The sequence below is a fragment of the Glycine max genome, chromosome 6 (genome assembly GCF_000004515.6).
Source record: "Glycine max cultivar Williams 82 chromosome 6, Glycine_max_v4.0, whole genome shotgun sequence".
NCBI classification, from domain to species: domain Eukaryota; kingdom Viridiplantae; phylum Streptophyta; class Magnoliopsida; order Fabales; family Fabaceae; genus Glycine; species Glycine max.
In genome coordinates, this window is record NC_038242.2 from 24,961,260 (window position 1) to 25,033,348 (window position 72,089).

At 37.9% G+C, this 72,089-nt stretch overlaps 2 protein-coding genes across 2 annotated transcripts; one reads left to right on the forward strand and one right to left on the reverse strand.

The window, feature by feature from the left end:
* The first annotated feature begins 22,545 nt into the window (after window positions 1-22,545).
* On the forward strand, window positions 22,546-33,865 carry LOC100805636 (signal recognition particle receptor subunit alpha). Its single transcript, XM_003527131.4, has 10 exons — window positions 22,546-22,841; window positions 23,058-24,054; window positions 30,460-30,544; window positions 30,909-31,004; window positions 31,909-32,061; window positions 32,162-32,269; window positions 32,392-32,511; window positions 32,767-32,892; window positions 33,338-33,421; window positions 33,531-33,865. Exons 2-10 carry the CDS (start codon window positions 23,081-23,083, stop codon window positions 33,654-33,656), a joined length of 1,872 nt encoding a protein of 623 aa, XP_003527179.1. The 5' UTR covers window positions 22,546-22,841; window positions 23,058-23,080; the 3' UTR covers window positions 33,657-33,865.
* Window positions 33,866-49,960: 16,095 nt separating this feature from the next.
* LOC102666419 (protein MAIN-LIKE 1-like) lies at window positions 49,961-51,648 on the reverse strand. The gene is made up of 5 exons (XM_006582555.1): window positions 51,277-51,648; window positions 50,909-51,163; window positions 50,736-50,825; window positions 50,500-50,667; window positions 49,961-50,407 (listed from the first exon to the last, which is right to left on the reverse strand). Exons 1-5 carry the CDS (start codon window positions 51,646-51,648, stop codon window positions 49,961-49,963), a joined length of 1,332 nt encoding a protein of 443 aa, XP_006582618.1.
* Between the last annotated feature and the right edge of the window lie 20,441 nt (window positions 51,649-72,089).

Consider the following 72,089-nt stretch of genomic DNA (forward strand, 5'->3'; position numbering starts at 1 on the left):
TTCTTTGAAAAGCTTTCTCGAGAGGCTTCTTTGAGAATCTAGATTCTTATCTACCCACACCCTTCTATTAACTAAATTCATCTTTTTGAAAATAATTACGGATAAAATAACACAACAAATATAATCAAACATCAAACATAATTTACTAATAATATTTCAGGGTGTTACAGACGCCACTTCAAGGAGAATATGAGTCAAGAAGAAGCTCACCACCATAGGAAGCCATGGATAAGAGCTTGAAGGTAGAAGAATATGAGTGGAGGGAGAAGGAGAGAAGGAGCACAAATTTTTTTGCCTCAAATGAGGTCTAAACTTTGAAGTGCAATTCTCAAATGATCAAAGTTGAAAAAATGTACACACATGGCCTCTATTTATAGCCTAAGTGTCACACAAAATTGGAGAGAAATTTGAATTTCTATTCAAATTTTACTTGAATTTGAAATTGAATTTGTGGAGCCAAAATTTCTCTAATTATGATTAGTGAATTTTAGCTATGGTTCAGCCCACTAATCCAAGATCAAGTCCAAGATTTTCCACTAAGTGTGCTTAGGTGTCTTGAGACATGTAAAGCATGAAGGACATACACAAAGTGTGACTATATGATATGGCAATGGGGTGTAGCAAGTAAATTCTCACCTCCCCCTCTAAAATTTAATTGGACTGGGTTTCTCCCAATTCAATTAAATTTATTTTCCAACACACACATCAAATATTCACTTAATGCATGTGAAATTACAAAACTACCCCTAATACAAAAGCTAATCTAGGTGCCCTAAAATACAAGGGCTGAAAAATCCTATATTTCTAGGGTACCCTACCTACATTATGGAGCCCTAAATACAAGGCCAAAAAATAATGAAACCTTAATCTAATATGTACAAAGATAAGTGGGCTCATACTTAGCCCATGGGCCCAAAATCTACCCTAAGGCTCATGAGAGCCCTAGGGCTTTCTCTTGCATCTCTGACCCAATCTTCTTGGAGTCTTCTATCCAATGCCCTTGTGGGGTAGGATTGCATTACATGTAAGTTTGGAAACAAGAAAAATTAAAAGGTTAAATAAAATAAAGGCTTAAATATGTTGGAGATCCTTGAAATAAAGTTGAATTTTGCAGTTGATCCCTATAATTTTTTTACTTCTCGTTAGGTCCTTGAAACTTCAAAAGTGTTGTGGGAGATCTTTGCCATTAGTCTCCATCCAAAATGTGATCACGTGTCCGTTAGTTAGACAAGTCAATGATACACACACGAAGCCATGTCAGAAGGCAGTACACGTCATCTAATGAAGTTATCCAAATGATATTTAAAAAGGAAATTTGGTACGTTGTCATTTTGGATTGTTTGATTTTTTTATTAGATCGACTATCTGAGATGATGACAATGAGGATAGCAAAAGCTAGGTGGTTAGCGATAGCAAATCTAAATTGGTGGTGGCTCATGGTTGTTTGATGAGGGTCAAGTAGGATTTGTGGTGTTTGTGTTCATCATGGATGGCATCAGTTGGAGCTTCGTCTTCATTGATTGGGTTTAATAGTTTTGTCTATTGCCTTTGTGAGAAGCTAGCGATTAAACTACTACCGCGAATCAACAAGCATCCAAACAATTTATTTTGGCAATGTGTTGAGTGGAATGTAAGGATTTATGCTCTTTATTGAAACATGGTTGGGTTAGTGTTGTGCCATGTTTTATGATTTTAAATTACTTTTGTTTATGATTGCAAGAAGGTAAGAACTACAGATTTTGGGTTTGGGACGATGATTTGAAGAAATCATTGTGTCGCAACGTGCCCTTTGCGGGCGAGCGAGGGCGAGGCTCACGGGTGCGCTTTCCAAAGGAGGAAAGATGCGCGGAGTCGCCACCAACGTTTATTTGTGGAAAACGTCGGGAAAACCGAAGGAAACCGGTCAAAATGAAAATTCTAAGTTCGGGAGTTGTATTTACGTTTGAGGAAGATATTAGCACCTCTCACGTTTGTCCCAAAGGACAACAGCCTATTTTTTAGAATTGTGGAATTGTGTTATCTTAACTTTTATTTCTTTTTATTTTTTGAGGTCGACAAAAGCGGGGCTCTTGCTCCTACGTACCCTCCATCGAAGAGGAAATCAGACCTACGTAGTTCTTCTTATGCGTGAATCAAGTGATTCTTTTTACTTGAAAGGTGATCATTTTAAGGCGTTGGACCTTAAAAATGATCCATTTTACTTGATAAGAAACTGAAATGATAAACTTTCAAAACCATATTTTTGTGGACGAGCTTGACTAGGCGAGTTGATTTTAGCCTTAGTTTCACTTTAGTTATTAGTCAATTCAATTAAGAATGAGAAATCCCAAAGAGAAAACGTCCGATTGATTTTTCGCTTTATTCTACTAAAAGGTATTTTTCTTATTATTATATTATTATTTTACCTCTTTTTTTATTTTCGACGTGGTTACGGCACGACCGAACGGTCGGAATTCATTTTAACATAAATTAACGAATGATACAATTCAAATGATCGGTGGAAATTTATTTTATTTTTAGATTAGGCGAGAAACAACTTAAATAAATGACTGAAGCACGTCAAAAGGGGGTATAGAAAGCGAATGAAAATGAGAATAAAAATACACAAAACAAATGGGGACCACCACGGGTACATAGAATGAATTGAAAAGCTCGGTTTGAGGTACTTACCCGTTGAAGAGTGAAGAAAACGAAGAACGAACGATGAATGTTGAAGAACGGTCGAGAATCTTCGCGTAATTACTCACGGAAACGTTACGGAAACGTTACAGAAGCGCCTCGGCTTGGATTTTCTTCACGGAAATAATTTTCCTCAGCAATTTCGAGAGAATAAGAAGTGCCAAGAAGGCTGAACCCCTACTCCCTTCACTCCTCCCCCTATTTATAGCAAAATAGAGGAGGAGCTTGCCACCCAGCTCGCCCAGGCGAGCAAGGTTGCTTCCTCCAGATGCAACAGCTTTCTGGAGGAAGAATCTGGATGGCCCAAGTGGGCCTGATTGCTATTTGTACCCCCTTTTTTACTAAATGCACCCCCCTTTACCTTTTTTGGTAATTCTTTTTTCCGTAACATTACGAAACTTTACGAATTTCGTAACGATACTTATTTTCCTTCCGCAAGGTTACAAATCTTCACGGATTATGTATTTACTCTTTTTTTAGCTTTCGAAGAAGTTACGAAAACTCACGGATTGCGAAAAACACCTCCTTTCGATTTCCGTCACATTACGGAATTTTCACGGATCGCGTAAGCCTGCTTCCTTTTGATTTTTCGGGTCTCGGGACTTCACATATTGTGCAACAAAGGGTGCCCAGTATCTCGAAGCGGCCAATCAAAGGTTGTATATCATCAAATAATAATCCCCAGACGAAATTAGGGTATGACACGTTGAACTAAGACTCTGAGAGTAATGGGGACGCTAGAAGTAATGTGGACAATATGGGTTGTGGAAGTAATTTGGATGTGAATAATTTGTTGTCACAAATAGAGGAGCTAAAGCTAAAGGTTGCAACAAATGAAGAAAGAGTTTTTCTGTATGAGGAACAAATCATGGATTTGAAGAAGATGTTGGTTAAAGAAGAAAATCAATCTCAACCAAATTCTGAAGTTGTTGTTGAACTAAGGAAAAAAATTGCAAAGCAACATACTAAGACTAACACTGAACAAAAGATGGTCAAGGTTTTAGAATGCATTGTAGTATTCCTTTGGGGCTTATTGATTGTTGTTACCATTGAATTTGCAATGAAGTATTGTTTTAGTAGGTATACTAATGTTGTCTATAGTGAAGCATCAATAATTATAATGACATGTTGGTGGAAGTAGAATTATGTGAATCATGTATGTGGTCCATTTGGTCCCTATATAATATGATGTTTCTATTTTAAATCCTTATGAAATTTGAACCTTTTTGTTTTCAAGTCCCTAAGAAATTTATAATTTTGCTATAGGTCCCCACAAAAATTTGTAAAATTTGTGCTAGGTCCCTATAAAATGTGATGGTGTTGTAACTGTTCCTAACATTTTGGCAATATTAGTAAAGTAAAATGACATTAACATTTAGAATTGTATTAAACTGTAACAAATGGAATATTCATAAACTATATAATTGTTCATTACATGATCATTGACCGGCGACAAAGCCCAAAAAATAAAGTTGGACTAAAAGGAACTTTACATACATAAACTTGGGACGAAATACATGTCTCAAAGGCACTTTACATACATAAACTGAGACTAAATACTTTATCTGGTCAGTGTCAATTAATGGTGTTTTAGCCAACTTCGGCTAGAGTTATTTTTAGGTCAAAGTTGGGTAAGGCTATTTTCAGGCCGACATCGGCCAAGACTATTTTTTGGCCAACATCAACTCAATTTTTCCAGCAAACGTCAGTTAATGATGTTTTCTGGCCAACATCAGCAGGGGCTATTTTTTTGTGGATATCGAGCATAACTATTTTTGCTCAACATGGATCGTGATGTTTTTCAGCTGACATTGGTCGGATTTATGCCGTTCGAGACAATTCTTTTGTTGACGTTGGTTGAGGCTATTTTTGGACCGATATCAACTAGGATTTTTCCCTATGGCGTCATCTGGTGATGCTTTTTGGGAGTCCTCTACTGATGACATTTTTTGGCTGGCATCATCCAATGTTATTTTTTGGCTAATGTCGGTTAGGATTTTTCTCGATCAATGTTTGTCAGTGATAAACCAAAATGCCCTGATTGACATTGGCTGAAAAAAGCCTTGGCTGACGTCAGCTGAAAAACATCACCGATCGATGTTAACCTAAAAACCTAAAAACCCTAGCTGACATCGATTTAAAAATATTTGTGAAAACATCGACCAAAAACCCGTTTGTCAATACCGGTAGAAAAACATCATCAACTGACACCAGCCAAGAAATGATGGGCGACCTCGACCGAAAAATATCCCAACCGACGTCAACCAAAAGAATAGGCAGCCAATGTCGGCTAAAAAACCATAGTTGATGTCGGCCGAAACCGACAAGACGGTGTCATAGGAAAAACCTTGGTTAACCTTGTTGGACAAGTGGCCTCAATAACTTAAGAGGGGGTGAACGAAGTTTCAAAATTTTGCCACTAACAAATTTTAATTCCCTTTTAAATGATATATGATAGGCTCAGAATGCAGAAGAAGAAGCAACAATTAAATTAACCAATGTTCTTTAAACATGCAAGACACAATCAGTTGCAATAAAATATATGAGATAAGGGAAGAGAGAATTGCAAACTCGATTTATACTGGTTCGACCACTTCCCGTGCCTACATCCAGTCCTCAAGTAACCCACTTTATATTTTCCACTATCTCTATAAATCCTTTACAATCTTTGAACACACCTTGGGATCCCCCACCCTTGTGTTCAAGATTCTCACACACCAAGAGACAAACAGTCTCTTGATTACAACTAAGTTTATGAGATGTACAGAATAATTTCTCTTTTAGAGTAGATGATACAAATTGAAGTTCCTAGAAGAATTCTCAATAGGTTTGCGAGAGTTTGGTCAAGATTTGTTTAGAGAGGATTTGACAATTAAGTTCTCTTTGAAACTCTCTCAATATTTTTCGAAGTAAAGACACATACATATAGGCTCATTTGTGCCTGTTCAAAACAGTTTGAAGAGATATGTCTTTTCAAAAAGTTTTTCTGAAACTTTTTTCACTGGTAATCGATTACAGGATTCTGGTAATCGATTACACAGTTATATTTTCAAAGAGTTGTGACTTTTAAAAAACTTTTCTAAAATCTCTTCGCTAGTAATCGATTACAGGATTCTGGTAATCGATTACACAGATAAAAATTCAAATAAATTTGTGTCGTTATGTCACCAGTTCAAAATTTCAAAATGCCTATCTTCATGGTCTCTCTGGTAATTGATTACTAGTTCAAAAATATCGTACTTTTGAACTGATTAAGCTAGATAAAGAAATTTTGATAAAAGACTTTAAGGCCAAACTTATTGCAATAAAAATTTAGATTCTTAAAACAATTTAACCAAGTCCTTATCTATGATTTTCTTCATCTTGTTTGTTGACTTGAAACAATGTGTGCTTTCATCAAGTAAATCCTTTTGGCATCATCAAAACCTATATGATTCACGTTCTCCCCCTTTTTGATGATGACAACCATCATTAAGTAAATTCTTTTGGCATCATCAAAACTTGCATGATTCACAGACCTCGGCTCAAAAATGGTCCTAGCTGAAGTCGATCGAAAAAAGGTTCAATTGACATCAGATGAAAAAACTTGAGTCGACGCCGACTAAAGAAAAGTGGGATAATGTTAGGAAAAAAACAATCTCGGTTGGGTTCAAACGAAAAATCCTAAATGACCACAAACGTAAAATCTTTGGTCAACAAGGAACAAAACATCCTCAAATGACGTCGATCGAAAAACATCGTCACTCAAAATTGGTTCAAAAGTAGTCCTTGCTGATGTAAGCTGGAAAATAGGCTCAACCAACGTCTCTAAAAAATATCTAGCCTACTTCATCCAAAAAATAGCCTCGAAAGATGTCAACCATAAAATATCCTTGTCATTGTGGGCGGAATAAATCCTAGCCGATGTCGACCAAAAACAAAAGCTTTTGTCGATGTTGGCCAAGACACACCATCAACAAAAAATAATATTATCGGCCGACGTTGGTGGAAAAAAACATTGGCCATGTCGGCAAAAAAAACAACAGTTTTTATGCCAACGTCGACCAATGAGGTTTTCAAACTGACATTAGTCGGGGGTATTTGATGGTCGATGCTGGCTATTTTTTTTTTGTCATCGATGATTCTTTTTGGTGGATGCCAACTTTGGTTTCATCTGATTAGTGTCAGTCAATGGTTTTTTTTGCTGACTCCGGCTTGGGTCAAAGTCGGGTATGACTTTTTTTGGCCAACATCGGCTAAGACTATTTTGGCCAACGTCAACTCGATTTTTTCAGTAAACGTCGGTCAATGATGTTTTCTAGGAAAACATTGGTTGGGCCTATTTTTTGTGGATGTCATGCATAACTATTTTATCATTGATAGGGATTGTGATGTTTTTTGGTCGACATCCATAGGGTTTACACCGTCCGAGACAATTTTGTTGTTGATGTTGGCCAATACTATTTTTTGGCTGATGTCAACTAGTGTTTTTTCCTTTGACGTCATCCGGTGATGCTTATTGGAATCCTTGGCTGATGATATTTTTTGGCTGGCATCATCCAATGTTATTTTTTGCTGATGTCGCTTATGATTTTTTTCGATCAATATCTATCAATGATTTTTCAGCCGACAAGCCGAAATACCCTAATCGACATCGGCTAAAAAAAGCCTAGGCTGACATCAGCCGAAAAAAATTACCAGTCAGCGTCAACTAAAAAAAACCTAAAAACCCTAGTTGACGTTAATTTTCAAATATTTGTGTCGATATCAACCAAAAACCCCTTGCTGATTTTGGCAGAAAAACATCATCAATCGATGCCAGCTGAAAAATGATGGCTAACCTTGACCGAAAAATAGTCCAACCGAACTCAACCATAAAACTGGCCAGCTAATGTCAGCTAAAAACCATAGTCAGTGTCTGTTGAAAATCGACGAGACGATGTCAGACGAAAAACCTTGGTCGACCTTAGCTCAAAAATGATCCTAGCCAAAGTAGATTGAAAAAAGGTTCAGCCGGCATCAGATGAAAAAACATGGGTCGACACTGGCTAAAGAAAAGTTGGATAATGTCGTGCAAAAAACAACCTCAGTAGGGTTCGAAAAAAAAATCCTCGATAGGGTGCAATAAACAACCTTTGTTGATATGTAACAATAAAACATCTTCGGCCAACATTAGTCGAAAAACATCGTTATTCAAAATCGGTCAAAAACTATCTTTTCGATGTAAGCTGAAAAATAGGCTCGACCAATGTGTATCAAAAAACCCTAGCTGGTTTCATCCAAAAAATAGTCTCAACAAATGTTGATCGTAAAATATCCCCACTAGTGTTGACGGAATAAACCCTTGCCATCGTCGACAAAAAAAAGGCCTTTTATCGATGTCTATCGAGAAACACCATCAACAAAAAATAATATTATCGACCGATATTGGTGGAAAGAAAAACCTTGGACAATGTGGGCAAATAGCAACACTTTTTATGCCAACGTCGACCGATGTGATATTTCGACCAACATTAGTTGGATTTAATGGTTGACAATGGCTATGGTTTTTTTGGTCATTGTAAGCTAATGATTCTTTTTGGTAGATGTCAGCTTTAGTTTTATCTAGTCAATGTCGGTGGGTGGTTTTTTTGCCAACTCTGACTAGAGCTATTTTTGGGTCGAAGTCGAGTATGGCTATTTTCTGGTAGATATCGGTCGAGACTATTTTTTGGCCAACGTCAACTCTTTTTTTGGTAAATGTCTATCAATGATTCTTTTTGCCCAACATCACTCGAGGCTATTTTTGTGTGGATATCAAGCAAACCAACGTCTGTCAAAAAATCCTAGCCTTCATGGGGCTTGTCTTGCAAATCAATCCACCAAGTCCTTGTAGTGCTTCATTGTCCATGTTCTGTGTTTGATCCTCATCATTCTCTCCTTCTTGGAGAGAATGTATCCTCAAATTGAAATCCTTTTTACCTATATTAGTGAAAACAAAATCCTATTCCTAAGGAGACTTGAATTCCTAAAAAAGGGTAAATCTTTTATTATTTATGTGCTTACCTATCCATCCACCTAGATCAAATACAAGGACAAGGAAACTACCATGCAATATTAAATGGAAATGCTTTCCTTTCTTGGATCTTGGACACTTTAGCAGAATTTTCATAGCCAAGTGAATCCGTTGAAAATTATGAACAAGAATGGACATCTTCAAATGATGAACAAAATCTTTAAATTTATCCCTTTTATGCACAATACATCTACAAAAACACTTGAGTGTTTCATGTTCCATGTAAGTTCCAAAGGAAAATCCATGCAACATTACACTTTCATCATGAGTTCCTCTAATCAATGAATCAAACAATAAAGATTTAGGCACACAAAATGTAGCATCTTTCAACATATGTTGTTCATGCATATAGAACTCATAATTTTCAATTTCTTCATAAACAACAAACCACATAGAGGAAGACTTTTCTTCATGATCACACAATTCAAATAACATGCATTAATCTCAAAACTCACAAACTTGGCACCATCACCTAAGACAATATCATGCAAATCATATGCATTTAGCACATCACAAGTATCATGCAAATAAAAAATTAACACGGGTTGTATTTCAATCAAAACATTAGGCCCAAAGATGAGATGATTGAAAATTTTCTTCTCCCAATGGTTGCCTTGATCCTCTTATGCATCCACCTCTTCTCCAAATTGTCTTGCCCATTGATCCTTGATGTACAATTCTTCATTAGGCATCAAAACAAAAGACTTTGCATGGTTAGATGCATAAAAAAATTACCATAAAAACTAATGTCATCATTCAAATTAGAAGAAAGAATTAGAGTCTTGCATTCCTCCATTGAAACCTCATCTTCATTCTCCTTCTTCGCATGAGAGACATCATCAAACAACTAAGTAAAACATGGAATTTTAAATTTTGCACATGGAAGCTCTTTTTGAAACCCCTTGAGCAAAGAATCTTCATAAATAAACAAAGGGTCAGAATAAAAAGAAGAATATCCATATTTATCTTTATCTTTTGCTCTTTCTTTTTCACTTTTCTTTTCTATTATTTCTCTATGTTTTGTTTCTTTTTCTATTGCGTATTTTATCCCATCTTCTATTTTCTTTCTCAGCTTTACTTGATCCTCACTTGTTTCCTCAGGTGAAAGTGGTGCAAGTTTGATCTTATGTCCCTCATGTACAAAAGAAATCTTATTGGTCTTCCCATGGTGTTTCACATTTCTTTCAATTTTCTATGGTTTACCCAACAAGATATGACATGCTTCAATGGGAGCTACATCACACAACATAACATCTTTATATTTTCCATAGGTAAAGCTCATCAACACTTGCTGGCCTACAACCAATTCACCTTTTTCACATGGAAATTTCAAGCAATAAGGATTAGGGTGTGGGGTGGTTTTGATGTTAAGTATGCTAACCAACCTTGAGCTCGACACATTAATGCAACTACCCCCTATCAATAATCAAATAACACACATTCCCTAGAACTAAGCATCTAGTTTGAAATATGTTCTTTTGAATCTCATCTTTATCTTTACATTGGATACCCAACAACCTCTTACACATCATCAATTCATCATCTAGACGTTTGGTACCACATCCATTATCATTATCACTAGAGATATCAGATGGACTAATAGAAGAAAACTCACTAGTGATAATCTCATTGTCGCTAAAAACTATGGTTTTCTAGTTTAGACAATGTAATACACTATGACCTCTACCCAAGCATTTAAAGCATTTAATTGAACTACTCCTAGAAGTAGAAGAAGTGCTAGGGTTAGGAACATGTTTACCACTTGGAGACTTTGAACCTTGTTGCTTAGGTGGAGAAGATCCTTCCTTCTTGGACTTGTCCTTACCACTAAAAGAGTCATAATGATAGGCCTTCTAGTAGGAATGCTTCCTCTTAAGTTGTCTCTCCACTTTCTTGTCTTGATGCACCATATCCTTCAAGCTCTCATAGTGTTGCAACTTCACAATGCATTGAATGTCTCTATTAATCCCACATTGGAACCTTGCCATGGAAGTTTAAGGTTCTTGTACATTGGTTCTCCTCATAGTCATTATCATCTCTTTATGATACTCATCAATGCTCTTGCTACCTTGTGTGAGGCTTTGTAGCTTCTGATAAGCATTTCTCTCATAAGGTGGTAAGAATGTCTTCCTCATAAACACCTTTATTTCTTTCCATGTTGCTATCTCAGGTTTTCTTACCTTTCCACTTGCATTCTCTTCAAGCTTCCGCCATGTCAGTGCTTTGTCATCAAACCCCAAGGTAGTCAACTTAATCTTATTCTATTCACTGTACTCATGACATGTAAAAACTCGGTCAACATTCATCTCCCACTCAAGATATGCCTCGATGTCACTCTTCATTTAAATTAGGAATTTTAAGCTTCTCCCCTTGCATATTATCCTCTCTATCTCTTCCTCCATAACTTTATGTCCCATGTCTCCTAAGCCTCCATTCTCCTTCATCTTTCCCATAACCTTCATCACTTCTATGATAAGATAACTAATGCATTCCTTCACAAAATGGTTAGCACAAATAATAGAAATATAGACCTTACCGCTCAACTTAGTGTTTCACTCAAAGTCCACTTGTGTTTCTCTCTTTTGAGACTTTTTTCTATAATGTGCACACTTTCCTTTTTACACTCTATGTTCCTGTATATATTCTTAAGTGAAACCTCCAAAATCCAAATCAAGAAACTATTCAATGTGAAAGATGTAACAAATTTCAAGCTCAACTCATGAGTCCAAAGAAAGAGAAATACTTTAAGACAAACCAAAGAAATTTAAAAGACAAACAATAAAAGTTAAAAGAAATGAAAAGGAAACTCATATTAGAATGGCAACAAAGACAAACCAGAAGACTCAAGAATAGGAGCAACACAAACTAAGAATCCCAAAAGATCATCTACGTTAGGTTATAGAGTATTCAACATAGACAAAATGGAGTAAAGGTGTATGCAAAGCAAATAATTTGGTACCAGTATAGAAAGATGTTTTTTTCTTTAGATATAACTTCTTTCAAAAAAAACTTCTAGTTTTTTTAACTTTTGCCCCAATATTTTTTTCTTTTCTTTTTTACTTTTAGTCCTTCTAATTGCTAATAAGTACTCAAGCTTTCAATATTTATGAAAAACACGTAAACTTACTCTAACCCAATTTTTATGGATTAAAAGAAAGGATTTTCTAAAATCTCTTAACAACAAAGATGAACACTCAAGAACACAAGTGTAGAATTGACTCTAAATTTGAAACAAGTTTGGATACGCAAAGACAACAAAAAAACTATCACACAAAAAAATCACAAAGGAACAATTTTATCATGGACCAATCAGATTTAAGAACACATAGGAAAAATGACATCTGACACAAGAAATCCAAGTACATAAATGAAACAAAAGACAACTATAATAATATGGCACCGAACAACTTAGCTATTAATGGAACAATGCAAATCTGGATCAAGACAAAAGAAAGGCACCGCAAGATCAAAAGTCACAAACCTAATTGCACAATGTTAAGCACCTTGACACTTAGATATTAGAATGGAAAAGACTGAAAATAAAATTGAATGTGCCGCTTTGGATTTATATTTGATAGGGGTTGAATTTGATGCACATTGAACAGATTGTAACACAAATAGCAAGCAAGTTCCCATATCAAAATCCAACACCCGTTTTCAATAGCCAACAAAAAAATATGAACCAACAAATTCAAGAATAATGTTGAAATTCTTGCTCTGATATCAAATGATAAGAACCTTTTTTCATGGATCATAATTCAGCATCTTAACTGACCCAAAATTAAAGGAAAATTTTGTAGAAGAAAAGAAAAAGTGATAAGTTGAGGAGAATTCATGATAAAGAATAGGAATTCTATGATAAGAATTTAGGGTTCTACATAAGAACCAAGAGACAATAATTTTCTCACAATTAGCACAAAGCTAAATTCTAATTTCATCCAAATCTAAGTCTCCTTCTAATGAGGACATTGAAGCTTAAGGATCGACACAAGGACTATGAGGACCTATGACTAGAGTTAGAGCCAAAAAGGTAGAGGAGACCCTACAACATGTGGTAGCAACAATTCTTGAAGTTATACCTGCGGCGAAGGACATTGAACCAAAATTATTTCAATGCATGATTATTATTGAAGAGCCATGAGTTGGAGGGTGTTGTTGCTGACTTTCTTCTTTTTAAGAATTAAATAAAGTTGTAGTTCTCTTATTTTTGTTTTTTTTTCTTTTATTTATTTTAGTGGCTGATAGCCCTGGTGTCTTTTCATGTGCACCACTAGGAATTTAAAGCCTTGCCTTCATAATTGCAGTTAATGGTGCATTTAGAATAATTAAAGGTTTATTGCTTATATGTACATGAAATTGCAATGGAATGAGAGACTTGAATTTTCAAACAAACACTTATGTATTGTGAGAGTATTCTCTAGGTTCCAGGCTGAACTCGTTTGGACTTATCAAGGGCTGTCCATCAGCCTTGTGGCGTCTTCCTTTGGTTTATCTTCCATTGCTGGAAGTGACGACTTCCACCTATCATCAAGTGATCCGTAACTAGAACTGTGTCAATCACCGACTTACAATGACCAAAAAATCATAGTCGGCATCAACCAAAAAACCACCAACGTCTACTGATAAATTTTTTTGGCTGATGATGTTTCTTGGCAACATTAATAAAGCCTTTTTTTGTGGACGATGACTATAGTTTATCTTGCTGATCATGTTAGGGATATTTTACGGTCGGCAACTGTCGAGGCTCTTTTTCAAATGACACCACCGGCTAGGGTTTTGGCCAACTTTGTTGGTCGAGCCTACTTTTTTGCTAACATCGGTAAGGTTTTTTCTTGACCGATTTTTATTGATGATGTTTTTCGACCGACATTGGGCAAGGATGTTTTGTTCTTCGATTTTAGCCAAAGTTTTTATGATTGAAGTTGGATAGGGTTTTTTGTCCAACTCAACTGATGATGTTTTTTGCCTACAATATCCAACTTGAATTTAGTTGTCATCAACCCAAGTTTCTTCGTCTGACATCAGTTGACCCTTTTTATGATTCAGTTCAGCTAGGTCCATTTTTGAGTCAAGGTCAACCAAGGTTTTACGTTTGATGTCATCTTGACATTTTTCGATAAACATCGACTATGGTGTTTTCAACAGAGATTGGCTGGCTATTTGGTCAACATCGGTGGGCTATTTTCGATCGAGGTCAATCAGACATTTTTAGGCCAACATCGACAAGGGGTTTTTGATTTATTTTGTCATGGATATTTTTTAACTGACACCAATTAGGGTTTTTTGGTCGACATCGGCTACTGATGTTTTTCGATCAATGTTAGTCGAAATTTTTTCAGGTGATGTTGGTTAGGGTTTTTCAATTGATGTCAACTGAAAATATCATCATTCTATGTTGGCAAAAAGAACATTGTAGCCAAATTTGGCCAAAAAGTATCCCTGACAAACATTGATCGAGAAAAATCCTAATCAACATCAGAAAAAAGAACATCTACTAATGTTAGCCATAAAATGTCTTAGGTTGAGGTCTCCCAAAAAGCATCACCAAATGACATTTGCCAAAAATAAGCCTCGATCAACGATGACCAAAAAATAGTCTCAAATGGTGTAAATCCGACTGATATTGGCCAAAAAAACATTGTAGCAACCTTTGGCCAAAAAGTATCCCTGATGGACATTGATTGACAAAAATCCTAATCGACGTTGGAAAAAAAATATGCTAATGTTGGCCAAAAAATGTCATAGGTCGAGGTCTCCCAAAAAGCATCACCGGATGACATCAACCAAAAAAACCTAGTCGACATCGACAAAAAAAAAAGCCTCTGCTAACAATGGATAAAAAATTGTCTCAAATGATGTAAATCCTATTAATATTGGCCAAAAACCATCACGATCGACATTAGTAAAAAAATAGCACTGCACGACAACAACCAAAAAATAGCCCTGATCAATTTTGGTAAAAAAAAATCACTGATAGACATTGACTGACTTACAATGACTAAAAAACCATATCCGTCATCGACCAAAAAACAACCAACGTCAACTGATAATATTTTTTGGCAGATGATGTTTCTTGACAACATTAACAAAGCCTTTTTTTGTCGACATTGGCTAGAGTTTATTCCATCGATAATGCCAAGACATTTTATGATCAACAGCTGTCAGGACTATTTTTTGAATAACGTCAGCCAAGGTTTTTTTGCAGATGTTAGTCGAGCCTATTTTTCAACTGACATCGGCAAGGTCTTTTCTTGACCAATTTTGATTGGTTATGTCTTCAATTGACATAAGGCAAGGATATTTTGTTGTTTGATTTCAGCTAAAGTTTTATGGTTTTTTGCCTATACTATCCAACTTTACTTTAGTCCATGTCGGCCCAAGTGACAATATTCCAGTTACGGATCGCTTGATGACAAGTGGAAGGCGCCACTTCCAGCAATGGAAGATAAGCCAAAGGAAGACGTCTCAAGAGTGATGGGCAGTCCCTGATAAGTCCAAAGGGTTAAGCCTGAAACCTAAAGAATACTTTCATAATACACAAGTATTTGTCTGAAAATTCAAGTTTGATCATTCCATTGCAATATCGTGTACATATAGGTAGTCAACCTTTAATTAGTCTAAATGCACCATTTATTGCAATTATGAACACAAGACTTTAATTCCTAGTAGTGCACATGAAAAGACACCAAGGCTATTAGCCACTAAAATAAGTAAAAGAAAAAATGAAAATAAAAGAAATACAACACTATTTGATTCTAAAAAGATGAAAGTCAACAACAACATCCTCCAGCTCATGGGTCTTCAATAATAATCATGCACTGAAATAATTTTGGTTCAATGTCCTTCACCGCAAGTACAACTTCAAGAATTATTGCTACCACTTGTTGTAGAGTCTCCTCCGCCTTTCTGGCTCTGGCTCTGGTATAGGTCCTCCTAGTCCCTGTGTTAGTCTTTGAGCTTCAATGTCCTCATCATCAGGGATATTTTTTGGTCGACATCTGCCGAAGCTATTGTTTGGACAAAGCTTTAGTCGATGTCAACCCAAGTTCTTTCGTCTAACATTGGCTGAACCTTTTTTTAATTGACTTCTACTAGGACCATTTTTGAGCTGAGGTCAACCAAGGTTTTTCATCCAATGTCTATTTTGACCATTTTTGGTTGGCATCAACTACGATTTTGCAAGCAAGAAACAAAATTTAACTGCTCTATCTACAGCTGAGGCTAAATATGTGTCTGTTGCAAGTAGTTGTTCATAATTGTTATGGGTAAAGTATTAGCTAGAAGATTACTCTAGTATTAACAATGAATTATGACAACACTAGTGCAACCAACCTATCTAAAAATCCCATACAACATTCAAAGGCTAAGCATATTGAGATAAGATATCATTTCATCCATGATTATGTGCAAAAAGGTGTTTTGATATAAAGTTTGTAATAGATCATCAATGGGTTGATATCTTTACTAAGCCTTTGTCTGAAGAATACTTCGTTTGTATAAGGGAACATCTAAATATGACTAATTTACCAAATTAATGAAATATCTATTTTCAGATGACAACATTGTCTTACTTTCTTATCATTAATTTATTGGGACTAATGTTTGTAAAGTGTACAAAGGGAAGATGAAACATGTTCACAAAGACAAAAACGTTTTCAGCCTTTTATTGAGAAATGTGCACCATTGTGGCCATGATTGAGAAACAATTTTCAAAATATATTTAATGAGATTTGAGTTGTTATGTCAATCTTTCTTGCTCTTCTTTTTGAAAAACTATAAAAGGAAAAACGCGAGCACTTGTAGAAGTTCTTGAAATTTTTTAGCTCTCAGAAGTATTTGTGCTTGTGCAAAATCATCTTCTGAAAACTCATAAAACTTGAAAATTTTCTTTCTTTTCAAAATCTCTTTGTGAACAATGCACCTCTAAGGAAGAACGGGTCCTCTAGCATCCTCGCCATCAACAATGTTGAAGATGCCACTCAAGTTTTCCCTAAAGACTAGTTTATCCTTAGGAAGTGGACAAACTTTCAAAGCTTGAAGGAGGACGACTTTGGTGTGAACTGTTTGTTTGACAGGGTGGGTTGGACTTCCTTTTTTGAAAAGTTCAGCACTTGCCACTATGGGCCCTATGCTCTCTCCTAGAGAACTGCTAGGCATGACGGAGTCAGCATCAGAGGGACTATTGCTGGGACTCAGGTGGTAATCTCTCCAACCACCAATATTGCTGGATCTAGATGTGCTCTGGATGGTCTGACAATTAGCAAAGACTGGGAGAAGGAGTTAACCTAGAGAAACCGTGGATAAGTTGCTCTATGGAATGCCTCATCTAGACAGAGGTGACAAAAAGGTTCTCAACACCTTCGTGAGGACATCCAACTTGATCTACATGTGTAGGATGATCCACAGTGTGTTATTCAACATACTCATGCCTAAGGTAGGCTCAAGGGACTATGTCAAGGACAAATCTTTTTTGCATCTATAAGATTATGGTAAGTGAGAATGTGAATGTGCCTGAGATCATCTTCTTCTACTAGATGTAGGCCTTCAAGGACAAGTTCAACCCTAAGGTGAAGAAGAACCCCAATCTTTATGGAATGCTCTTCACCCAAATCTTGAGGCTAGATGGAGTGGAGGTTTCTTTGATGGATCCATCATCTGGAGCCACTCAGCTGAATGGGGCTACCTTCGTGAAGATGGGAATTGCTAAAAATTTCCCAGAGTATGTGCAAAGGCATATAAAGAAAGAAATGATTGAGACTCCTCTGTCTAATGTTGATCAGACTATAGGAACTCAAGCTAATCCTTTAGATCTTGAGTCTGGAGTGTCTTATCAACAAGCGCAGGGGGAGCAAGCCAAGCCAAGCCAACCCAGACACAAACTACCCATCAAAAGAAAAGACCACCCACCATCTTCTAACTTGCAACCCTTATCCTCAGTCAAAAAGCCAAGAACCCAACCTCCATCTGACCTCAAAAAGAGAAAAAGTTCAGACTCAGACTCAGACCATGCACCCAAACCCAAGAAACCTACCATCAAAATCAAACCTTTCAGCCTTAACCACCAACTGAACCTTTACCATCATCTCCTAAACCTGCTTAGAACCTTGGACCTTCTCAACCAACTTCAGTCACACCATCATCTAAGATGGAAATCTTAGAAACACCTACCCATGTACCCTCACCTTCCTTAACCTTTCCTTCCCAACCAACACCCAAGTTTTCTTCACCCCCAAACAATGTTATCTTGTTGATGCTAAGAGAATAGCAAGAGCAGAAAAGGCCATGAAAAAGAAGGTTGAAGCAGAAACAAAAAAAAAGGTTGTTACCCTTGAAGGACAAGCTTCAAAGGATATTCCTGAAAATTTTATAATAGAGTCTTTGAAGACCTCGACAAAGAAAGAGGAGTTGAGACAGACAATTGCTAGTGATCAAGTACCTGATGAAGTGGTACTTGAAGCTATCAAAGTTGTGTTTAAGGAAGACCTGCAGAAGGCAGAGTTTGATGCCAATGTGTAATTAGCCTGGGAAACAAGTGCTAAAATATTTTTTGCAGTGTCTGCTGAAAGAGACACAAAGCTCCAACCAGCTATGGTGGAAGACGCAATAGCTAAAGAAGAAAGTAAGGCTCTGGATGTTACAATGCTTCAATATGTTATTAAAGTCTCATTGCAAGGGTTTGATGTTGTTGCTGAGTCAGACACCGTTGAAACAAACCCTGGGGTTGTACCTTTGCACCCTCATCCAATTACAACTGAAGATGAAGCTATTGTTGATGCTTTCCTTGCTTAACTTATGTCAGAAGCAGACATCTCTAGATTGTAAAGCATCTATGGAGCTACTGAGAATGTTCACTTCGATGCTATGGAAGTTAGACTGGAAATTAGGAAGAAGGTTGACACTGTTGTTGCACCTTAACTCTTAATTGATATTTTCAACAAACTGCATCAACATCTGAGCAGACCAAACAAAGACTCAACTAATTGGTTGCTGCTTTCAAGATCTCAACCTCAGACTGAACTGGAGCTAGTGCTTGTTTTGGATGAAAATGTCAAACTTTTTCATGGCGTCAAGGGATACAAATTGTCTAAAGGGAAAACCAGCAACCAAGCATGGAGAGAAAAGATAGATATTGACACCCAACGCTTAGACCTAGAAATGCATAAGATTGAGCTTCAAAAGTTAAATTTGATCAAGCTAGGAAAAGAAGGTGTGTTAGGCATTGATCCCTTCCCTTATTCATTTTCTAAGACCTGAAAGGAATAAGAGGTCCATGCTCTGTCCAATTACTTTGGAAGAGCAGGTCATATCAAGGAATCCTTTTCCTCTAAACCTCAACAACAACATCTTCGAACACAAATCATTTGACAGGTCAATGTAGTTCTTCCTTGGAACCATGCTTGGTTGGGGGAATCCTTCTACACGGAGGACATCTACCTTGAAGATCCTGAGATGAGTCCCAACTTTTCAAAATGGGAGTTCTCATATTATGGCTTGCAATTGCATCTATGCCTCAACCAGTACAAAGAAGAAATAACGGAAATGCAAGCTTCCTTCAGGAAACTACAACAACTAAACTTGTATCTGCCTTTTATGTTGAGCTCTTAGTTTCTATGTCTTGCACACTCTGGAACTAAGTTCCAATTAGTAGTAGACAAGCCAATTCTTATTCCTAAGGCAACCTGCTACAAGGGTAAAGAGAAGTTGCTTGAAGATGATAAAGATACACCCCCAATGGTATGTTAAAGCAAGACCAGGAAAACTCTTCAAACATGAAGTAGGTGCACTGCATTAAAATAAGGAACTAACAAGTGGGGATTGGCAAGCTCTACAAAGGTACCACAGATTAGGAGCTCACTACTATGGTCTGGAACCTAAGGAGATGCCACCATCAAATGGACTTCATCACAAGACTAGGCATTGTTATCAGACTATTAATCACAATCCCTTTTGTGGTTGATTCACCATCAAATCATGTCTGACAAAGGAAGAGAGACTTTGCTACTATGTCTGAGTGCAACTTCTCATTCACTGTTGAGCTTCCATACTCCACTTTCACATACGTTCATCAAGTATAACCCATCATTGAAGAGGTAAAATTTGATTATGAGGCCCTTGTTGATGTTGTTGATATGGCCATAAAAGTCTACAACGACCCTCTTCCATCCCAAAAGTATTTCTGATTTCTTGAGACTACTTTGTTCAGAACAAGGGAGGTGTTTGCTAAAGCTTTTCGTGATGGAAAATCCTTGGAGAGCACCTATTTAGGAAATATGTTGATGCTTTCTTGGATAGTTCATCTGATGAAAATTTTGGGGATGTGTTCTTTTGCAAGCTTGAAAAGAAGGAAGAAGCTACCATACAAAAGGGGGAGAAGAAGTAAAAAGATGAAGAATGCAACCATTTTATTTGCTTTTACACTTTGACTTGTGTGAATGAATAAAATGTTTAAGCAAAGTTGTATAGTCCTAATGGACGCATAACAAGAGATACTCAATGTTATAACACTAGTTCTTAAGGGTAGTGGATATGAGTTCTTTTATCAGCGCATTGGACAATGGTTTGATAAATTCACTTTAAGCACAGTTTGCCACTTGTGAGTGGTTGCTTACTTATAAAGGCTTGTATAATAGTTTGTGTAGACTTTGAAGCTTATTATGTAGTAGGTCTTGTTTGCTTAGACAAGAACTCATCAATAATCAACAATTTATATCTTTGTTAATCGTCAAAATCTAAAGTAGGAATGAGTCTTCCAGTGATCATGAGATTGTCCAAAGTTAACACGAGAGACACTAAAAGTAATCCAAAAGCGAAGACTATACAACCTCCCTAGTTTCTCTCAATTCCCCACCGAAACAGCTTTGTCCACTAACTCCCTATTCCATCACATGATCCTCTCACTTGTCCATACGTGAGGCAAAGACATAAACGAAAAATACACCAATTCAAAATAACACTGAAACATGAACCTCAACCACGTCCAAAAATGCAATTGTAGTATATTTAGTGAAATGAAGGCCTTGAAAGAGATTAAGAGAGAAAAATGAAGGGATCAAACATAGGGTTAGGTCGGATCTTACTTGTAGAGGAGAACATGTGTGACCAAAGCGCAAGCCACCTTTATCTCTCTCTCTCTCACAACCCTCTCATCGCTATCATGGACAATGACATCTTTGCTAACAATTCTTGTTGTGTTGAGCTTGTTAACATGTGGATGGAGAAGGGTTTGGGGCATGACTTACAAGGTATTGCTAGAGAGCTCGTTGGGAGAAGGGGTTCATTTGGTTTGGGTTTAGGACTAAGAGAATTTCATTTGTGTGGCAGAAAGGGAAAATTTGAAAAAAAAAACATTTTAAAATATTAAATTAAATGAATATTTTATTATTAAAAAGGTTTACAACTATCATATTTCAATAGGGTTGCTTGATTTGTCGAAGGAAAAATGTTAGGCTCTTTAGTATTTCTCTTATTTTAATTAAATTTATAAATTTATAAATTTATTAAAGAGCAAATTATAACAACACCTCCTAAGGTTTTCACTAATTACACATGCATTTCCTCCTTTATCAAACATTTCTTTAGCACTCCCTCTTCTAATGCCGTTAAACTTTTGTTATTTTTTTAAAAATTGAATTACAATTATACCGTTATCAACTTTTTTAAAAAATAATATTTGTTTAAGAAAAAATATTAATAACTCTTCACTTACTCTCCATTCCCTAACATTCCACAGCACCACCATTACCCATACGATCTTCACCCATGGAAATCAGTCAGACCACACAACCCAACACACCACCACCACCCAAATCTGCCACTCTGGACCACCATTAACGTCACCCAACTCACCCTCACCAATCCAAACTTCGACCCCAGTACCTCCATAACCTGACCCATACGGCCTTCCACCCAAACCATCGCATAACCTTTAGATAAGTCTTTCCGCGGCGGCTTCCCTCGCTAACTCAGATGCCTTCGCCATGTCCTTGAACAAGCCAATGTTGATCTCCGATAGTGTTTGTTGTTGGTGCTAAGCGAACCAATGGGTGGAGGTGCTTGTTCGAGTTTGGGTTGGGATGCGGTTTGATGCCTTTCTTTGTCCAAGGCTTTGCGTTTCTTCTTCCTTTCTGTGGGCTTGATGTGATTCTGTTTTTTATTGAGTGGTTTTAGAGAATCGTTGGCAAAGAGGGTTTGTTCCTCGGTAGCAGAGTTCTCTTTTCTTAGTGTTACTACCCATGGGGTGTTGTGGCGGAAGATGACATCGGAAGTAGAGTTTTTTTTCCCAAGATTTTTTGTTTCGTTTTCTATTTCTTGTATTGATTTTTAGTATTGATTTCTTTTGAGATTTTTTTTTGTATTTATTTCTATTGATTCTTGTTTGAGATTGTGTAATAATTTTTCTTTTTGATAGTTTTTGTTTCCCTTCTTGATTGAGATCTCTTGATTTTTAGCTCATGATATTTTTGGTGTTGCTTTATGAATTTGTGCAATGTATAAACAAATTTGAACTCTTAATTACTCAAGTGATGGGAACAAGGACATCTTGGAAAAAATCATTAAAACATCATGTGCTAGTCACATGCATAATTTGTTATCAGTGTTTGGGACACAAGGAGTGTCACTCTAATGAGAATGCAAAAGTTGCATAGGATAAAGGAAAGAAAAATATATATATATATATATATATATATATATATAATTAGTGAAAATCTCAAAAGGTATTATTATAATTTACATTTTATAAAATTAAAACATCATACGCTACACATGTATAATCCTTTATTGGTGTTTGGGACATAAGGAATGCTAATGTAACAAGAATGCAAAAGTTGCATAAGATAAAGAAAAAGAAAAGAATGGATATGTAATTAGTGAAAATCTCATGAGGTATTATTGTAATTTATAAAAATAAGACGGATTGTATTTATGTTTTTCAAGAAAGTAAAAAAAAAAAAAAATCTGGGCATTCGCTAAGCGGCGCGCTTAGATCTGTACATGTAATCCATGTATAAATAAACCTTATAACAATTTTTCAAGAACTCCAATTTCATTTTCATTTTTTCTTTTTCTATTTTTAATTGTCTCTGATTTTCTCGTAGAACGCGTTTCTTGCCACTCCGAAAAACAAGAGGTACCTTCCCCTCACCGCCACGATATTCTTTGTTCTTTCAATCGAATTTCTTTTTTTTCTCGATTAGTCCAACGTAATCATCAATCCACACGACACACGACCTCAAACGAACTCGAGCATGTTTTTCCCGTGATCTTGTTGGATTCTAGGTTTTTCCGAACCCGAAAATTTGCTGTTATTTTTCCTCTTATTTATTTACTATTGATTGATCAACAGGAAAAAATTGGAAGTTTTCAAGGATGTTAGAACAGTTACTGATATTTACAAGAGGAGGGTTAATCCTCTGGACTTGTAAGGAACTTGGGAACGCTCTGAAAGGTTCACCTATCGATACCTTGATCCGTTCCTGTCTTTTGGAGGAGCGATCTGGTGCGGCAGCATACAATTATGATGCCCCTGGTGCTTCCTACACCCTCAAGTGGACCTTCCACAATGATCTTGGTCTTGTTTTTGTGGCTGTTTACCAACGGATCCTTCACCTCTTATATGTGGAGGATCTGCTTGCTATGGTGAAGCGCGAGTTTTCGCAAGTTTATGATCCCAAAACGACTGCATACCCCGATTTCGATGAGACCTTTAGGCAGCTGAAGATGGAGGCCCTGGCTCGCACCGAGGATTTGAAGCGGTCGAATTCAAATCCTGTTGCCGGGAATGCGAAGAAGCAGGTGCAGGGGAATGATAAATCTGGATTTGAGGGAGGGAATAAGAAGAAGAAGAGTGGTGGTGGTGCGGATGGCGACGATGGCAAGCGGAAGTTGGAGAATGGACACTCCAATGGAAATTTTCTTGTTGCTAAAGATACTAACCTGAGTAGGGATGTGAATGGTAGACATAATGGAAGTCCCAATGTTGGGGCTTTTGATGTACATAAGCTTCAGAAGCTTAGGACCAAAGGTGGGAAGAAGACTGATACTGTTGTTGCCAAGGCCTCCAAGGCAGAGCCAAACAAAAAAGTCACGAAGAAAAATAGAGTTTGGGATGAAGCTGCAACTACAGAAACTAAACTGGACTTTACCGATCATTCCGGTGAGGATGGGGAGAGGAACATAGATTTTGTTGTGGCTGCTGATCAAGGTGAAAGTATGATGGATAAAGAAGAGATTGTTAGCAGTGAAAGTGAGCAGGAAGAGGAGGACGAGGATGAGGAGGATGCAGGGAAGAACAGAAAGCCTGATGCCAAAAGCAAGGGTTGGTTTTCATCCATGTTCCAGAGGTAAGACTACCCTGTATTCTAATATATCTTGCCTAGGGTCATTGCTTATCTTTTTGTTAAGTTGTCTGAATATCTTGCTGAAACTATCTGTAGTTTAACGTATATGCTGTATTACTATTGACCTATGGGTTTGTTTGTTTCATGCTGGAAGTCTTCAAAATCTATATGTAACTGTATATTACTATCAGTTTGTGCAGTATTGTGTTACTAGTTTTGCTGGAATATTGTGTTGCTAATAAAATTGTGTTCTGTAAATTTTCTTCAATTGGAGCCTTATAGGTGAGAAATCAGCTCTGTATCATGCAATATTTGGCACTTTATATGCATGTATCTTCACTAAATCCTCTTAGTTCACTTTGTAAATTGTAATGGAATTAGGTGTTCTATCACTTTATTAGAAAATTTAAGAATTGGGTAGAGGAGGGGAACAAAATAAAGTTGTTATTCTTGTTCTTGAAATTTCATCCTCTTACATGACGAATCAAGTTCCATTTTGGATAATCAAGGGAAGTTTGTCTTGCTTCCTGTTCCCTCTTCCTGATGTTTACTGACATTAAGCATACGACTATTAGAGTAGTATAAAGGGAGGTGCAGTATTCAACTGCACACTCACTTAACTATGTTAGTCACTGAGTTAGTCACTCAGTTAGTTAAGAGTCAGTAATAACTAATTGTTCTAGAACTCTATAAATACTTCTCTTTGTAACAGAAATCAGTTACCCAATCATAAAAACAACTTCTGATTCTAAAGTTCTTTCTCTCTTTTACTCTTTATCTTTTATCTTCTTCAGTTCTGTTAAGAACTCTTTTATGGTATCTAGAGCTCGGTGACGATCATCAATAGCGTCACAACAGAATGCATTGCTTTCTGCTTCTTTGTTCCTGAATTCAATTTCTCACAAGCTTGAACCAGTTATCAAGTCCCATCGACTTCAGCCATTTGTCGCAAATCCACAGATTCCGCTCTTCTTCCTCTCTGAAGATGATGGTGACGCTGGCATTGAGAATCCAGCATATGAAAGTTGGGAGCAACATGATCAAGCGCTCCTCACATGGCTTCAATCGACACTCTCTACATCGATTTTATCGCGAGTTCTAGGATGCACCCACTCCTATGAGGTTTGGGAACACATTCATGATTATTTTCACAAGCAAACGATAGCCACAGCTCGTCAACTTCGCACTCAGCTTCGAGCTACGACACTTGCAGGCAAATCGATGCATGAGTTTCTGTCGCAGATTCGAGCAATTTCTGATTCTCTTGCTTCCGTTGGAAGCCTGATTATGCTTCAAGAGCATATTGATTCTATTCTTAAAGGTCTTTCGCCGGATTATCATCTGATTATTGTGATTATTGAAAGCAAATTTGAACCCCAGCCTATTGATCAACTTGAGGCGTTTTTATTGGCTCATGAATTGCGCTTGAACAAGTTCAAGCAATCTTTCTCTGATTCTTCCTCAATTAATCTAACTCAGGTGGCAAACAAATAGGATCCTGAAAGCTTCTCCAATTTTCGTGGGGGTTCTAGCCGTGGAGGTAGTTACAGTGGTGGTTTTAACTGCAATGGTGGTTGTCGTGGTGGCAGTGGCCATGGTTGTGGTGCAGGCTGCTTCACCAATTTTAAATGTGAAGTGCATTACAAGTATGGGCACACTGCTTCTGTTTGTCATTTTCTCTTTGATGAAAACTATCAGCCAAATTCCTCTTTAGTTCTTCGTGATCCTACCTCGCAGAATTATAAGCCTCAGAATCAGTACAATAGTGCTTCTGGTCAGAGTAGTGCTGACCCTAATTCTGGGCTGTATTATGGTGATTCTCGTCCCTCAAATGTCTGGACCAATAACAATTACAAGTCTGCTAATTCTGGAAGTAACCCCAACCCTAGTGCTTTATTAACCAAGGTCCCTAATCACGACTTCCACAAATAACAATTGGATTCCAGATTCAGGTGCCTCCTTTCATGTAACTGGAGAGTTTCAAAATATTCAACAAATTGAGCCTTTTGAAGGACCTGATCTAATTTTCATTGGCAATGGTCAAGGTTTGCCCATTTGTTCCTCTGGTTCTTCCTCCTTTATCTCTCTCTATAATACTAAAATCTCTTTATCTCTTCATCATCTATTGAATGTGCCTCATATCACTAAAAACCTTATTAGTGTCAGCCAGTTTGCTAAAGATAATAGAGTCTTTTTTGAGTTTCATCCTAAATTGTGCTGTGAAATCTCAGGTAACCAATGAGGTCTTGCTTCAAGGTAATGTTGGTCCTGATGGTCTTTACAGCTTCTCCAACATCAAGCTTCATCATCTTGTGTTTGCTTCTTTTGCTCTTGCTTGTATTTCAACTTTTGAAAAGTCTTATGTGACTTCATGCAATAGGTCTGAAAAGTTCATTGTAAATCCATGTACTAGTACTAGGTCTCTATGGCATGATCGTCTTGGTCATCCTAATTCTCATGTACTGTAATTAGCATAGTTGTGAAATTCAATCCGGTCATTGGCCCGATCGAGGTAGTGGATTAGTGGATCAATGGTCCAACCGGTGGGCCAGTAATTAGTCCGGTTTGACTTGTTCTATATTAAAAAAATTTAAATTATATATGTATATATTATATATAAGTATATAACTAACATTAACATTACTTGATTAAGAAAAATCTATCCATAATTCCATACTCCAAAATCCAAAATAATAATTGAAGTATTAAAGTTGATAACACAAGTGAAGTGTATTAGTAATAAAGAGAGTGTAAATAGCAACTACCTAAATTAAAACATAAGTCCAGTTTTCAATAAACAAAATGAGCCAAAAGTCCAGTTTTCCAATAAACAAAAAGAGTGCGGATAAACTTTCTGCACTCCCATTATTTTTTTTAATGTGCACAACCCAATTCGAGTTTTTAAAACCGGCCGGGTCACCGGGTTTCCACAAAACCGGCTGGGTTTGGTCGGGTCATCCCGGGTCACATGAATGAGCGGTTCAATAGCGAAACCGGCCCGATTATGTCACTGGGTCCCGGATGAACCGGTCCGACCGGCTGGGCCGAACCGGGTTTCGCAACTATGGCAATTAGTCTTTCAACACTGTAAAATACCTACATCTAATAAAAATTCTGAGTTTTTGTTCAGCTTGTGCGGTGGGCAAGTCTCATAGACTTCCTTCCTTTCCTTCTGAATCTGTTTACACTTCTCCCCTAGAGTTAATTTTCAGTGATCTTTGGGACCCTGCCCATGTTTCCTCAATCAATGGTTTTTCATACTATATAACCTTTGTTGATGCATATTCTAGGTTTACTTGGATTTATCTTCTCAAAACCAAATCTGAAACCTCAAATGTCTTTCAAAAGTTTAAGGCTATGGCAGAATTACAGTTTAATTCCAAAATCAAAAGCCTTCAAACTGATTGGGGAGGGGAATTTACACCATTAAAATCCTTTTTGGCTGATTGTGGTATTCAACAGACTTATTTGTCCCCTCACCCATCATCAAAATGGGGTTGTGGAAAGAAAACACAGACGTATAGTGGAGTTAGGTCTAACCTTCATCATGCTTCTTTACCTCTCAAATTTTGGGATTCTGCTTTTTGCACAGCTCTATACTTGATAAATAGATTACCTACAATATCCCTTAAGTTTGAAATACCTTATCATGTGTTGTTTTAAAAGTTTCCTGATTACAGTTTCCTCAAAACCTTTGGGTGCTCTTGCTTTCCCTTGCTCAGACCTTACAACAACCACAAATTAGACTTTTGGTCTCATGAATGTATCTTTTTGGGATATTCTACATCTCCAAAGGGTATAAATGTCTGTCTCCCTCTAGAAGAGTTTATATCTCTAAAGATGTGATCTTCAATAAGTCAAAGTTTCCTTATGCTGACCTATTTGAGTCCTCCTCTCCTTCTAGTCAGTCTAACTCTTCTTTAACTCAGCATTACTTTCCTCCTATTCCCATTACACAACCCTCAAATTTACCACAACCTACCTCAACTAATCCTCAGCCTAGTTCTGATTCTGTTCAGTCTTCCCATACTGCACAAACAGATCAGTCTAATGTTGATCCTTCCATTCCAGCATCCAATACACCCCAACCATCCACTACTGTTCCCACTGAACAGTCTCACCCTTTAGTAACCAGCTCAGAATCCACATCCTCATCTCTTCCTCCCACTTCACCTCACAGACCACCAAATATACATCCCATGCAAACCAGATCAAAGTCTGGAATTCATTTACCAAGAGTTAACCCCACTCTTGTGTTGGTTCATTGTGGACCCAAATCTGTTAAGCAAGCCTTAACAGATCCAAATTGGATCTCTGCCATGCAGCATGAGTATGAAGCTTTGATGAGGAATAATACTAGGAGTCTGGTTCCTCAGCCACCAGACAGAAAACCCATTGGGTGTAAGTGGGTTTTCAGAGTCAAAGAAAATGCAGATGGTTCTATTAACTAGTACAAAGCTAGATTAGTTGCTAAGGTTTTAATCAAGTGGCTGGTTTTGACTTCTCTGAGACTTTCTCTCCTGTTCTGAAACCTTTGACAATCAGACTTATTTTGTCTTTGGTACTAACTAATCAGTGGCAACTAGCTCAGCTGAATGTCAACAATGCTTTTCTGAATGGATTACTCCATGAGACTGTGTATATGTCTCAACCACCAGGATTTCAAGACACTAGTTCTTCTCTGGTATGTAAACTAAACAGAGCTCTTTATGGCCTCAAGCAGGCTCCCTGGCAATGGTTTGAAAGGCTTCAGACTACCTTACTTCAGTTCGGGTTTGTGGCAAGTAAATGTAATCCCTCTTTGTTCATTTACAAGACCCAATCGCACACTATATATCTTCTTGTGTATGTTGATGATATTACAATTACTGGAAGTTCTATTCCTTTAATTTAGCATCTTACCTCTCAGTTGAATTCAAAATTCTCTCTCAAACAGCTTGGTTTGTTAGATTATTTTCTTGGAATAGGGGTGAAGACTCTGGCCGACAAATCAATTCTGCTTACTCAAAGCCAATATATCAGAGATTTATTGCAGAAAACCAGTATGGCAGAAGCTCAATCCATTGCTTCCCCTATGGCTTCTAGTTGCAAGCTGACTAAATCAGGCTCAGAACCTTTTTCTGTTCCAACTCTCTACAGATCTGTGGTTGGGGCTCTTCAATACTTGACTATTACTAGACCAGAGCATTTTGTCAGTGAATAAAGTCTGTCAATTTATGGCTAATTCATCAGAACCTGACTGGATTGCAGTCAAGAGAATTTTAAGGTACTTGAAGGGTACTGTTCTTCATGGTCTGCATCTAAAGCCTGCTGCCTCAAGCCAGACCTACACTCTGATGGCCCTCTGTGATGCAGATTGGGCTTCAGATATTGATGATAGAAGATCCACTTCCGGTGCAGCAATATATTTTGGCTCAAATCTCATCTTCTGGTGGTCCTGCAAGCAGCAAGTGGTTGCTAGGTCTAGCACAGAGGCAGAATACCACAGTCTAGCTCAGACCACTGCTGAAATATCTTGGATCCAAACACTGTTGACTGAACTTCAAGTTTCTTTCTACACTCCCATCATGTTTTGTGACAATCAAAGTGTTGTGGCCATTGCCCATAATCTTGTTCTCCATGACAGAACGAAGCTTATGGAGATAGATGTCTTTTTTGTTAGGGAAAAAGTGTTGATTAAGCAGCTTATTGGACATCATATCCCTGCTGTTGACCAATGGGAAGATGCTTTAACTAAACCCCTATCTCCTACTAGATTCAGTTTTCTGAGGACCAAACTCAATGTGATTGAGTCTGTTTCAAAGACTCAACCACCTTGAGTTTGAGGGGGGGTGGGGGGGTGGGGGGTATTAGAGTAGTATTATGGGAGGTGCAGTATTCAACTGCACACTCACTTAACTATGTTTGTCACTGAGTTAGTTACTCAGTTAGTTAAGTGTCAGTGTTAGTTAACAGTTAGTTAGAAGGTTCGTTAGTGATAACTAACCCTTCTAGAACTCTATAAATACTTCTCTTTGTAACAGAAATCAGTTACCCAATCATAGTAATAACTTCTGATTCTAAAGTTCTTTCTCTCTTTTATCTTCTTTAGTTCTGTTAAGAACTCTTTTAAAGACCAAACTTAGATCATGTTCCTTATACCTTGCCATCAAGTTCTTAAATAAAAAACAGTGAAATGTGGAATTCTACAACTTATTCTTATAGAAGCTATTTAATGAAGGAAAAAAATCCACATGTCATTCTTAAGCATTTCGTGTTATTTGGATTCAAATAACTTTTGCGCCTTCTGCCCTTGGCAGACTAAATTAAAACTTATAGTTTAATTTTTACCTTTTTTTATCTTGTTTTTATTTTCATCTTTTCTCTGAAACAACTAATTAGAATATTTTCACATAATCCCTTGTGCAGTATTGCAGGGAAGGCAAATTTAGAGAAGTCAGACTTAGAACCAGCTTTAAAAGCTCTAAAGGATAGGCTCATGACCAAGAATGTGGTATGTGTTTCTACTCAACACTCAACAACATTATCTTTCTTTTCTTTTTCCTTTGTACATCATCCGGACTCAAATATAAGAAAAATTAAGAAAGTATTTAATGTCATTGAAATGAAATTTACTAATCACATTTCCTCATTTATCCTTCATTGGAACTTTATATATTGAATTAAAGTAATTGAAAATAGAATCTGAATTTAAGGGTATTTGTGGGATGATATCATTAAATAGGGGCGGAAGTAATTAAAATTACTTATATTTGAGTCCATTTTTTTTGTTGCTTATAATTGAGTCCAAATGGAGTATATCTTAATCTTGGGTCATTTACCTAGCTAATATTGTTTGCATTCCATGTTTCTTGTAGGCTGAGGAGATAGCTGAGAAACTCTGTGAATCAGTGGCAGCAAGTCTTGAAGGAAAAAAGCTGGCTTCATTTACAAGGATATCTTCAACAGTGCATGTTTGTTTCTATCTTCTTTCGTATCTACATTTAGGGCTGCCTTTACTTTATGAATTCACTTGTATACATTCTGTTAGGATATAAGGAGAAGGGAAAGTTAGTTTAGATGGTTAGACTATTAATGAGTTAATTACTATAGTTAGGATGTTGATTAGTTAGTTAAGGGGTTAGTTAGTTAGTTGGAGGGGTTTATTAGATATAAATAGGAGAAGAAGGATAGGAGAGAGGGGGATCTTATCATTTGTAGATTGAGCATTAGCTCTTTGTGAAAGGAGAAATCCTTTGTGAAGGGGGAAACCCTTGGAGAGTTTTCTCTCCTATTTTCTGAAATTTTCTTACTAGTCAATAAAATCCTTTTTCTTTCTCATTTCAATTCTTGGTTCCTAGCAAAAGCTGCTGGACCTCAGTTTGCCTGTAAGGGCAGTGGGTCGTTCCCAGTTAAAGCTACAAGGGGCACAGTTGTCTTCCAACAATCAGAGAAAACTTGAGGAAGTTTCTGTGTGCAATTCTAGTTTTTAAATTCCAACCTTGAGGACAAGGTTGATTTTTACGAGGGGTGTATTATTGTTAGGATATAAAGAGAAGAGAAAGTTAAGATTGGTTAGACTATTAATGAGTTAGTTACTACAGTTAGGATTTTTGTTAATTAGTTAAGGGGTTAGTTAGTTAATTAGAGGGGTTTATTAGATATAAATAAGGGAAGAAAGATAGGAGAGAAGGGGATCTAATCATTTGTAGATTGAGCATTAATCCTTTGTGAAGGGGAAAACCTTGGAGGAGAGTTTTCTCTCCTATTTTTTGTTCTTTTCTTACTAGTCAATAGAATCCTTTCTTTTCTTTCTCATTTCAATTCTTGGTTCCTAACATATTCATACTAATAGTATAGTTAAAAATATTAATGTAGGCGGCTATGGAAGAAGCTCTTATTCGAATTTTAACTCCTAGACGCTCTATTGATATACTGAGAGATGTGCATGCTGCCAAGGAGCAAAGGAAACCATATGTTGTTGTATTTGTTGGTGTTAATGGTGTTGGAAAATCTACTAATCTAGCTAAGGTGAAGTAAATCATATTGTATCTCCAATATAATTGAGATTCCATACATAGGGCATGCTTTTTAACTGGAAAAGGTTGGCTTATTTTGTGTCACCTTGTAGGTTGCTTACTGGCTTTTGCAGCACAAGGTCAGTGTTATGATGGCTGCTTGTGACACATTTCGATCAGGGGCTGTTGAGCAGCTGCGGACCCATGCTCGAAGACTTCAGGTTTATATTGATTTTACTGCTTAAATATTAGTGTAGTTCTTTAACTTGCATATTCTTATTTTCTTCGTTCATGGCAAAGCTTTTAACTAGAGGCATATGTTCTTATAATTTCCTTGTTTCAGATCCCTATATTTGAGAAGGGCTATGAGAAAGATCCTGCCGTTGTGGCAAAAGAAGCAATTCAAGAAGCTTCACGCAATGGTTCGGATGTGGTTCTCGTTGATACAGCTGGTCGTATGCAGGTATTAATGTAGTTACTATTCTGGATAAGAGTTTGATTATTTTGTCAGATGTTTTGAGTCATATATATATGAAGTACAAATGGAGGCAACTCCAATCAATGACACATTGTTTTTGTTCTTCTCTTTTATTGCACAACACTGAAAGTCATGAATCATACATATTAGTGGGATGGAGAACCATATGCATAATGTTAGAAGGTGTTTATTTATTTGAATGCTTTTCTTTTCATCTGATATGTGGCTGCTGGTTTTCAGGATAATGAACCACTTATGAGAGCACTGTCAAAACTCATCTACCTTAACAATCCAGATCTAGTCTTATTTGTTGGAGAAGCACTGGTTGGTAATGACGCTGTTGATCAGCTTTCAAAGTTCAATCAGGTTTGATTCTATATTTTGCTCAATATTGCCCCGCTATTGCTGTTTTCCTTATTTTATGAAATAAATTAGAATATACTGACTCTGTAAAGATATTTTATACTGCCAGTATCATCCAATTAATCATGGATTGTTATATAAACAACTAACGTACCCCATTGCCCAAAGGCTCTTCACTAAGCGAAGGTATATGGGAGGGTCATTGTATACAGCCTTATCATTGTATATGGGAGGGTCACCAAGGCACAACTTTATCGCTGGGCCAAGATTCACCCTCAATCATGGATTGTTGTATAATTGAAAACTATTGACTTTTGTAATAATTACGTTAAAAGTTTCATTTAAGATTATTATTTGTAATTGTTAACAGTGCAAACATCTTCACATTGACAATGTGTCAAATTTTTTTTTTTTTTATTTAACCTCAATTATTTCACATTCACTGCAGAAATTAGCTGACCTTGCAACATCACCTAATCCAAGATTGATTGATGGGATCTTGCTCACGAAATTTGACACCATAGATGATAAGGTACATGAATTCTAAAATTGCAAGGAGATATGAATTTTGGGGTTGACATATGATATGGATCTTGTTTGATCATGAATAGTTATTGGTTTACTATGGTTCCCTTTATTAGGTGGGAGCTGCACTTTCAATGGTTTACATATCTGGAGCTCCTGTCATGTTTGTGGGCTGTGGACAGTCTTATACTGACCTCAAGAAGCTCAATGTCAAATCAATTGTGAAGACTCTCCTTAAATGAGGGCACAAAGTGGTTTATTTTCCCTTGCAATCCTGTTTACCTGTCATGTTTGTTTCTGTTGAATGATGAACTTGTTAATCCTCGTTGATCCCATTACTTGGTGAGGAAAAAAACTATGTGGCTTTGACTTTTGAGGCAATTTGGTTTGTTTAGTTTAAGGAACTTGTTATTTTTTTTAATCAGCAAATGTTAGCTTTTAGTTTTTGTTAGCAAGGAGATTCGAACTTACGGCATCTTTCTCCCTTCCCTTCTTCCTTTATTATTAAATTAACCGTATATCTCCGTTTAAGAAACTTGTATTCAGGATCATCCCTGCATCCACCATTTTGGGATGCTTCTTCATGACTGTAATATAAGGTGCAGGGAAAGACGTTTCCTGTATTACTCAAGATACTTTTTCCTCTCGCCCTCTCGGGATTTTCCATCATGAGAGTATGAAAAAAATAATTATGTTTTCAGTCATTTTATGATTTTTATTTTTCGTCTCAAAATTTATTGGTCAAAATCTCAATATTTTCCTGTGCTGCTTTTAGTTCCTTACTTTCTTTTGTTAGCTTCAATGGCATGACGTGGTTGTTTGGTTTTAAATTTTCTGGCAGTTAAAACTAAAAAAAAATGTTATCAACCTTCAATAATCTTCTCAAATAATCAAATAATCCTGTGAACATTAAATAAACACAACAATATCAAAATCAAATTAATAAAATAAATAAAAATTGACAAAGAATTTTACAATGAAATTGATTATAATTTTAACAGTTAAGTAAATACTGTTCATATAATTTTGAGTTTTATAATAGTATTTTATATAATATTTATTTTATAAAGAATTATCGATTATTTATTTTATAAATCTAAATAATTTCCAATATTTTTTAGCTATCCAAATAAATAATTCTAAGGCTTAACCACTGGGCATGAGGTATCTTCTAAGCTTGCCCAACATGACTATTCAGGAAATTAAAAACACCATTTTTGCTATGAGCTCTTATAAGGCTCCTGGCCATGATGGGTTTCATCCTTTCACACCTCCTTTTTGAGTGCTGCTAGGTGCACCTAGTGTAGACAAAGGATCAAGCTGAATGTTTTGATGATGCCAAAGGATTACATGAATTATATGCTTCTCAAAGATTTACTCAAGACAAAGTAATTAGAGATATTCAAGATGGATGATCAAGACAGTCTATAGAGTCTTAGAAAGGATATTAAATAGGAAGGGAATTCCAATTGAAATTGCAAAAGGTTTGGCCAAGAATTTTAAGTTAAAAAAGTCTTTTTCAACAAATTTACTCTCTGGTAATCGATTACCAGAGGATGTAATCGATTATCAGTGGCCAAAACTGATTTACAACAGCTATTAAAATTTGAATTCAAAATTTGCACTGTGTAATCGATTACACATATATGGTAATCGATTATTAGCAATTTCTGAACGTTTTAATTCAAATTTTAAAGAGTGTAATCGATTACACACTTATTGTAATCGATTACCAGAGGAGTTTTTCAGAAAACATTTTCAACAGTCACATCTTTTTATGTGGTTATTAAATGGCTATCATAGGCCTATATATATGTGACTTGAGACACGATTTTGATAGAGTTTTTCAGAACAACAAGTGTTTATCCTCTCAAAGAGCAAAAATCATTCTATCCTCTTAAAAATTCCTTGGCCAATTCAATTGCAATTCATTAAGGAATTATTTGAGTGCTCAATCTGTAAAATCTATCTCTTTCTAGAGAGATTCATTCTTCTTCTTCTCCTCATTCTTTAAGGGATTAAGAGACTGTGGGTCTCTTGTTGTAAAGGAATTCTAAACACAAAGGAAGGATTGTCCTTGTGTGTTTAGAACTTGTAAAAGGAATTTACAAGATAGTGGAACTCTCAAGCGGGTTGCTTGAAGACTGGACGTAGGCACAAGGGTGTGGCCGAATCAGTATAAATTTGAGTTTGCACTTTCTCTTCCCTTAATCTCCTTTGTTTATTATTGCTTTATATTCATATTCAAATTGTTTTATTTGAATTAATATTTAAGAAGTTCATTGTTAAGGGAATTTATAACTTGAAAAGAAAGTGAAATAGATTTTTAATTGGGGAAGTATTTTGGGATATCTTAATTCAACCCCCCCTTCTTAAGATAACTGAGGCCACTTGTCTAACAAGTGGTATCAGAGCTTCATTCTTGTATAAAGTTTTGAAGCTTCAAGAAAAAGATGGCCTCAGCAAACTCCTTATTTCCAGAAGGGAATTCTATCAATAGACCTCCAATCTTTAATGGAGAGGGTTACCATTATTGGAAAACCCGAATGCAAATTTTTATTGAGGCAATAGACCTAAATATTTGGGAAGCCATAGAAATAGGGCCTTATATATCCACCACAGTAGAAAGAATTACAATAGATGGCAGTTCATCAAGTGAAAGTATAACTATAGAAAAACCTAGAGATAGATGGTCTGAAGAGGATAGAAAACGAGTACAATACAATTTAAAAGCCAAAAACATAATAACATCTGCCCTGGGAATGGATGAATATTTCAGGGTTCAAATTGTAAGAGTGCTAAGGAAATGTGGGACACTCTTCGATTAACACATGAAGGAACTACAGATGTTAAAAGATCTAGGATAAATGCACTAACTCATGAGTATGAATTATTTAGAATGAATGCAAATGAAAATATTCAAAGCATGCAAAAGAGATTTACACATATAGTAAATCATCTAGCAGCCTTAGGTAAAGAATTTCAAAATGAGGATCTCATAAACAAGGTGTTAAGATGTTTAAGTAGAGAATGGCAACCCAAAGTAACGGCCATTACTGAATCAAGAGATTTGTCTAACATGTCCCTTGCCACTTTATTTGGAAAGTTGCAGGAACACGAGATGGAATTATTGAGATTGCACCAAAATGAAGAAAATGACAAGAAAAGGAAAGGAATTGCTCTTAAAGCATCATCCTCAATTCAAGAAGAAAGTGATCAGGATAATGATGCAGATGATGATGATGATCTAAGTTTCTTTGTAAAAAGGTTCAACAAATTTCTTAAAGTAAGAGGAAATCAGAGGCGACCAAATTTTAAATCAAAGAGAAGGACAGAAAATTCATCCTCTACTTTAAAATGCTTTGAATGTAATCAACCTGGACATCTGAGGGTTAATTGTCCCATCTTCAAGAAAAAGATGGAGAAATCTGAAAAGAAAAATCTTAGTGAAAAGAAACTGAAGAAAGCATACATCACATGGGATGAAAATGATATGGAATCTTCTGAAGATTCAGAAAATGAAGAGATAAATCTCTGCCTTATGGCTAAAAGTTACGAAAGTGATGAAGAGGTAACATCTTCAAATAACTTATCTATTTCTTTTGATGAATTGCAAGAAGCATTTGCTGATCTGCATAAAGAATCAATTAAACTTGCAAAATTAGTTTCATCTTCAAAGAAAACAATTTCAAATTTAGAAAATGAAATCTCAAAATTAAACAAAGAATTAGATCATCTTAGAAATGAAGTCTCAATTTCTAAAATAAATGAAAAAGTTAATATCTCCACTATTTCTGACAAGAAACTATCAGATCCTTGTAGTTGTTGTGAAAAATATGAAAAAGAAATTAAAGAGTTAAAAAATTCACTTGCTAAATTTTCTTATAGTAAAAATAATTTAGATGTCATATTAAGTAAACAAAGATATGTTTCCAATAAGAATGGACTAGGGTATAAATCTGAAAAACAACAAAAGTTTTATAAAAACTTTTCTACTTCCACACAAAAATGTAATTATATAACTTGTTTTTACTGTGGAAGAAGAGGACATGACATATCAACTTGCTACTTCAAGAAAAATTACAACAACATTAAAATGATATGGGTCCCAAAAGGATCCTCAGTTTATACTAACATGCAAGGACCCAATAAAGTTTGGGTACCTAAGTCAAAAATTTGATATGTAGGTGTCTTTGAGGAAGAAGTGGTACATAGATAGCGGATGCTCAAAACATATGACTGGAGATGCATCAAATTTTACACATATCTCTCCAAAGAAAAGTGGGCACGTAACATATGGTGACAACAACAAAGGTAGAATCCTTGGAGTTGGTAAAATAGGTACAAATTCTTCAAACTCCATTGAAAATGTTCTACTTGTTGAAGGCCTTAAGCACAACCTGCTTAGCGTTAGTCAATTATGCGACAAAGGCTATCTAGTATCATTTGATTCTCAAAAATGTCTTATAGAACATAAGCATGACATTAATATAAAGCATGTAGGACATAGAGTCAATAATGTTTACATGATAGACTTAAGCATAAAACTAGAAAACAATCATTGCTTTCTTAGCAAAGATGATGATCCATGGTTATGGCATAAAAGAATTGCTCACATAAACATGGATCACTTAAATAAATTAATTTCAAAAGATTTAGTAGTTGGTTTGCCTAAATTGAAATTTGAAAAAGATAAATTATGTGATGCATGTCAAAAGGGCAAACAAACAAGAGTCTCATTCAAACCTAAAAATGTTGTTTCAACCACTCAACCCTTACAATTATTGCATATGGATTTATTTGGTCCATCTAGAACCATGAGTTTTGGAGGAAATTACTATGCTCTAGTTATAGTTGATGATTTCTCTAGATATACTTGGACATTATTTATTACACATAAAAGTGATTCATTCCAAGCATTTAGAAAACTTGCAAAAGTCATACAAAACAAGAAAAATCTCAAGATTGCATCCATTAGAAGTGATCATGGGGGTGAATTTGAAAATAAAGATTTTGAATTATTCTGTGATGAACATGGTATTGAACACAATTTTTCTGCACCTAGAACCCCTCAACAAAATGGAGTTGTTGAGAGGAAAAATAGGTCATTGGAAGAAATTGCAAGAACTTTATTAAATGATACTTCTCTTCCAAAGTATTTTTGGGCTGAAGCTGTCAATACTGCATGTTACATCATGAATAGGGCCTTGATAAGACCCATTTTAAAGAAAACCCCATATGAGTTATATAATGGTAGAAAACCTAATATTTCTCATCTACATGTTTTTGGTTGCAAGTGCTTTGTGCTTAATAATGGTAAAGATAATCTAGGAAAATTCGATGCAAAATCTGATGAAGGTATTTTTCTTGGATATTCATTACAAAGCAAAGCATATAGGATATATAATAAAAGAACTATGAATATCGAGGAATCCATTCATGTTACCTTTGATGAATCTAATGTTATCTTGTCAAGAAAGAATATGCTAGATGATATTGCAGATTCTTTAGAACATATGAATATTCATGAACAAGATTCCAAAGGAAATGATAAAGGAAACAATGAAGATCCTCCAGAAGAAGTCAAATCAAATGATGAACTTCCAAGAGAATGGAAAGCTTCAAGAGATCATCCCCTCGACAACATTATTGGTGATATCTCAAAAGGGGTAACAACTAGACATTCTCTTAAAGATTTATGCAATAATATGGCTTTTGTATCTATGATTGAACCTAAAAATATAAAAGAAGCCATAATAGATGATAACTGGATCATTGTCATGCAAGAAGAACTGAATCAATTTGAAAGAAATAATGTGTGGAAACTAGTAGAAAAATCTGAAAATTATCCTGTCATAGGAACAAAATGGGTTTTTAGAAATAAATTAGATTAACATGGCATAATTATTAGAAATAAGGCTAGGTTAGTTGCAAAAGGGTATAATCAAGAAGAGGGAATAGACTATGAAGAAACATATGCTCCAGTTGCAAGATTAGAAGCCATTAGAATGCTCTTAGCATATGCATCCATAATGAATTTTAAACTCTATCAAATGGATGTTAAAAGTGCTTTTCTAAATGGTTTAGTTCAAGAAGAAGTATATGTTGAACAACCCCCAGGCTTTGAAATCCCGGATAAACCAAATCATGTTTATAAATTGCAAAAGGCTCTTTATGGTTTGAAACAAACCCTAGGGCTTGGTATGAACGCTTAAGTAATTTTCTTCTAGAAAAAGAATTCTCTAGAGGTAAAGTGGATACCACATTATTCATAAAGAGAAAACATAATGATATTTTGTTGGTTCAAATATATGTTGATGATATAATTTTTGGATCCACTAATGATTCATTGTGCAAGGAGTTTTCCCTTGATATGAAAAGTGAATTTGAAATGTTAATGATGGGAGAACTAAAGTACTTCCTGGGATTACAAATCAAGCAAACTCAAGAAGGTATATTCATCAATCAAGCTAAGTACTGCAAGGAATTAATAAAAAGATTTGGGATGGAAAGTGCAAAACACATGGCTACACCGATGAGCACTAGCTGTTACTTAGATAAAGATGAATCTGGTCAATCTATAGACATGAAACAGTATCGAGGTATGATTGGATCTCTTCTCTATTTATCTGCTAGTAGGCCTGATATTATGTTTAGTGTATTCATGTGTGCTAGGTTTCAATCCAACCCCAAACAATCACATTTGAGTGCAGTTAAGAGAATCATGAGATATCTATTAGGTACAATAAATTTAGGATTATGGTATCCTAAGAACTCAACATGTAACTTAATAGGATATTCTGATTCTGACTTTGCCGGATCTAAAACTGATAGAAAAAGCACAAGTGGAACCTGTCAATTCATTGGATCCGCTCTTGTCTCATGGCATAGTAAGAAACAAAAAAGTGTTGCTTTGTCCACTGCTGAAGCGGAATATATTTCTGCCGGCAGTTGTTGTGCACAGATTTTATGGATGAAGCAACAATTATCTGACTATGGTATCCTTCTTGATCGTATACCTATTAAGTGTGATAACACTAGTGCCATAAATCTATCCAAAAACCCTGTTCAACACTCTAGAACCAAACATATAGAAATTAGGCACCATTTTCTTAGAGATCATGTCCTAAAGGGAGATTGTATATTAGAGTTTGTTGATATAAAGAATCAGCTTGCTGATATCTTTACAAAACCTCTCCCAAAAGAAATATTATTTTCAATAAGAAGAGAATTAGGGATTTTAGACCTTAGTGATTTGAATAGGTAATTTTTTTTATGAATGATTGATTGTGTTTTTGATGAAGTATGACGCTTGTTTTGTTTAATTTAGTTTACTTTTCTTGTTAGTATAATTAACTCTTTAAATAACATAAGTTTTTAGACTTAAGAAATAAGTTTTCTTTTAGGAAAAGGCTATTTTTTTTGTTCTGGTAATCGATTACATGAATACTGTAATCGATTACACCAGAACAGATGGCCTGTAATCGATTACAGTATTCATGTAATCGATTACCTGTAGGCTACCTCCTCCTGTAATCGATTACCATTACTTGTAATCGATTACCACGCGTCCTGCTCTATAAATATCACGTTTTCAGAATCTCCTGCGCAACCCCTTCCTCCTTGCGCCGTACCTCCATTTCCAAACCTCCAAACCTTCCTATCTCACTCATTTCTTCATCAAATCAACTCCCGTAAATTGCAATCTTCTTCTTTTTCATTTTTCTTTTGATTTCACCGATTAAAATCTGCAAAAACTCCCTCAAATGGCAGAATCGTCAAAGAAACGAAAGGGTTCTTCCGCCTCCGCTTCGGCTTCAAGAGCTCATCGTTCTGGAGGCACTAGCGCATCCACAGCACCAATTCCACCCTCATTGTCCTCTTCCCCAGTGTTTTCTTCCGATGAACAGCAGAAACGGTACTCCAATCTTTTCTCATCTCGTTCCATTATCGACCCTAAGTTTATTGATATGGAATTCTTTTCTGCTGAAACCTTTGATTGCATTCAAGCCTTTCAGAACTTAGGTCTTCTACCTTTTATGTCATTACAATTGCCTATTTTTCCTGAATTGGTTAAAGCTTTTTATTGTAATCTTGATTTCTGAAATTTTTGGGATAAAAATGGTCATTGACCAGTCCCTTTTCCATGACTTAACCAAATTACCCAGTGACGGTGTACCATTTAAAGGTACACTGAATGACGACTGGAAATTTGATTTCTCTGCCCATGATGCCCGCCAGTTGGTTTGCACCAACAATGCGGATATGATCGGACGTCTTCTTGCCGGATCATTGGCTTTTGAAAGCCGCATCCTTCACTATTTAATTGTGCGTATTCTGCTTCCACGGTCTTCCAACCTTGCCCAGGTTTCTGAGGAAGATCTAATTATCATGTGGGCCTTTCATACAGGGCGTCAACTTGACTGGGCACACTTAATCAGATATCGCATGCATAAGGCATTGCGATTAAATGCTCCATTACCATATCCACGGCTTTTCACTCTCTTTTTCTGCCATTTTCAAATTCCTCTTGATTCTGAACCTTATGTTCCAATCAAGCGATCTTTTTTAATTGGTGCTGCTGTGATTGCTTCTTTTGGTTACCGCAAAGAGCGTGATGGCTCTTGGGTCAAAAAGCGTGTTCCACCTGCAGATAACTGAGGCCACTTGTCTAACAAGTGGTATCAAAAAGGGTGTTCCACCTGCTGATGATGAAGGCCACATACCAGTTGAAGATAATTCCACTCTTCTTCAAAGGCTTATGGACAAGTTTGATGGACTTCAGACTTTTGTTGGTGACAAGTTTGATGCCATGGAATTGCAAGTTGACATGCGGTTCGATGCTATGGAATCAAGGATCACTAGGGTTGAAGAAGATGTCTCCTTCATCCGAACTTGCTTTGATCCACCACCACCGCCTCCTTCATCCTCTTAGATTATATGTTATTATTCTAACTTAGTTTAATTAGTAGTCAAATATTATTAGTACTTTGCTTTATCGCCATGTATTTGGCTTTTTGTTCTAGTCTTGCACTATTATTATAATTCTCGCCTTTGTTTTGGTTAATTATGACGCTGTATGGATTTATTTCAATTTAATGGTTGGCTTTGTTTGGATATTTATTGTGTTAATGTTTGGATATTGATTGTTTTGATCTAGTTCTTTTTGATGTTGCCAAAAGGGGAGAGAACTTGGGAGAACACATATGGGTTAGAAATCAATTAGGCATACATGCCAAAAGATAGGGGGAGTAAGGGTTGTGTGAACGTGCTATCATCTTGTATATAGCTTGTCTTGATTTCAGGTATTGTCATCATCAAAAAAGGGGAGATTGTAGACAAAGGATCAAGCTGAATGTTTTGATGATGCCAAAGGATTACATGAATCATATGCTTCTCAAAGATTTACTCAAGACAAAGTAATTAGAGATATTCAAGATGGATGATCAAGACAGTCTATAGAGTCTTAGAAAGGATATTAAATAGGAAGGGAATTCCAATTGAAATCGCAAAAGGTTTGGCCAAGAATTTTAAGTTAAAAAAGTCTTTTTCAATAAATTTACTCTCTGGTAATCGATTACCAGAGGATGTAATCGATTACCAGTGGCCAAAACTGATTTACAATAGCTATTAAAATTTGAATTCAAAATTTGCATTGTGTAATCGATTACACATATATGGTAATCGATTACCAACAGTTTCTGAACGTTTTAATTCAAATTTTAAAGAGTGTAATCGATTACACACTTATTGTAATCGATTACCAGAGGAGTTTTTCAGAAAACATTCTCAACAGTCACATCTTTTTATGTGGTTATTAAATGGCTATCATAGGCCTATATATATGTGACTTGAGACACGATTTTGACAGAGTTTTTCAGAACAACAAGTGTTTATCCTCTCAAAGAGAAAAAATCATTCTATCCTCTTAAAAATTCCTTGGCCAATTCAATTGCAATTCATTAAGGAATTATTTGAGTGCTCAATCTGTAAAATCTATCTCTTTCTGGAGAGATTCATTCTTCTTCTTCTCCTCATTCTCTAAGGGATTAAGAGACCGTGGGTCTCTTGTTGTAAAGGAATTCTAAACACAAAGGAAGGATTGTCCTTGTGTGTTTAGAACTTGTAAAAGGAATTTACAAGATAGTGGAACTCTCAAGCGGGTTGCTTGGGGACTGGACGTAGGCACAAGGGTGTGGCCGAACCAGTATAAATCTGAGTTTGCACTTTCTCTTCCCTTAATCTCCTTTGTTTATTATTGCTTTATATTCATATTCAAATTGTTTTATTTGAATTAATATTTAAGAAGTTCATTGTTAAGGGAATTTATAACTTGAAAAGAAAGTGAAATAGATTTTTAATTGGGGAAGTATTTTGGGATATCTTAATTCAACCCCCCCTTCTTAAGATAACTGAGGCCACTTGTCTAACACCTAGTGCACCCAGTAAAATTTTAAATACCAAAAATGCCCTTGATTTTTTTTCCTTATAAAAGCTTCTTTTTTTTCCTGCGCTTCACAACTATCATTTTTGTTCGCTATTTTTCTCTGTTTTTATGATTTTCGTGTGGCATTGTCTCGGGTTCGTTGGTTCGTTATGAACGGTTGGTGCGGTGAAGGTGAAGGTGCGTTGCGGTGGTTGGCGGCGGCAAACAAGGTACGCAAAAGGTGGTGGCTATGTTGCGGATGTACATATTACTTACGGATCAAGTTGAACCGTAAGAGTTGATCCGTAAGTGACTTACGGATCAACTTGATCCGTAAGAAGAGTAACTATTTTTAAAGTGTGATGTTTTTTGAATTCAGTTTCCATTTTTTAAAAATTATTAATTTGTTTGTATGACCATTTTTTGTTTGAGTTGGTGAGATGGACGAAGATGAGTGGATGTATGAAATAATGTCTGAACGAGCGGATATGGATTATGAAAATGAAGAAGCATGTGGTGCGAATGAACCACATGTTGATTGTTTGGATGCGTTTAATACTTCTCAGGTTACAATGTTAATGTTTGTCACAGATTTAATAAAATGAATACTGGTAGAAAACTTAAATTATGTGGATTGCTTTGTAGGTGTTTGAGTGCTGAGAGGATGCTTTATGGTGGGCTCGATCCGTTGTTCATGAAAATGGATTTGTGGCGGTGATTTTAAGGTTGGACACAAACACAGGTAGTAGAGGAAGGACTACATTTCTGTTAATTGGCTGTGAAAGGAGTGTCGAGTATAGGTGTAGGAAAAAAGAATTTATCAGAAGAGACACTGGGACTAGGAAATGGGGGTGTCCCTTCAAGCTTCGTTGCAAGCCAGTGGTTGGAGGAGAAGGCTGGATGGTAAAGTTGATTTGTGGAGTGCATAATCATGAATTGACCAAGTCATTAGTTGGACATCCATATGCGGGACGATTGACTAAAGTTGAAAAAACAACTATTGCTGATATGACGAAGTCCATGGTGAAGCCAAGAAACATTCTACTAACTCTGAAGGAATACAATGCCAATAGTTGTATGACCATTAAACAGATATACAATGCAAGAAGTACATTCCGTTCTTCCATAAGAGGAAGCGATCTTGAAATGCAACATCTGATGAAGCTTCTTCAACATGATCAGTATATTCATTGACATAGAATAAAGGATGAAGACGTGGTTCGTGATATCTTTTGGTGTCACCCTTATGCAGTGAAGTTAGTCAACGCATGTAATTTGGTGTTTTTGATAGACAACACCTACAAAACTAACTGATACAGACTCCCATTACTTGATTTTGTTGGGGTGACATCGACTGGGATGACATTCTCTGCTGGTTTTGCATATGTGGAGGGTGAATGCGTTAATAATTTGGTCTGGGCTTTACAACGCTTCCAAGGCCTTTTTTAAAAGCGTGATGCCCTCCCTGGAGTTATTTTCACTGACAGAGACCAAGCATTGATGAATGCAATGAAGGATGTATTTCCTGAATGCACAAATTTGTTGTGCAGCTTTCACATAAACAAGAATATGAAGGCCAAATGTAAATCACTAATTGCGCAAAAAAATGCTTAGGATTATGTCATGGATTGCTGGGGATGTCTGACTGATTGTCCTTCAGAACAACAGTTTGATGAATGCCTGAAGAAGTTCAAAATGGCTTGCGCACCTTGGCCAATGTTTGTTGACTATGTCAAGGAAACATGGATAATACCACACAAGGAAAAATTTGTTTCCGCCTGGACTAATAAGGTGATGCACTTAGGAAACACAACAACAAAAAGGTATGAAACTGTTCAACTATTTCTATTAATGTTGACAAATTTATGGAATTGTATTATTGTATATGTTTATTTTTATTTGTGTATTTGAAATGTATGGTTGAATCTGCTCACTCGTCTTTAAAAAGACTGTTACAAAATAGCATTGGAGACTTATGCAGTGCATGGGATTCCATGAACAACATGATTACGTTGCAGCACACGGAGATTAAAGCATCATTTGAAACAAGTACACATGTTGTTGGACATGTGTTCAAAATACCCTAAACAGGAGGCTTCTTGGAATGGTTTCAAGGTATGCTTTAAATCAGATTGTTGTTGAATTAGAGCATGATGACTATGCTGGCAAGAATCCCTCAAGTTGTGGTTCGTGGTGAGAACCACGCTTAGTCTTTCTTGTGCTTGTGAGCTATCCAAATATGTTAGTGGTTGCATCCCACTAGATTCAATCCATATGTTCTGGAGGAGACTCAGTTTTTCAAACCAAGGATTATCTAAGCCCAAGGTAAGCATCAAGGAAGTAATGGAAACAATATCCAAAAGATTCGAAGAACTTGATGTTTGTGGCAAGTTTACTTTGAAGACTAAACTTTGGGAAATTGCATACCCTGATCAGAATTTGATGTGTCCTCCTCCAGCAAAGGTTAACACAAAGGGGGCACCGAAGAAAGCTATGAGCAGGAACCCAAGGTCAACAAAGCGCGATCCATCTTACTAGGAGTACGTAGATGCCTTTGAATCTATGCAAAATAGCAATTCGTCAGTGAGGCGTACTGCATCATCCTCTGAGCAACCGAATCGAAGAACGATGATGCCTATGTTGGACCAGTTTCAGCCATTTATGCACGACTTCATTGATAAGATTGTTGATGTCAAAGCAGATGGTAATTGTGGATATCGGTCGGTTGCCAGTTTATTAGGTATGGGTCAAGACTCTTGGTCGGTGGTTCGCAACTATCTGCTTAAAGAACTTGTCAAATTCTCAGAAGACTATATCAAGCTCTTTGGTGGAACGGAGAGATTTGAGGAATTAAGGATGTCACTACTTGTTGATGGGTTAACCAAGGTATGTAATTTATGTATTTGAGTTTTAAGACTTAACTTTGAAATTAAGTTTGACGTGTATATTTGTTTCATTCAGGTGACTACGGATAAGTGGATGGATATAACGGACATGAGACATGTCATTACATCAAGGTATAACGTAATCGTTGTATCCTTGTCTAAATAACAAAGCACGACATTTTTTCCTCTAAGAAGTCAACCGCTGGCAAATTCTTCATTGCATCGCATAATTTGTATCAGTCATGTGTATGACAATCATTTTGTTGAGGTACATTGTAGATATGAAGTGTTTTTTTTTTATATTTATGCAATGAGTTTTGTAGGATTGAGTTAACACTTTTTTCGCATGTACAACGGGTTTATTTAAATGAACATTGTCCCTTACCGTCTATAGCATTGTTATGGTCTAGCAATTGTCATCTGTAGGCGAAGTCGTGGCCAAATCCATATATTAGCATAATGTAGCATTACAAGAGCTTCGTGATGTTCAAGAGAGACTATTTTGACATAAATGATGATTGAACATGTAATTTATAATGACTGATCGTTTTGAATTGGATATTCACATTTATGTGCCTTTCTATATTTGTTACGTCCACAACAAAATTATTACTTAATTCTAAAAAAGCATGTATGATATATCGTTGTCTGAGTTGACAACACATTGTGAAACAACATGTATGATAAATTTTTGTCTGCATTAACATAAAGCACGTGAAAGGACCTTGCACAGCATGACTACACATGCAGATCTGATGCAAGCTAAAGCATGTCACGTCATTGGCGTAGTTGACAACACATATAGAAAGCATGTGCATACGTATTTTTCATCCTTAAAAAATGCAGCACTGATATTAAAACTCATCTATATATATGACACAACCTAACACTGTAAAAAACCACAAGTTTCAGTCGTAACCCAACTCTTACAAAAAACTATGGCATTCTTGGGAGAGACAAGTAGTCGACAGTTGTGAACTTCACATTAGGTTTTATTTTTCCAAATGGATCCATTGTTCACAATGACAGTGGTGTTTCCTTTCAAGCTTCCACTCCAGTTTCCATTCGAGTACCTAACGGGTGTGATTTTCAAATGTTAAAAACCAGAATACACAATACCCTTAAGCTAACCGACATATGCAGGTAATCAATTTCGGTTTCAATGTATACAACTGAAAGATGATGCTGATGTTAACACAATGTTAATGTGTAATCATGAACTTTCGTTTGTTGGTCTGATTGAGTTATTATGTAGCATTGCTAGAATCCTAGATGGTATTTTAAACTTACTTGAAGCTATTATGACCCCTACTCATGATGCCTTGCTATATTACAATGGGAGGTGGAACATGTCACGCCAAAATGAGTTTGTTGGTTACTCGTTCACAGGAAAAAATCCCAAAAAGTTTGACATTCTCACCGGATGTACCATGGATGAACTGAAGGATTTGATCAAGCAAGTTGCGCCTCGTGGGATTCCCCTTATGGTATTGATGAAACACAAATGGTAAGATGGTTTTTTTTTCGGAAACCAAGTCACCATGAGTATTCAGAAAAAGTTATAAAATTCGAAATAATTGAACTCAAAACCAACGATGACGTGATGAAGGTGTTGATTGAGTCTAACTACTGGAAAAAGATTCGGCCAATAGAAATTTTAGTTGTTTTCAATAAACCTGTACCGAAAATGGAAGACGAGTTGTCCTTATCACAAAATTAGCATGAGTTAGTTGTAGTATTTGATGCAAATTTAATTTCGTTCGACTATGTTGAAGTTAATGTACTGTTTGAATTCATGTATCGCATAATTGTTTTTTTTTCTAGAAATGGAAGATCACTTGTCGTTCTCTGTTAAATTTGATTTCTACTACTTTTACTTTTTTTTGTCAATCTTGCAATTTTATTTTAAATATAAAAAAAAACTACAACAATCGAAAAATAACAATTAATTATTTATACTCGAGTAGTTCATTTTTTTAAAAGAAACTAATATGAAATTTAAATTTAATTAAAATATATTTTGTCATCAATTAAAAATAATTTAATGTTGAACTAATTAAAAATATTTAACAAAGTACATTTAACTCTGATGCAAAATATGGAAATGAAGAAAATAAATAAATTATATGAGTCAATTATTAATTTAATATGATGTATAATGCTTCAAATGAGAAGGTTTTATTTTTTAGTCTCTCAAATTACAAGGTTTTATTTTTTAGTCTCTTAAAATAAAATATAAATGTTACGCCTAATTATAAAATTATAAAATATAAATACGAATTTTTATCTTAGGAGAGAAATTAAAAAAAAATATTTTTTTAATTTGATAGAATTAAATTATAATTTTTTTAATTAGAAGTTTTTTAAGCATGTGTGTCCATGTTTTCAACTTCTTTATTTCAATTTCCTTTTTTTGTTTGATTTATTCTTTTCTACACCCTTTCCACAAATAATTCAAAATTAGATTCATTAAATTAGTTGTAAGACTCAAGATTTTGTGGTTCTTAATACTTAGATAAGTACATCATGATTCCCACACTCTAATTAAACATTCTCCCTCAGCACCACATCTTTTATTTAAATAAAATATTAATGTTACGCCTAATTATAAAATTCTAATTAAAAAATACGGAAATTATAAAATTTTATAAGCTAGATTAGGCAAAGGGAATACACAATCAATGGAAATAAATAAAACTAACATTACTAATGGAAATAAATAAAACCAACATTACTAATGAAATGGGTTCAAGTACAATATCTATATATACATCGAATATCAATATAAAATGTGTAAATAAACTATGCCTGATCCGTGCGCCGCCTGCGTCGAGACCTAACATATACTAGTTGGTCCTGTGTAACACTCTTGGCCATCCTGAGGCATTCTTCGATCACCTCATGTGTCGAAGAGCCTAGCGTGACCACCCCTAGGCTCAGATGGCGCTCCAACCTCTTAGCAATCCCATAGCAAACTTCCTGTTAAATACAAAACAAATAGATTACACAAATTATCATGAAAATATTGACATAAATTATTAGTATTACTTACCACTGCATGTCTAGGCTCCTTCACAGCGGCCCTCGCAGATGTAGACGATGCTCCTGGCTCCGGCACGTGAAGGATATCTGTCTGTGGGGCCTGAGGGACGACTCGGGGTTGCAAAGCATGACCATCTGGCAAAGGATCTGATGTCTGGCTTGGTGTCATGAAAGGATGCGAGATGCGGAAGAACTAGTCCATGTAGTCGCTGGCACACTGACCTAGCACAACACACACCTCACCTGCTGGAACCATATGATCCGAGTAGTGCATCCAACTGTCATGTATATCATCATACGACACCCATGAATCAACAGACGAAGCAGGAATGGTCTGGGTGTATCCAAACTGCCGCACGACCCTCTCTGGTCGGTAATACACAGCAACGGGTCCCCAGCGCAGGAGACCGGAATAGCATGAAATCAAATGGAAGTCCCGGACCGGTCGGTGCTCCCCATATGGGATCCAACAAACATCCGAAATCCGGAGTTGATCCAGGCGCTCCCTGTATGCCGGTGTACGTATGCTCTTCATGGTCTTCTTCGTCGCAATCCACCTATAGGCACACGGTGAATCCTCGTTGTAGTCTTGATCAGCAGTGGACTCCGCGACTGAGGGAAAGTGCTCGTATATCCAACACTACAAAGGTAACATCAAAATGATAAACATTAATAATGAAAGTCTAACAAAATATAAGGTTAAACATTGTTGAACCTCAACGAATGAAAGACATGTTTGTTACCTGCAGCAGTGTGATCTAACCGCCAAGCTGTTGGCTGCTGCTGATAGAGGCATCGTTCAGTTGGTCGTACCAGAGCAGCTACTCCCCAGGCGTACCTCCCGGTCTGACTGAGGTCACGAAGGGCCTCCAAATACACAACATGCACATTGGTTGCACTCTTGTTAGCAAACAGAGTGCAACCCAGAAGATGGAGAAGATATGCGCGAGCCACAACTGTCCAATGACCTGCCTGGCATCGACGCTCGTAGATATCACGTACCCATTGCAGGCGTACGTACGATCCACAACACTACCCTTTCTCAGCCCTGGCAGCCTCTGCAGAGACCATCAATAAGTCCACCAACATCTTAACCGCATCATCCATGTGTAAGGGCTGAAAGGTATTGCAAGTCGCCAACCACAGACAGATGTAGAAGTGAAGAGACGTCATCCAGGGTGATCGTCAGCTCTCCCACAGGGAGATGGAAACTAGACGTCTCCTGGTGCCACCGCTCGACAAACGAGGACAAAAGTCCCCGATCGCTAGTGTCTACTGAACATGTGATCAGAGGACTTAGTCCTGTCCCAGCAACTAGTCTCTCAATGGCAGGGACAGGCCTGCCTAAACTATGGATCTTCCTCTTGTGAGAGGATAACTTCAACTCAGGACGCTCCTGAATTGAAGTATAAAGGAACGCAAAATTCGTTAAAATCATCATTTAAAGGAAAACTAATTTCAATCTTAAAGTATAATTAACAAGTAACTAAAAATAAATATTATAAATACCTCTCCCGTCCATACGCTGCAAGCAACGTGACCCGCATACTGGGTCAGCACGGATGGGTCGCTTGGACCACCTGGAAATCCCTCATGCTCATCCTTAGTAGCCTGCGCGCCTGTGTCTGCAGGAATGTCTGCCCCAATGTCCTTTACATCAGATGGTGCCATCGGGTCATTCGAGAATACGTCAGTCTCTACATCTGGCACAGGGACCACTGGCTCATCGTGCACCGCAGTCACAAGTACTTGCTGCCTTCTTGCGGATGCAGTAGGCCGTCGACACTGCGAAGCATCATCAGAATCATCATGATCTCCTCTGCCCACACCTCTGCCAGTAACGTGACCTAAGGCACGACCTAATCCTCTGGTCCTAACCATGATCTACAAATGAGTACCACAAATTCCATCATTGATTTCATTCTCTCAAATTTCATTGGTCTAACGCATATAAGCATTATCTTTTTTCAAGCACTACTTGGTAGAAAAAGGATATTCACTTTGAAATTAAGATATATGCATTGCTTATAAATGACACTGATTTGGAAAGGTGAGAGATTTGGGAAGGAATATCCCCTTCAAAGTTAGAATCAGACAAGTTGGCATGCGTGAGTCTCACAAACCCACCAAAGCCAGATGACAAATGAGAATGATTAAAATCATTGAAAGCACGGTTGAGTGACTGAATATGAGAAAGATGGAATGAGAGGGTGTCATGGGGAGGATTTTTTTAAGTGCAGCAAGGCAGACGTGTCATAGGGGTGGCATAAGGAATGACAGGGTGAAAAACAAAGGATGAGAAAATGGGAACACAAAAGGAACCAATAGTGATGAGCAATTGCAACAAATGTGAGCCAATAGTTATGCCAATATTTGGATAATTTCAGACAAGCACTAGGTATCTTTTGGAATTTTTTAAATGAAGAAAATTGTCATTATCATATGTTTGGAAAATATCTCTAATCATCAATTACATGAACCAATAGTTATAACTTTGTTCCCAAGGGTGCAAGAAATCAATAATTATCAAGGAATCCAAAGATTCGATTATTGCGGCTAGTGGAATGTTCACAATTACTACCTTAAATTTGGTAAGATTATCACCTCTCGCTGTAAATTAACATCAATTTACTTTGACAAAATAACAAGGTTTCCATAGTGCTTGAAAGATTAACCCCTTTATAATACCATAAATAATGTACATGCGTGAAGAACAAAGCAAAATGCAACATTTAGTATTAGTGACTTGATAGAGAGCAAAAAACTATGCTAATCTACTCCTAAGAAAAACACTATTAAAGACTATAAAAAAATAAAAGGAAAATAATATTTTATTAATTTCTCATTCATTCATTTCCCTGAAAGAGAATATATCTATATATAATCATAATTCATGCTAATCAATATATACTATTTATCTATATGTCAACATCTCATTATTTACAACCAAATTGTGACTAAGGTCAAAAAAAATTGTGACAACAATCTAATAAGAATGATCCAAATTATAGGTAATATTTACTCTTCTACCAAAGTAATACTAAACGTTGAAAAAAAAAATCGTCGAATATATAAAGTACTCACGTTGTTCAGAGTTCAAATGAACACCTTGTGACAAAAAAAAATAGCCTTGATGAAGTAAGTAGCAAATTTCAGAAACAAAAACACACCAAATTCAGATTTAGCAATTTTTAAAATGCATATTCAGACAGTTTACGGATCAACTTGATCCGTAAACGTTGTTCAGACAGTTTACGGATAGAGTTGATCCATAAGGTTCTTTCGGATCAACATGATCCGAAAGAACCTTACGGATCAACTTGATTTGTAACATTCACGTTCAATCTTATTTTTTTAAAAATGCTAAATATTACAAAAATAACAAAGTTAAGTATACTCTAAGAAGACCAACTTCAAGCTCTTATGCGTGAGTTTACGAAGCTCAAAACTATATAAAAATCTTAAATTGTCTTTCCTAGGCATGGAGCAGAAAACCATAATATAAACCTTACTTAACAGATTTAGTCCACTACTACTCTAACCAATAATATTTTGTTTCAAGATAGGATAATTTAGGGTGCATTTGTTTGAAAGGAAAGAAATAATGTACAAGGGAGGGGAGTGAAATGCACGAAAATTGCCTGGTATAACTTCATAATTAAAAGGGCTAACATATTATTGTTTATGATATGTAATTATTTTTAAAAATAATTAATTAAAATTTATCAAATAACTATTTTATCAAATGTCTATAATCAGGAGGTGGATGCATTACCAAAATGAGCCAAGGCTTTTCTTAACCATTTTAAATCATTCTAACTACTCACCTGTGTCCTCGAATGAGCCGAGGTTTTTCTTAATGGTTTTTTCTAACTACTAATTAAATTTCAATTTTAAAATGAGCGAAGGTTTTGTAGACAAAGGATCAAGCTGAATGTTTTGATGATGCCAAAGGATTACATGAATCACATGCTTCTCAAAGATTTATTCAAGACAAAGATATTCAAGACGAATGATCAAGACAGTCTTTAGAATCTTAGGAAGGGTATATTAAATAGGAAGGGAATTCCAATTGAAGTCGCAAAAGGTTTGGCCAAGAAATCTAAGTTAAAAAGGTTTTTTCAACAGATTTACTCTCTGGTAATCGATTACCAGAGGATGTAATCGATTACCAGTGGCCAAAAATGATTTACAACAGCTATTAAATTTGAATTCAAAATTTGTACTGTGTAATCGATTACACATATATGGTAATCGATTACCAACAGTTATTGAACGTTTTTAATTCAAATTTTAAAGCTTGTAATCAATTACACACATACTGTAATCGATTACCAGAGAAGTTTTTCAGAAAATATTCTCAACAATCACATCTTTTTACTTGATTCTTGAATGGCTATCAAAGGCCTATATATGTGTGACTTGGGACACGAATTTGCTAAGAGTTTTTCAGAACAAAAAGGTCTTATCCTCTTAAAAAGCAAATCGTTTTATCCTCTTAAAAATTCCTTGGCCAAATTACTTGTGATTCAATAAGGAATTATTTGAGTGCTCAAATTGTTCAATCAATCTCTTTAAAGAGAGATTTCTTCTTTTCTTCTTCTTCATTCTGAAAAGGGATTAAGAGACCGAGGGTCTCTTGTTGTGAAAGAATTCTAAACACAAAGGAAGGGTTGTCCTTGTGTGTTTAGAACTTGTAAAAGGAATTTACAAGATAGTGGAACTCTCAAACGGGTTGCTTGGGGACTGGACGTAGGCACAAGGGTGTGGCCGAACCAATATAAATCTGAGTTTGCATTTTCTCTTCCCTTAAACTCCTTTATTTATTATTGTTTTATATTCATATTCAAATTGTTCTATTTGAATCAATATTTAAGAAATTCATTATTAAGGGAATTTATAACTTGAATAGAAAGTGAAATAGAATTTTAATTGGGGAAATAAGTTGTTATATCTTAATTCAACCCCCCCCCCCCCTTCTTAAGATATCTGAGGCCACTTGTCCAACAAGTGGTATCAGAGCTTCATTCTTGTATAAAGTTTAGAAGCTTCAAGAATTATGGCCTCATCAAACTACTTGTTTCCCGAGGGAAATTCTATAAATAGACCTCCCATCTTTAATGGAGTGGGTTACCACTACTGGAAAACCCGCATGCAAATCTTTATAGAGGCAATAGATTTAAATATTTGGGAAGCCATAGAACAAGGACCTTATGTTCCCTCTATAATAGCCGGAAGTGCAACAATAGAAAAACCTAGAGCAGATTGGACTGAGGAAGAAAGAAGATTAGTACAATATAATTTAAAGGCCAAAAATATTATTACATCTGCCTTAGGAATAGATGAATACTTTAGGGTTTCAAATTGTAAAAGTGCTAAGGATATGTGGGATACACTACAAGTAACACATGAAGGCACATCAGATGTTAAAAGATCTAGGATAAACACTTTAACTCGTGAGTATGAACTTTTTAGGATGAATGTAAATGAAAGTATACAAGACATGCAAAAGAGGTTCACACACATAGTTAATCATCTTGCATCTCTAGGAAAAACTTTTCAAAATGAAGATCTAGTAAATAAAGTCTTAAGATGTCTTAATAGAGAATGGCAACCAAAAGTAACAGCCATCACAGAATCTCAAGATTTATCTAGTATGTCTCTTGCTACATTATTTGGAAAATTGCAGGAGCATGAAATGGAATTACTAAGATTAAATCAGCATGAAGAAACTGATAAGAAGAAGAAAGGAATCGCTCTTAAAGCCTCATCTGCAATCCAAGAAGACAGTGATAAAGAAGATTCAATTGACTTGGATAATGATGAAGATATTAGTCTGCTTGTAAAAAGATTCAACAAGTTTCTGAGAGTCAAAGGAAATCAAAAGTGACCCAATTTTAAACCTAAAAGAAGGACAGAAACTTCATCCTCTACTCTAAAATTCTTTGAGTGTGTCGCAACCTACTCTTCGGTGCGAGGGCGACGCGTGACTCGCGGGATGCGTGTTCCACGAAAGGAATACGCGCGGAGTCGCCACCAACGTTTATTTGAGGAAAACGTCCGAAAAACCGGAAAAGACGCGATCTACGAACTTTTAAGTGAAAGGTTCGGGAGTTGTATTTACGCACGGGGAAGGTATTAGCACCCCACACGTCCGTCCCAAGGGACGACAGCCTTTAATCGAATGTGCAAACATGACTTTGATTTTTTATGTTCCCTTTTTATGTCTTTATATCCTTTATACCCTTTTTATATTTTTCCTCTTTTTGTGGTCGACAAGGGTGTTTCCCTTTGCTCCTACGTATTCCTCAATTGCGATGAGGAAATCAGACCTACGTAGTTCTTTTTTATCAAGTGATTTCTTTTTTACTTAAGAGGTGATCATTTTAAGGCGTTGGACCTTGAAAATGATCCTTTTTACTTAGTAAGAAATTGAAATGACGAACTTCAAAAACCTATTTTTATGGACGAGCTTGACTTGGCGAGTTGATTTTAGCCTTAGTTTCACTTTAGTTATTAATCAATTCAATTAAGAATGAGAAATCCCAAAGCGAAAACGTCCGATTGATTTTTCGCTTTATTTTACTAAAAGAAATTTTTTTATTATTATATTATTATTTTACCTCTTTTTGATTTCCAACGTGGATACGGCACGACCGAACGGTCGGAATTCGTTTTAACCGAAGTTAACGGATAATACAATTCAAACGTTCGGTGGAAATTTATTTTATTTTTAGGTTAAGCGAGAAATGACTTAAATAAAATGGCTTAAGCACGTCAAAAGGAGGTATAAAAAGTAAATGAAACGAGAATAAAAATACACGAAACACAATATGGACCACCACGGGTACATAGAATGAATCGAAAAGCTTGGTTCGAGGTACTTACCCGTTGAAGATCGAAGAATGATGAAGAATGAATGAAGAACGTCGAAGAACGGTCGAAACGTTTGCGAAATTCCTCACGGAAAACGTTACGGAAACGTTTCGGAAGCGCCTCGGCTTAGATTTTCTTCACGGAAACAATTTTTCCAAGCAAATTCGAAAGGGAGAGAAGTGCCTAAGGGGCTGAACCCTTTTCTTCTTCACTTCCTCCCCTATTTATAGCAAAATAGGGGAGATGCTTGCCACCCAGCTCGCCCAGGCGAGCAGGGTTGCTTCCTCCAGAAGCAACAGCCTTCTGGAGGAATCTTCTGGAGGGTCCAAGTGGGCCTGGTTGCTATTTGCACCCGCATTTTTACTAAGTACACCCCCTCTGCTTTTTTTTTGTGATTCTTTTTTCGTAAAGTCACGGAAACTTACGAATTTCGTAACGATACTTGTTTTCTTTCTGTAATGTTATGGAACCTTGCGGATTACATAATCATCCCTTTTTTGACTTACGGAATGTTACAGAACCTCACTAATTATGCAACGATGCTTCCATTTGATTTCCGGTGTGTCACGGAACCTTACGGATTGTGCATCAATATTTTCTTTTGTTTTCTGGCATGTCCCGGAATTTCACAAATTGCCTAATGATGGGTGCCAAGCACCTTACAAGGACCAAACAAAGGTCGCATGTCATCAAGCAAAGGTCCCCGGACGAAATTAGGGTATGACAGTTGCCCCTCTTTACTTGTCTTTTATTGGAGATAAAAGGAAAGTAAAGATAAGACACTAATTTCGTTCTTCTTGGTTGACGAGAGTCGCAGGTGACCATAAAATTTTCGCATGCAAATGACTTGTTGTTCCCGAGGGAACAAAAGGTGCAGAAGACGATGTCAGTCTCTGCATGCTATCAAGCGTTCTGTCTTACAGATAGCAAAAGAATGTTTATACGGATAACCACTCGGGTATTTCCGCCCGTCAGCGTGACTCAAAAGTCAGTATGACAGATCTTGTGAGTGCGGAAGATGATGTAAATCTCCGCGTGTCAACGGGCTTGTCGGCCACGATTGACGAAGGGTGCAGAATGACCATAATTTGTCTCTGTGTGCCATCGGACACAACTGAGTCTGAATGGAAAAGGGGTGCGGAATGACCAAATTTTGTCTCCGCATGTCATCGGGCCCGCCGCCTCTGGATGACAAAAGGGTTGCAGAATGACCATAATTTGTCTCTGCGTGCCATCGGACACGACTGTGTCTGAATGGCAAAGGGGTGCGGAATGACCAAATTTTGTCTCCGCATGTCATCGGGCCCGCCGTCTCTGGATGACAAAAGGGTTGCAGAATGACCATAATTTGTCTCTGCGTGCCATCGGACACGATTGTGTCTGAATGGCAAAGGGGTGCGGAATGACCAAATTTTGTCTCCGCATGTCATCGGGCCCGCCGTCTCTGGATGACAAAAGGGTTGCAGAATGACCATAATTTGTCTCTGCGTGCCATCGGACACGATTGTGTCTGAATGGCAAAGGGGTGCGGAATGACCAAATTTTGTCTCCGCATGTCATCGGGCCCGCCGCCTCTGGATGACAAAAGGGTTGCAGAATGACCATAATTTGTCTCTGCGTGCCATCGGACACGATTGTGTCTGAATGGCAAAGGGGTGCGGAATGACCAAATTTTGTCTCCGCATGTCATCGGGCCCGCCGCCTCTGGATGACAAAAGGGTTGCAGAATGACCATAATTTGTCTCTGCATGCCATCGGACACGACTGTGTCTGAATGGCAAAGGGGTGCGGAATGACCAAATTTTGTCTCCGCATGTCACATGACCTCAGGGTCAGTATGACAGAGATTGTGGGGCGGCCGACAAAAGCAAGGCTCTTGCTCCTACGTATCCTCCAATGAGGAACTCAGACCTACGTAGTTCTAGATAACTTGTGAGACTTGAAAAAGTCTCCACCGGAAGATGCTGACATCTCCGGAAAGGGCGCAGATGACCACATTGGCCTCTGCTTATCAATCACACTTTGGGTCACTGAATGACGAGGTGCGGATAACTGTAAGGTGTCTCCACAGGTTACCAGCTCTTGGGTCATGGCAACAAAAGGTGGTGTGGTCGACAAAAGCGAGGCTCTTGCTCCTACGTATCCTCCAATGAGGAACTCAGACCTACGTAGTTCTGGATAACTTGTGAGACTTGAAAAAGTCTCGGTGTTTTCTCCACTAAAATGCAAACATGCTTTAGTAAAGAGACAAATATTCCAACTGATTAGAGCAGCATATGCCTTTTTGAGTGAAACACAATGCGTCTACCGGGGAAGGAGAGTCTGCTGATGAAACCCCCCCATAACCATAAATGAGATTTTGGATGTTAGCATTTCATTTCTAAATGACCATTTAGAGGAAACACCGGGTTCGACAAAAATAGAAGAAAATCACTCAAAGTGTATCAATCTCGCACAGGTAAGTGTTTCATCCTAATTCCGAACCATAGATATGTTATGACTTGACTTTGCAAATTATTTCCTATCAAATAAAAAATTACATGCGTGATCATGAATCAATAGGACTTCCCTTGGGAATGGGTTCTTTTGGTGGGTTTTTCGGCTTTTGTGTGTTTTTGGCCTTTTCCTTTTTGGTTTTGCGCGAGGCGAACAAGTCACCGACGCACAAGATTTTGGTTGGTAATCAAAGGGAGAAGACCACTTTCAGGTCATGGTTTCCTTTCCCTTTTTTTGTTCATTTGGTGACAATTCTGTATTGTACAGATATTGTCCGGTCCAAAGACCTTTCTGCACATTTCTTCTGATTTCTTTCGATCCTTGATCAGGAGCTTTCTTTCCTTCTTTTTTTTACTTTCTCCCATTCTTTGGTTGGGAATTTTCTTTCTTTTCTTTTTGCTTTCTCCCACTCTTTGATTGGGAGTTTCCTTTCTTTTCTTTTTTGCTTTCTCTTTGATTGGAAATTTTCCTTCTTTCCTTTTTTTGCTTTCTCTTTGATTGGAAATTTTCCTTCTTTCCTTTTTTTTTGCTTCCGAGGGTAAGGATTGACATTCTCACCCTGGGTCAAGGTTTATGGTGAGTCAGGATTTCGGCTCAAGACTTGTAGAATGGCTAGACATGATACATGTCAGGGTTTGGTTTGGTTCAAGGATAAAAGGGATGCCCCACATTATTTCCATGACACAAATGCAAAAAGGATGATTTGGAAATTTTATGCAAAACTAGTCATGCATGCACCTATGTGGACACTCAAGTGTCAAATTTTTATGGTCATGTGATGCTAGGGCTCAAGATTCATTTCCTCTATTTTAAATCAACCCAATGTTTCCAAAATATGTTCTTTTATCAATTTGTGCATTCATCCGAGTCCATTTTGGGCGTCCGGGGAAATTTCACAGCGTTTACCCTTCGGGTGTACACACACATTTCTTCCAAAAATAGCTATGATCAGCGAATTTTTTCAAAGAAAAGTTGGAAGTCATCTCTTTTCAAAAGCATGTTGGTTTTTCAGCTAGACAACTTATTTTTCTTTTTTCCTCTCTTTTTTTTTCTTTTTTTTTTCATTGTTTATTTCTTTTTCTTGTTTGTTTTTGTTTTGTTTTTTTTTCCTTTTTTTTTTCATGAGGTATTTTGCTACCTAAACATGTGTATGTTTTTTTGAGGTATTTTTGCTATATACATGCATATCCAAGGTATCTTGCTACCTAAACATACATATATATGTTTTGTAAGGTATTTTTGCTATATACATGCATATCCAAGGTATCTTTCTACCTAAACATACATATATATATATTTTGTGAAGTATTTTTTGTTTACATACATGCATATCTAAGGTATCTTTCTACCTAAACATACATATATATATTTTGTGAAGTATTTTTTTGTTTACATACATGCATATCTAAGGTATTTTCACTACCTAAACATACATATATATATTTTGTGAGGTATGACTACCTTCCGAGCTTGCGCTTGTTTTATTTAAATTCCCAGGATCATGAGCAACTAGGTGCGTCCTACTATAAAAAGTGATCAAATAACAAGCATAGATTCAAAAGGTACTAGGTTGCCTCCTAGTAGCGCTTCTTTAACGTCTTGAGCTGGATGCCTAATGATTTGTCAGTCATGGACCTAGTACTTTGCTTACCTTTGGCTTTGGACTTGGTCGCCTATTGGTCGACCATGTGTCGTAGGCAACGCTCTAACCTTTTTATGGATGAGCTGAGGTGAACTCTAGAGGTGGTGGCGGTGTGTCTATTGCTCGCTACCGGCCATCCCAATGCTGCTGTGGTGTTTCGCCCTGCGCCTGCCTGGGGGCGTAGTACTTCTTGATGAAAGCTCGATTGGTAGGGGGGCCTGATGACCTTGCTGGGGGCGATAGGCACTCCCTAGAACTGACAGAGACCCATATTTAGAGCTGGCAACTCCAAGACCCTGTTGGCCTTCTTCGGGTCCACTAGGTGTCTTGCGGGCACAATCCCTGCAAACAATAGATGACATCAGAAATCAGTTGGGGGAGGTGCATACTTACCTATGCCACGATGACATGAACTTGCTTGGGGGAACGGGCGCCCTGTAGGGCCGACAGAGGCCCGTAACCAGAGCTGGAAATCCCAGGGCCCTGTTGGACTTCTTCTGGTCCACGGGGTGTCTCTGTGGGTGCGATCCCTGCAAACAATAGATGGTATCAGAAATCAGTTGAACCATATGCATACTTACCCATGTCGGGACGACACAGACCAACTGATACTTTTGCAGGGGGAGATTGGCATTACGATCACTGGGCAGAATGTTGCTAAGTAACAACGTCATTTATATCTGTGTAAGAGTGGTCATGTTGGTGCGCATGATCCGCACTCGTCTCTTTGCAGCGGCACGGGTGAAATCTTGCCCCGGTATGCATAGTAGCTGTGTGATAGCCTCCCTCTCTGGTTGTGCTCGCACAGTTGGCCCTCCTCCAATATCAGGGGGTGGCCCAGGAACCGTTAAAAGGAAACTATTGGCCCCTTAACCGGGAGTGCAAGTCTCGGTTAAGCATTTAAGGACAGAGGACCTTAAATTCTCTTAAGGTGTGGATGTGGAGCACACTGAAAATGAGGACACGCAGCCCTCTAAAGGTGAGGGTGTGCAGCCCTTTCAAGGCGAGGATGTGTAGTCCTCTGGAGGTGAGGGCGTGCAGCCCTCTGTTGGCGAGGACGTGTAGTCCTCTTCAAGGTGAAGGCGTGCAGCCCTCCGTTGGCGAGGACGTGTAGTCTTCTTCAAGGTGAGGGCGTGCAGCCCTCTGTTGGCGAGGACGTGTAGTCCTCTCAAGGTGAGGGTGTGCAGCCCTCTGTTGGCGAGGACGTGTAGTCCTCTCAAGGTGAGGGCGTGCAGCCCTCTGTTGGCGAGGACGTGTAGTCCTCTCAAGGTGAGGGTGTGTAGCCCTACGAAGGTGAGGACATGCAGTCCTCTGATGGCGAGGGCGTGTAGCCCTCTGAAGGTGAGGACATGCAGTCCTCTAATGGCGAGGGCGTGTAGCCCTCTGAAGGTGAGGACGTGTGGTCCTCTAAAGGTGAGGGCGTGTAGCCCTACGAAGGTGAGGACATGCAGTCCTCTGATGGCGAGGGCGTGTAGCCCTCCGAAGGTGAGGACATGCAGTCCTCTGATGGCGAGGGCGTGTAGCCCTCTGAAGGTGAGGACATGCAGTCCTCTGATGGCGAGGGCGTGTAGCCCTCTGAAGGTGAGGACGTGTGGTCCTCTAAAGGTGAGGGCGTGTAGCCCTACGAAGGTGAGGACATGCAGTCCTCTGATGGCGAGGGCGTGTAGCCCTCTGAAGGTGAGGACATGCAGTCCTCTGATGGCGAGGGCGAGTAGCCCTCTGAAGGTGAGGACGTGTGGTCCTCTAAAGGTGAGGGCGTGTAGCCCTACGAAGGTGAGGACATGCAGTCCTCTCAAGGTGAGGACGTGCAGTCCTCTGAAGGCGAGGATGTGTAGTCCTCTAAAAGGTGAGGGCGTGCAGCCCTCCGTTTGCGAGGACGTGTAGTCCTCTTCAAGGTGAGGGCATGCAGCCCTCTGTTGGCGAGGACGTGTAGTTCTCTCAAGGTGAGGGCGTGCAACCCTCTGTTGGCGAGGACGTGTAGTCCTCTCAAGGTGAGGGTGTGTAGCCCTACAAAGGTGAGGACATGTAGTCCTCTGAAGGTGAGGGTAACTAGTACCCAAGGCGAGGGCGGGTAGCCCTCTCAAGGCGAGGACGTGTAGTCCTCTGGAGGTAAGGGCGTGCAACTCTCTAATGGTGAGGACATGTAGTCCTCTCAAGGCGAGGACGTGTAGTCCTCTCAAGGTGATAGGTACAAGTACCCAAGGGTCCACCCTTATGAGAAAGCAAGAGATCGACTCATCGAGTGGGCCGGTCATCCCAAATCCACAAGATTTGGACATTAGATGTAGGAAATCTATGCAGTTAACATGATTTTTAGGGATGCAGATGCATGCAACCTTTGTCGTGAAATTTGGTAAATGCGGACTTCATATGAAACAATGCAATGTAATGGAAAGTTGTACAATGTTCATGACATTCTTTCCCTATTTTGTGATTTTGATTTTGATTTGATTTTTTTTTTTTTTTGGAAAACACAAATTGACTGTCCTTTTGAAAGAGGTGATAGTCCATGCAACCTTATCCTATCTTTTGCAAATCTCTCCGAGAACTCCCTCAGAGTGTGTGTTTTGTTTGATTTAGTCATTTGACCATTTTGGGGTGACGGCAATGGAGTCGTTTGATGTTTAATCAATCCATTGAAATCCTAGGGTTTGTCCCCTTCTTTTTTTTGTTAAAAACATCGATGGGTGAGAACTTTTGATCGGCCCCTATGTTCATTTGAGGCTCATGCACGATGCCCCTCATTGCCCCAGTGTAAGGCTTTGAGGTACCAATTGTTATCTTTCGTGATGACCTTGTAGCTGGGAACCTACTGGGTGAGAACTTCTAATCTGCCCCTAGGTTCACTTGAGGCTCATGCATGGTGCCTTTCATTGCCCCAGTGTAGGGCTATGAGGTAACCATCGTTGTCTTGTTTTCATAGCCTCATAGTGAGGAAGAATGAAAGAAGCAGTTGATTCTTGCAAAAAGAATTTTCCAAGGACGAGAAATAGTTGAAGGATTTTTCAGTTGATGGATTTAAGTCAAATGACTCCTATGTAGAAGCAAGATGTTTTGATGTCTTGATGATGCTAAAGGATCAAGTGCTTCTAAGTTTTATTCAAGACAAGAATCCAAGAATCCAAGAAAATCAAGATATATGATCAAGTTGATCTCTAGAATCTTAGGAAGAAGTTTCCAAATTGAAAAAGCAAAAGGTTTGGCCAAAGAATTCTATCTAAATCATTTTAAATTGAGATTTACTCTCTGGTAATCGATTACCAGCAGCTGAAAATGTTTATATTCAAATTTTTAAAACCTGTAATCGATTACACCAGTCTTATAATTGATTACCAGAGGGGATTTTCAGAATATAATTCCCAGGAGTCACATCTATTCAAATGGTTTATGAACGGCCATCAAAGGTCTATTTATGTGACTTGGAAACACGAATTTAAAGAGAGTTTTCATTGCCCAAAAAAGTTTTATCCTCTCAAAAGATTAAGAGTTTTTCCAAACTGAAATGTCTTTATCCTCTCAAAAGATTCCTTGGTCAACCACTTGCATATTCAATAAGGAATTTTGATTGGTCTTCATTGTACAATCTATCCCTTTTAAGAGAGATTTCTTCTTCTCTTCTTCTTACTTCTGAAAAGGGATTAAGAGACTGAAGGTCTCTTATTGTAGAGGATTCTTGAACACAAGGGAAGGGTTGTCCCTGTGTGGTTCAGACTTTGTAAAAGGAGTTTTACAAAGAGAGTGGAAAATCTCAAGTGGGTTTCTTGAGGATTGGACATAGGCGCGGGAAGTGACCGAACCAGTATAAATCAAGTTTGCATTCCTCTCTTCCTTTAAACTTCTTTTATTGCTATTTATCTTTTGCTTTAAAGAAGTTTATTTTGATTTGTCTTTTGAGTAATTCATGTTAAGGGTGCATTGTTAATCCAAAAAGAAAGAGTGATAGTTCAATTGGGGAATAGTCTTTGCATCTTAATTCAACCCCCCCTTTCTTAAGATAACTGAGGCCATTTGTCCAACATCCTATTCTTGACAACTCGCTTCTCTAAGAAGACAAACTTTCCGGCATGATAAAATGAGGTCACATGAACGTCTATATTTTTACTTGAAAACACTGTCAATCAAATGCCCTCTCTTTTTTTTTTTTTTTTTACTTTACTCTTCGTTTTACGACACCCCCACCAACGTGCAAGATGAGTAATCTCTGATTAAACGGTCTTGGAAGTCAACACTCAGGAGCGCAGGTTGCTTGAGCAAACAGACCAATGGCTTACACTCACATTCCGGTGGAAGTTGAATAAGCAAAGATGTGTTCGTGAGAGGATGTCCATTTTATCCATATCATTTAGCATTGTAATTGTGGTTTATGGCATAAACTTGAAAATCCTGATGAGTCATAACAACAGCTTCCAGAATTGCCCCATGTATGGTGTTGCTTGTCAATGTTAGGATTCAACAAGCGATTCTCCTCAAATTTCAGCCAGCCCGTATCAATTAGACTTCACACTTTATGCTTCGGGGTCATACAATGCTCAATGGAATGCCCCGGGGCTCCTCCATGATAAGCACACGTTGCGTTCGAGTCGTATCCTCAGAAAAATGGAGGTTGAGCAACCTTGGCTAGGGTTATGACTACCATTGAATTATCAAGTAGATATGGGAGCAAGTCAGCATAGGACACTGGAATTGGGGTGAATTCTACAGGCTTTCTCGCTGCAAAATTCATTTCTTGGTTGGTGTTTTTGGTTTTGCTAAAGGTGGTGTTCGTCATTGGAAGTGCGGTAGACAGACTTTGTGGTTGATTTAGGGATGGCCTTTGTGGATAACTAGGCGGTGGGTAAGGAGAAGGGTTGAGTAATGACATTGTTGGGTTGGTGGGAAACTTGGTCGTACAGGAATGGCAGTCACAGCATGGGTTTCTCCCTCATCCTCACCCTCTTTATTTGCCCCAGTTTTCTAATTCGTCCAAGCAGGATGATTAAATTTGCCTCTTTTCAGATCCACTTCGATCTTTTTGCTGGCGAAGTCCAAATCTGTAAAACTTGTAGGTGTGTAACCCACCATTTTTTCATAGTAGAACACCGGTCACGTGTCTACTATCATTGTGATAATCTCTTTCTCTGTTATTGGGGGTGCTACTTGAGTTGCCAAGTCTCTCCATCTTTGGGCGTATTCTTTGAAAGATCCGTCCCCCTTTTTGCACATGTTCTGTAGTTGCATCCTATCCGGAACCATATCAAAATTGTACTGATACTGCCTAACAAAGGCAACCATTAGGTCCTTCCAAGAATGGACTCGGGAAGGTTCCAAGTTAGTGTACCAGGTAACAGCTACCCCAGTAAGACTTTCTTGGAAGGAATGTATCAGCAATTCCTCATCTTTTGCGTATTCCCCCATCTTCTGACAATACATCTTTAGATGGTTCTTGGGACAAGTAGTCCCCTTGTACTTGTCAAAGTCCAGCACCTTGAACTTGGGAGGGGTGATGATATTGGGTTCTAGGAACAACTTTTTTAGGTTAGCAAAGGCATAATCTCCACCTCCTTCAATGGCCCTGAGCCTTTCCTCTAGATGATCCAACTTTCCCATTTCTGCCATAGTCATGAGGGTTTTTAACCGCTGTGGAACGTGAGGGTTGTGGTTGTGGATGATACTGAGGGCCCTCCAAAGTGTTTTGTAGGGGTATACCACCAATTGCTTGCCCTTCAGCAGCATATCCGAGGCAAGGCTCGAAGTCGGCTAGATCGTGGTGGGGAATTTCATGTGTCTCCTCCATGGGTCGAGAGACACGTGCATGATCAGATTGAGGTTGTTGGCTCTTAATGAGTATGGGAGTAGAGTTATTGACATCCTCATTGGGAATGTACGCCACATTGGGTGGTGTATAGTTTGGGAGGCAAGCCATATGCCGGGAAGGCGTGCTTGTTTTGAATTTGCACATCATGGGGTCATCCGCACTTCCCAAATCTTTGCCTACCATATTTGAGGTTGGATGATTCATTTGCTTGAGGCCAGATGGGAGCATCGGGTTCACCTTAGCGACAGCGCTAGTAGCGGCAACTATAACCGCATTGGCTTCCATTATCTTCTTCATGCTCATCATGGCCTCCATCATTGTGGCCATTTGCTCTTTCATGGCCTCCATTTTGGCCTTCATCTTCTCTTGCACCTCCTCTGCTTCACCCATTACTCTAGCTCTAGCACGAGTTCGGTAAGGGCGCCGTAAAGCGTGTCCTTTTCTTTTTGATAACAATGATTAAGTTCTCTTTTTTTTTCAAGGAAAGAATGCAATGAGCAATGCAACCAATGAAAAGCATGGATGTATGTGAATGATGTACAGTTGAAGTATTGCGAATTTTTACGCAGGATATGGGGTTGAATCAATTTAGATTTTCAACATGATCCATGACATCTTTGTCAAGGTGAAACTGGAAGTAACAAGGACATCAACAATCCTAAATATGTTTGGCAGTAGACGAAGCAGTGATGTGACTCAATTCATCTTTTGCCCCAATTTTGCAAGACGGTTACTTCCATATTTCAACTTGACTTGATGAACCTTTTTGTAAAAGCATGAGCTTGGTTCAACCCTATAATCCAAGGAATGGCAATTCTGATCGCCAATACTTCAACAACATCTCATAGGGATGAATGACTCGGGCATACTTTAAGCTATGCATGGAAAATGTAATTATGAAATTGAGATGCCCGAAGAAACACCATTTCCTAGTTAACCATGCATTAGGTACCATGTTCAATTATTTTGTTTTGTTGTTGTGTGTGTTTTTTTTTTTTTTTTAGAAATGGGTTTATGATCCCAACATGGTTGGCTCATGGTGCCTAACACATGCAACTAAGAATGTAGTGTGAAGTTTCACGCTTCCCCTTTTTTGTTTTTGTTTTGTAGAGGAAAACGCAAGGATGAGCAAACATGAAAACAAATGGTATGCAATTTTGCAGATCAAAAAGTTTGTTGAACGCATATGCATGATGATGCCATGACTCATGCAAAATGTGAGGCTGTAATATGATAACAGACAAATGCAGGAACGATATGTTCATTATGATGCCATGAAGAGATGTTTATGCGATGCATGATATGAATGCATTTACGGACACGAGAGCCCGAAAAATTATCTCTTCTTACTTGCGCATTTGGGGGCGCAGTGCCCTATGTGTACAGTTAAGAAGGTGATATGGACCTTCCGGCTTCCCGTGACAAAGGACGAGACCAACATACAATGCATGCTAGAGATAAAATGCGGGAGTGACTTGATTTGCACTGATTTTTGGAGTAAAAACGTGGGATAAATTCATCTTATTCAAAAAGTTATAACTAGTCAAGATCTGAGCGACAATACAAACTTCCTAGCGGTTTCTAATCATATGGTCCATTAAGTCTATCATATGCTGACAATAGCTGAGAAGTCTGTGATCTCCTCGGGGGCGGAGTAGGTGTCCGCCATTGCCTTGGCCTTGGCTAACAATCGGGGAAGTTCTTGACTCCTGTTCAAAGTAAGAGCAAATTGGTCCATCCTCATTGCTGCCTCTTGGTGCAATGAATCAATTACCCTTTCCCTTGCTTCCCTTTCTGCTGATATCTTGGCGTACTCATCCTCTAGCCTTTGCTCGTGAGTCGCCGCTAGATTTAGCTTCTCTTTGCACTCATCGATGATGGCCCACATATTCCCTTCAGTCTCGCTTAACTGTTGGGACAAATTTCTTTTCGACCTAAGGCAAGCCTTTAGCTCGTCCTTCAAGATCATGCCTTTGACCCGTGATGATTCCTTTCACCACTTCGAAGCTTGAGCTCACTATTGCTGCCCTATAAAGCCCCTCGAAACTTTGCTTTGGTCGTGTTCTTCCTTTCGGGCCTTCTTGGTTTCTCATTCCAAGGCTTCATCGGTGGCCATATTGACATCCCTTAGTTCATCATACTCTCTTCAGACTTTGATGGCTATGGACTTGAACTTCTCTTTGACTACCCGGGCTCTTTCAAGTTTTGCCTTTAGCGCTTGTACCTCATCACTTTCTTCCGAAGCTTTAACCTCATTGTCTCTCACAGTCTTTAGATTTGGGAGCCAATCCAATCCTTGTGTCCAGACTCTCAGCAACTTATGATAGCCGCCGATGATCCCATTACTGCTTCCCCTAAGCTCTCTATCCTTTCTTCATGCCGCATCCCATGCCTTGCGAACTCCTTGGAGTACCCTTGCGTTGTAGTCACTGAAACCCCGTGCGATGAAAGGCGTGATGCTTTCGTCTGATGGCACTCCTCTCATGGGGTAGCCATGTTGTCTTATGGCGAGGACGGGATTATAATTAATACAACCCCTTGTTCCCATCAAGGGAACATTTGGACATCCTTCGCATGAAGATAGAATCCTGATTCTTCCTTCCTTCTAGCGAGGGAACCAATTAACAGACGCCCCTCCATGCTAGCCAAGAGTTGGTCCCAATTCGCCTTTCCTTTTTCGACGCACGAGCGGTGACCTTGTAGCGGATAGACGGGCCTACCTTCTTGGAGAAAAAGGTGTGAAACCAGCCACACATAGAGAGCCAGTGCACAACAAACAATTCTTGCGCCGCTCTTTTCACATCCCCATTCGGACGTGTCATACATGGCCAAAATGGCGACCACCGAGCTTTCCTTGCCATGATGAAAGGCGAGGAAAGCATCAATCACTGCTAGGTCCACTAACCCTTCCATATTTGGAAAGAGGACACCTCCAAAGATCAAAAGCGTCAAGATGTCAATAAAAGAAGCCCATTCGCCTTGATTTTGCCAAGGCCTTTGCCCTTTCCTCCAAACACTTCCTTGGTACTCCGACTACTCCATTTCTGTTTTGCTTTACACGGTCCAACTCTTGTGCTGAGATTTTCACTACCTTGGCAACTCTTGTCGTGGAGGGATAGAACCCAGAGAAAAGATATGGCTTCCTTCCTCCCAGTGGGCATCCCAGGATTTCTTCAAACTCTTTCACAGTCGGCACTAGTTGGAAGTCCTCAAATGTGAAGCACCTTAGGGGTTGGTCATAATACTGGGCAAGGAATGCAATCGGTTCCATGGAGACTTCTACCCTAGCTAGGTCCCAAATCTTACCATAGGCTTTGCGGAAGGCTTGCCGCTGAAGTTGACCCATTAGTTGCCCCAACTCTCGTAAACTAGTGACCTCTAAGCTCTTGATTTTGACTTGATAGAACCTCTTTTTAAGCGAAGGCTTTTGACTTGATCCCATGTTTTACTAAAGTGAAATAAAATCTAGTGCGAATCAAAACTCCGACATCTATCATGGGTGGAATGGATGAATGTATGAAGAAATGCATATGACACAGATGCAATTTACGAATACGGGAGCCCGAGAAACTGTCTCCTTCTTAGATACAACGTCTAGGGGTAGCAAAGTGCCCCAACGTAAGTATTTAAAATGGTGACACGGACCCTTCGTTGGTTTGTTTACAGAGGGGATCAAGACAGAACCCATGTGCGATGCATATGCGAAAGGCGCAACACGGGAATGTACATAGTATGACAATACTCACTGAATATAAGCAAAAGGGTATATGACACTTATGCATGGCAGTGTGAAAAATGGCACGCAGCGTGTTTGCTCCGTGCCCCTATTTAAGGGACCTATAAGGGAGAGAGCTAACTAGGCTTTTAGTAATAACCCCCAAGGTAGTCATATCTCTCTTGATGGTTTCTAGAGGTATCATCCCCTTCGAAGAACATACTGCAGCAGTAGGGACTACTAGCAACAATATGTTTTCAAAGAGAAAAACTCTAGATGAGGGTTCACTGTAATCAAGCAAGTCGGAGACCTAGCATGATCACGGATTCACCTCCACTCCTTATGTTCCCACGAACCCGGGTATAGGGCCCTTTTTCAACTCACCGTGTGTGCAAATAGTGTTAGTGTTTGTGTGCATTAAATGAATAAATATTTACCTCATGCATACAAAAATGCACTAAAAGCATCAAAGAGTTATATATACAAGAACATAATAAAGGGAAACCAACAAAGGAGTAAGTCATGGCAAAACTTTGCACAAGATTAAATGGCCTAACTCTCTAAAAACATTCCCCAGTGGAGTCGCCAACTGTCGCAACCTATTCTTCGGCGGGAGGGCGATGCGTGACTCGCGGGATGCGTGTTCCACGAAAGGAATACACGCGAAGTCGCCACCAACGTTTATTTGAGGAAAACGTCTGAAAAACCGGAAAAGACGCGATCTACAAACTTTTAAGTGAAAGGTTCGGGAGTTGTATTTATGCACGGGGAAGGTATTAGCACCCCACACGTCCGTCCCAAGGGACGACAGCCTTTAATCGAATGTGCAAACATGACTTTGATTTTTTATGTTCCCTTTTTATGTCTTTATATCCTTTATACCCTTTTTATATTTTTCCTCTTTTTGTGGTCGACAAGGGTGTTTCCCTTTGCTCCTACGTATTCCTCAATTGCGATGAGGAAATCAGACCTACGTAGTTCTTTTTTATCAAGTGATTTCTTTTTTACTTAAGAGGTGATCATTTTAAGGCGTTGGACCTTGAAAATGATCCTTTTTACTTAGTAAGAAATTGAAATGACAAACTTCAAAAACCTATTTTTGTGGACGAGCTTGACTAGGCGAGTTGATTTTAGCCTTAGTTTCACTTTAGTTATTAATCAATTCAATTAAGAATGAGAAATCCCAAAGAGAAAACGTCCGATTGATTTTTCGCTTTATTTTACTAAAAGATATTTTTTTATTATGATATTATTATTTTACCTCTTTTTGATTTCCAACGTGGTTACGGCACGACCGAACGGTCGGAATTCGTTTTAACCGAAGTTAACGGATAATACAATTCAAACGTTCGGTGGAAATTTATTTTATTTTTAGGTTAAGCGAGAAATGACTTAAATAAAATGGCTTAAGCACGTCAAAAGGAGGTATAAAAAGTAAATGAAACGAGAATAAAAATACACGAAACACAATGTGGACCACCACGGGTACATAGAATGAATCGAAAAGCTTGGTTCGAGGTACTTACCCGTTGAAGATCGAAGAACGATGAAGAACGAATGAAGAACATCGAAGAACGGTCGAAACCTTTGCGAAATTCCTCACGGAAAACGTTACGGAAACGTTTCGGAAGCGCCTCGGCTTAGATTTTCTTCACGGAAACAATTTTTCCAAGCAAATTCGAAAGAGAGAGAAGTGCCTAAGGGGCTGAACCCTTTTCTTCTTCACTTCCTCCCCTATTTATAGCAAAATAGGGGAGATGCTTGCCACCCAGCTCGCCCAGGCGAGCAGGGTTGCTTCC

Excerpts from the sequence above, each read along its gene's own strand:
- LOC100805636 (XM_003527131.4), top strand. The coding sequence starts at position 23,081 with ATGTTAGAACAGTTACTGATATTTACAAGAGGAGGGTTAATCCTCTGG. Across the intron at positions 31,005-31,908 it reads GGATATCTTCAACAGTGCAT|GCGGCTATGGAAGAAGCTCT; the intron begins GTTTGTTTCTAT and ends ATATTAATGTAG. Across the intron at positions 33,422-33,530 it reads TTGACACCATAGATGATAAG|GTGGGAGCTGCACTTTCAAT; the intron begins GTACATGAATTC and ends TCCCTTTATTAG.
- LOC102666419 (XM_006582555.1), bottom strand. The coding sequence starts at position 51,648 with ATGGTTAGGACCAGAGGATTAGGTCGTGCCTTAGGTCACGTTACTGGC. Across the intron at positions 50,826-50,908 it reads CACTTCTACATCTGTCTGTG|AGGCTGCCAGGGCTGAGAAA; the intron begins GTTGGCGACTTG and ends TGGTCTCTGCAG. Across the intron at positions 50,408-50,499 it reads CTGCTGCAGGTAACAAACAT|TGTTGGATATACGAGCACTT; the intron begins GTCTTTCATTCG and ends TTACCTTTGTAG.